This window comes from Mytilus californianus, unplaced genomic scaffold (assembly GCF_021869535.1).
Source record: "Mytilus californianus isolate M0D057914Y unplaced genomic scaffold, xbMytCali1.0.p SCAF_9, whole genome shotgun sequence".
In the NCBI taxonomy this organism is placed as follows: Eukaryota; Metazoa; Mollusca; class Bivalvia; order Mytilida; family Mytilidae; genus Mytilus; species Mytilus californianus.
The window spans coordinates 97,019,491-97,083,819 of record NW_026262745.1 but is presented as its reverse complement, the minus strand read 5'-3'; the positions used below and the strand labels follow the sequence as shown (position 1 = coordinate 97,083,819).

The 64,329-nt window shown below is 31.5% G+C and overlaps 1 protein-coding gene across 2 annotated transcripts; it reads right to left on the bottom strand.

The window, feature by feature from the left end:
• Positions 1-17,706: 17,706 nt before the first annotated feature.
• On the bottom strand, positions 17,707-56,180 carry LOC127714550 (E3 ubiquitin-protein ligase TRIM36-like). 2 transcript variants are annotated; one of them, XM_052220630.1, is made up of 8 exons: positions 55,322-56,180; positions 51,907-51,954; positions 50,405-50,452; positions 48,686-48,703; positions 34,813-34,842; positions 33,296-33,313; positions 26,257-26,283; positions 17,707-18,030 (listed from the first exon to the last, which is right to left on the bottom strand). In XM_052220630.1, exons 1-8 carry the CDS (start codon positions 56,083-56,085, stop codon positions 17,988-17,990), a joined length of 996 nt encoding a protein of 331 aa, XP_052076590.1. In that variant the 5' UTR covers positions 56,086-56,180; the 3' UTR covers positions 17,707-17,987. The 2 variants fall into 2 exon arrangements, with proteins under 2 accessions (XP_052076590.1, XP_052076591.1); XM_052220631.1 differs by lacking the exon at positions 51,907-51,954.
• Positions 56,181-64,329: the final 8,149 nt, after the last annotated feature.

Here is a 64,329-nt window from a genome sequence, read left to right as displayed (position 1 = left end):
CTGTAGCATTGACCTTTTGCTTAGTTTATTTTGTTACCTATTTTGACATAGGGCTCGGACTTCTTTTAAACAGAGTTTTAATGTTCGTATACTGTGCGTTTTTTCTTCATTGGCTAAATGTATAGGGGGAGGGTTGAGTAATATATTTATTAAAGTTATGTACACCGGTATGTAAACATTACCACGTGTATTTGTTTATAATTAAAAACGTGTTTAAAGTATATAATAGGTTAAATGTTTTTCATTGGTCGAGTTAGAACCGACCATAATATTTAAATAAGGTCTGTTCAAATATTTCAAGCTATAATTTTGGCGGTTGTGTGAATTTAAGATATTGTCATTCGAGGTTCACGTTTGGTGCAGTAAAGTTGTAAATTTGTGCTTAACCGGAGTATATCAGAGATTAGAGAAAAAATTCAATGTCTGAAGGTCTGACTGAACATTCACATATTTCAACTGGTAGTTCACAAAGTCGCAACCATATAGTAGAAGAGCGCCGTGATTTGGCCGATACTTTTGAACTTTTTAAAGTGTATTTTGACAATAAACTAATTGATCTTAAATCAGATTTGGTCCGTAAACAGGACGTTATTTCTAAGAAGTGAAAAACAGAGGTTTCGCTAGAATTTAAGCACGAGGGCAATAAATAATATACAATACAAGTTTAGAGGAACTATTACCAAGTTATTTAAGGTTTATAGCTTTGTTCCCCATTCTGAGACGAAGGTTTCATGTATCATCACATACCTGATAGACAAGTTCAAGGACAGAAACAAACTTATACGCATAGCAGATACTTCAGCCAGTGGTTTGGCTACTGTCAGAGAATACGAAGCAAATGTCATCGTGAGGCGTCGTCTAGAGCCATTCGTACGGTTGAAGATAAATTCCGTTGCTCACATCTTTACAAGACAACTTCTACACCAGCTCCTGTTAAAACTGCTCCTAATCTTTATTTTGGCAATCAGTATCAGTGTCAGAACCCGCCGCCCTTTCGAGTCGGCAGCGGGTAGCGTGAGCCATCCCATTATGACATGTGCCATGCCTGTAAACAATTTGGTCACTGGAGGAAGAACTGTCCACTTCTCAAACGCAACCAGTTCAACATCAGCAATACACCACAGAATAATTAACAACAAACAGTTAGTTTTGATAAGTATTCATATTTATTTTCTGATTTTGATAGTGATTATTGTTTAAATCACAATATTGAAATGTTGCTTAGAAAAGTAAGAAAAGTAAAATCTAACACGGGTATTTTCCCTGGTGTAAAAGGAAGGTAAGCAAAACATATTCAGTACTGGGAGCATATTGGTGCTAATTCTTTTATTTAAGACACATTAAAAAATGGATATATTATTCAATTAATTGATAGTCCTTCAAGCATGTACATGAAAAAAAACTAATCTGCTCTTCAGAATGATGAATTTGTTAGCAAAACTGTAAATAAACTTATTCCTTCAGGTTGCGTTATTGAGGTCCCATTTCAAACTTACATTGTCAATCCGCTGAGTGTATGCGACTTATTTTAGATTTTAGCACTTTGGATTTACCGGTGAAAAAAGAAAAGATCAAATTTGAAGATTGGAAAATAGCTGTGCAATACTTTCAGAAAAATGATTATCTGTATAAATTTGATTTGAAAATTGATTATTTTCATTTGGATATTTGTCCACAACAGCACACGTATCTGGGTTTTTTTCGTGTGAAGATACATTTTATCGTTTAACAGTTTGAGCATGTGGTTTTTCCACGGGTCCTTACATATTTACCAAGTGTCTCAGACTATTGGTCAAGTATTAAACGAAACAATGGTATAAACATAGTTTTATATCTAGATGATGGATTTGGTATGAATAACGACAATAATGAATGTATCAAAGATGCTGAATCCGTGTAACAATCATTTTTGAATGCGGGTTTTCGTCTTAACGAGGAAAAATCAGTTTTTACTCCAGTACAGAAGTTGGAGTGGTTTAAAATTATTTGGGATTCTTGTAATTTAATTTTATGCTTTCCTCAAAGGAGAATTGACGAATTATAACAATCTAATCATAATGTTTTCAGAGAAATTGCATATATTTCTGCCCAAAATTTAGCCCAAGTAATGGGTAGAATAACAAGTATGTCTCCTGTGATTGGAAATATAACTAGAATAATGACTAGATTTTGTTATGTGTCAATTAAATGTTGAATGTCATGCGATAGTCATTTAGTTTTAGAAAATAAAAGTTTTTTAATATCAGAATTAAAGTTCTGGCTTGATAACATTGCCAATTTTAAAACACTAAATCATGATAGCCAGTCGCATGCTATGATATATTCTGATGCTAACAGCATAGCTGCTGGAGCATGTAAAGTAGAATGGGAGAGTAAAATTTTTCACACTATGTGGAAATCCGCTGAAATGTTAGAGAGTTCAACGTTGAGGGAACTGAAGGCCATAGAATTGGCGTTGATGTCTCATCAACATGCATTTGCTTGAAATTCCTTAAAATGACTAACTGGTAATCAAAATGGTGTCCGAATTGTTCAAACAGGAAGTATGAGAACTGCAAGATTTAGCAATTTCCATGTTTTCTATTTGTTTAAAAAAAGGGAATCTCCATAAACATACAATGGATTCCGAGAGGCGAAAATTTGAAAGCTGATTATATCAGTAAAATGCATGATTATGAAGACTTGGGTGTTTCAGGAAATGTCTTTACTTTTATTAACGACCTTTGGGGTCCTTATACTGTCGATTGTTTTGCTAGTTCTCGTAACGCAAACTTCAGAGATTAGAGAAAAAATTCTGTAATGAGAATACAGAAGATTTACTCAGAATTGTTCTGGTGAAAACATTTGGATTGTACCAGCTTTTTACCTTGTGTTGAGAGCTATAAAACATGTAATTGCTTGTAAAGATAAAGGGTCTTTAATTGTACCAACTTGGATATCTGCGATCTATTGGCCATTTATTTTTGATAAAAATATGAATTACAGATATTACATATCTGATGTTATTGAATTAAAAAATACAAGCGGTATTTTTGTCAGTGGTTCTAATAGAAAATCAATTTTTGGCACTGCGCCTGTTATTGCTCCAGTATTGGCAGTAAAATTAGATGCGACAAGGATAACAAGGCGCTTGTGCACTAATGTGTTTTGTAGCCGGCAAGGTTTAAGTGACGAGACCCTAGTACACGAATTTGTATTCTAGCAGGCTATATCGTTGTTGAGAAGGCCTTAGTGAATATGTACATTGTAGAAAGCATGGTTGCATTCAACACGGCTCTAGTGTGCACATTTTTCAGATAGTTGGTATATGGATACAGAATTCAGATTTTTCGGATGAACTTTCTACATAAAAGCTAGAATACCAGAGTATTGCTTGAGCTCACGTTCTCTAAACACTCTTAAAAAGTACCAGTATGCCTTTAATACTTTCTATAAGTGGACTAAATTACATAATATGACTCCATTACCATCATCTGATTACACAGTTTCGTTATATTCGATTCACATTTCATAGAGTGCAAAATCGACTAGTAAGATAAATGAAGTAATTCTAGTATACGCCATTTGCTGCGCACACAAACTGGCTGGATGTAATAATCAATGAAACTCTAAATTAGTAACGTTTGTTAATGAAAGAGCACAGAGAAAAAATAAGGACATGTTATCATTAACAAAAGTTTCTATTACACCAGACATTTTGCAAAAAAATGTTTATATTTATGGTCAACTTGATAGTAATTTTAAAGATTTAAGAACTGTTTGTGTGTGTTCATTAAGCTATTAAGATTTTTTAAGATTTTCTGAACTAGTTAGTTTGAGAGGCATTGACTTATTCTATACACGCAAATTTATATTTGGCGAAGTGTAAAACTGATATTTAAAGAGAAGGGAGGGATGTGTTTATTTCTAGAAAAAATCTTGTAACTTGACCTGTCTCTATGTTTAAACGATATCTCAAATAAACTAGCATTACATCAAATTCTAATGAATTTATATTTAGATCTATAATTTTTTGTAAATCTGATAAAAGTTATAAACTTAGACGTACAGGTCCGTTGTCATATAAGAGAGCTCGGGAAATACTTCTTTCAAGCTTACAGAGTAAATGCTTAGATACTAAACAATTTGGACTGCATAGTCTCCGTTCAGGAGGGGCATCGACTGCTGCAGCGACTGGTGTAGAGGACAGATTGTTTAAAAAGCATGGTCAATGAAAGAGTGACATAACAACAGACGGTTATGTAAAAGAGCCTTTGAAGGATCGACTTTCTGTTACCAATAATATTGGAATTTAAGCTGAGTAATTCTTAAATTCGTCATTGTAACATCATACCAGCTAACAAATTGGAAAGAACATACGCCTTATTTTTGCCTTGATTCTTAGTATTCGTATTGTCATTTGATAAAGTCATGCTGATTTTAAGGTGCCCAGTTTGCATTGCTTTCAAGAACTTTCTATTTAAATCCGTCCTTGTGTTCTTACTACTACTGGACACTGCATGTGACAAATCCTATTGTATCAGTACCAGATCCAATCCTTTACTTGTAAATTGTTGGTAATAATAAATATATGGCTTGATAAAGGAACATCAATGGCATAATGTTTAATCAACACCATTGTCTTATATTATATATATATATAAAGTCTTTAATTCGTTCATTTTACGCAGGCTTTCAAATTGGACCTCGGTATTTCAGAAGCATGAACTATGACATGCTTTAGCTATTGGATTATCAGATCTGCTTACAAATGCTTGGTCAGGACTATTCGGTAACGTTCAATAGTGTATATTTATCTACTGGTAGTCACTTGAAAGGATGACGTATCTCATTCTGTGTTAAAAACATACGCATTTATCGATTTCTTTTGCATAATTAAGTTGTCTAAATTGTAACGATTATAACATCACGTAAATGCATAGCTACCCGTACAGATAATAAGTTGTTTAAGTATTTAATCATTCTAATTGGAAATCGTAAACATTACATGATTTCTTAGTTGTTAGTTTTGTTGGATCAATGATAACGCAAGGAAAACCACTTTAAATCTTAAACCAACATTCATACCATGAACGTTTAGTTGTATTTGATGATTGACAAAGGCACGTTATCTGTTTATACAACATATACTATTTCTTATCAATTGAACCATTTATATGGGGACATTTATAAACGAAAGGAACATGCGTTTTAATATGTGCATCTAACTTTATATAACTGTAACAAAGCCAGTGATTACCATACAAAGAGTCTATTGATATTATTTCGATAGGTCATTGATGTACTACATCAATTCAGTTGATCAGTACCAATCATATATGTGTGTGATATGGAGGTATTATAATAGCATAACTTTGTGGTGTTGCTTAGGGTATCGAAGAAGTGATTGTCGAAACATTTTTTTTGAAGGAATATATTCAAGTTTGTTTAGATTTTTTTAGTGTGGTATGTTAGTTTTTGTTTTGTATTGCCTTGTATTAAATGTTTGTTGTGTTTTTTTATTTGCTTTCTGTTTTTGTTCATTTTGTTTTGTTTTGTTTTTTATCTTTGTTTGTGTTCTCCCTTTTTTAAGCTGGAGGAGGTTAGAGGTTACTCCAATAACGGATATTTATGACAATAACAATGTTCCTTTTAGAGTTATCATATGGTACACAATGTAACTGGTTAAAGATGGCCGATTTAGTAAAAAAGTAAAATCACAAAAATACTGAACTCCGAAAAAAAATTATGCATAGTTGTTTTCTTTACTTGTGCATCTTGTTTTAAGGTTGATACTGCATAATGCAGTCTTTTTATCAGTAGTAACATAATATGATGTCATGCTGTCTCCATATGTATTGATACGATAGTATTAAAAGTCAAACATAAAGAACAGTAACAGTATTGCTGTCAAAGAAGCAGTTCTCATTTCTCTGAAAATAGGGGAATTCGAATTGGTGACTATAGTTAAATAAACTAAAATCATGTGGTCCGTATACTTATAAAGTGTATTTCATTCTATATCTAAAATAAAAAAAAAACATACCCATTTAACGATTTCGTTTTCATAGTTTTGTTGTTAATTATACAACAAGGAAAAGGAGATATTAACCTAAAATTGCATTCCTAACACAGTGTTATTATGGATTGATGGTGATATTTGATGCTACAACAGATATATTTGTTCTGTGGCATTTCATATCAATGCAACAACCATTAACAGGATATTATAACAGAAAGAAACATGCACGTAAATCAAAGTTATTTATGTTTCATATGATTGTGATAAAGCTTGTGATAGTCACAGAAAAAGTTTATGATTACTATTTTAATAAACAATAAATCAATTATATATAGTAGTACCCTTAATGCATGTACGTGATATATGCTATGACATTTGCAATACTTAATGATCTTGTTTGTTGAAACGTGTAAATGTGTTGGAATTAAATTTGTTTGTGTTTGTGTTGGTTTTTTATTTCTGTGTATTCTTTTTTGTAGCATTTCAAATCGGCATGCTTGATATTGCATTTTTTTTTGTGCATATTTATTGTATATTTTTAAAATTCTACACAGGAGTATCGTATAGCGGGTTATTTTCGCAGGTGTTTATTTTCGCTTATTTTGGCGGGTGAAAGAAAATCGCGAAAATTAATTCCGCGAAAATTAATGCATACTTTCGTTACTTTTTAAAAGCTAAATCGTCGGTCGTTAGGTCAAGAACGGTATAGGTTAGTTTTAACAACGTAAACAAAAAAGGCATTGAACATAAATGTATATTATAAAATGAGTGTATATCCTTATCAATTAGTGTCAAATAGATTATGAGATTAGGGTACTCTATCAGGTAGTTACCCTTATTAAATAGTGTCAAATTATATAAGAGTTGTAAAGCAGTCTGGATAATTTCTCAACCTAATTATTAAGTGCATCAATGTTCCAGTCAAGATAAATTAATGAGACGTCATTAAGGTAAACAAATCTTGCTTCTCAATTTTTCCATATTTTATATCCAACAATTTCAGTATCCGCCCAAATATTTAATTGGGAATTAAGAATCCACTAAAACAAAAACCGCCAAAGTTTTCGTTTACTTTGTTGCCCCTGTACCGCGAAATTTTACACCCGCGAAAATAACCCGCCATACGGTATCACAATCATGGCAATAAATTAAGAAACTTTCTTCGTGTACAGTACAAAGGATTTTTCTTCCTTGTTGATGAATAGTCCACCTAAAAACGGATCTAAAATCAACATATATATACCGCTTACATGTTAAAACCCGCCACATTTTGTATGTATATGCCTGTCCCAAGTCAGGAGCCTTTAATACAGAGGTTGTCGTTTGTTGGTGTGTTACATATTTGTTTTTCGTATATTTTTTGTACATAAATTAAGCCGTTAGTTTTCTCGTTTGAATTGTTTTACATTTGTCATTTCGGGGCCTTTTATAGATGATTATGCGTTATGGACTTTACTCATTGTTGAAGGCCGTGCAGTGACCTATAGTTGTTAATTTCTGTGTCATTTGGTTTCTTGTGGAGAGTTGTCTCATTGGCAATCATACCACATCTTCGTTTTTATATATAAACAGTGAAATACAGATATAAACTAGGGGGACATTGGCTTATGATAAATGTGCCCACCTTTTGTTTTACGTCTTATTTTCTAAAACATAAAAAAAATATGACTATTTCTTTAATACATACATATGTTTTTACCTGTTTGATTTCTGTTGTCAACCATTGAATCGTTCCTTTTCTTTTGATATGATAAGACAACTATATATATATAACACAAGCAAAGGTAAACCCAGACACCTGATTACATAGTCGTATCTAAAGTGACTTGATTATATATCTGTATCAAGTGTTTGTTTACCAACCGTTATATGAATCTTGCAATGTACCATATATTTAACCCCGCACATATATTGATATATTTATTGCATTCTCCAGATTTGATTATAATAAACGGTATATAGTATAATTTTACTTTGTCACCATTCTCCCAAAGTAAGATATTTAAATCAATCAATTTCATCCAGTGATTATGGACAACTAATATGTAACCCTATATGGGGAATGTATTAAATAAAGGAGGCAATAATGCAAAAAAAGAATATAACATGGTTGATGAATACATTAAATCTGTATCTGATATTTCTGCAGAAGTATCTAAATGATTGGCTTCAGATTGCATATTTTATATCTTGTATCAATGTTGCCTTAAAAGATTGGCACATGATCTGCTTACCTGTCCGAGGCATCTAAGATCACTGCTAGATTTGTCTTTTTTTTTTCATTGTGTGGTTTCAGTATTTAGTATTCATATAAAGTTTTGCGAACTTGTTTATATATTTCATCTCATTTTTAAAATGTGACTAGGAATGCCTTGTTAAGATGATTGTCACTGAGAAGTAAGTTCATCCTATCTGTTGAAAATCTCTGAATGTTCTTCACTAAAACTGAAGTATCACGTGTTTCTTAAGGTGCTGTTACATAATCTCAATCTGCTTAACTGAGTAGAATTTAAAGAAATGTCGTACACAAGCTGCACTTATTATAACTGACGCACAGACAATGGAGACTTTAGATAACTTGAAATGATCTGTAGCATTTGCTTTTATATTGTTACAGGCGGGCAAGTAGGGGTCGGTCGTACTTTTAATACAGTATTGATTATCGATAGTGTTCCTCTAGATAATCTTGTTTAAAGTGTAGTTGGTTGACTCCAGCATAATTATATATAAATGAATCCAGCGTAAAAGAATGACTTTTAATCTTGTCCAGTATTTATTTATCTCAATAAATAACTCATATAACAGCAATTACATAGTTAGTATACATTAGAAGAGTAAGATGATGGCCTTCCGAACCCCATATGTAACTTAATATACAGATTTGCAAGATTTTATCCTCTCAATCATACTAGTTCAATAATGAGAAAATGAAATATACTTATTTCATTAACTTACGGAATTATAGAAGGTTGTCAACATGGTGGGATATCGTATCTATACATCTTTAATATTGTTATAATTTGCCAAAAACTACTATTAGAATTTGTAAACATTGAACTGGTTTTCGCATCTTGTCTAATATGAAGACACTTCCTGTTGAAGACGTGCGTAAACGGGAATATTTTTAAAACGGTATTTGGTTCCTGGACGTCTTTGAGTAAGATTTTGGATCAATATTCCGAAAGATGTAAAACGATTAATAATAGCTTAATATAGAACTTGAAATGATATCGCATAGATTAAGGTAAAATAGCTTTATATCGAAATGCATCCTGTACCTAGATAGCTGTGTTAACTTGAAGATTTGTTTGGTTTTAACGTTCTGTTCAGTTTGACAGCCAGATACAATATGCCAGAGTGCTATAGCGACGCTGTATTTATACTTGACGGTGAAATACATGCGCGACTCACAGAACTGAAATTCTACTATAACTTTGAAATGCTATTGAAAACTCTGGCTCATGTCACGAAACGCCGTTATAAATCCATAAAACTGCAAAAGTTTGCCCTTATTTCTAAAATACAAGTGACATACTTAATATAAACCTTAAAATTCCATACTCCTAGCCTTATCACCTACGTTTCTATATGATGTCATTGAAATCAGAAAATAGTTCCTTAACGGCGCTTGACAAAAACGTAATTAACGTAATTATATCATATTATTCAGTACCCTGAACAATAAAAGGAAGGCCAGCAAGTAATTTGATTATATCTTAACATAACTTTTATGTATTATTGTAACTTTATAAAGAAGTACCGTTACCCGGAAGTGACCATTTATTGGAATGGCAACTTCTAGTTTGTAAACAAGCACTCGCCACGAAGGATATTAAAGGGAAAACTACCCCAACGATATTCAAATAATACTCAGAATGAACGAATAGGTAACAAAAACATGTTTCATAAACCCCTTACCCCCTGAAAGTGTGAATTTAATGTAGACCAGTGAAATTCGTGATCGAAGTGCCTGTTCTCTGACAGTTGAATTTTACCGATATGTCAACTTGATAATTTGATAGACGTTATGTTAAGTGTTATGATATCTGCTAAAAGTGGTACAAGTTGTGAAAATACTTAATTTGATCTCCCAAATTTGGGCTTGCCAAAGTTGTCTTAATGCATAAAAATCATCTAAGACCGTTATTTTCTAGGTTTTCAGATATTGATCCCAATAAATTTTGAAATATAAAATGTGTTGTTTCTTTATGATTATGGTTAATACCCATCTATAACAATATTATATTCTGGTATGAAAAAAAAGAACAGGATATTTAAGTTAACTCAACGGACGTTATTTTGTGCGGCCTGCAAAATATAAAAAGATTCAAAGACTTTAAACCGAGAATATATTTGTCTATGTTTCTCATTGCCTAATTATCGCTATACTTTATTTATTTGAGAAAAAGTATTTACAAATATAGAACAAAATGGTTTTTTTTTCATATTTCAAGTAAAAAGAGACGTCTTGTTAGAAGAAAGTTTATTATGAATATTCCGAAAACAATGACAGTTATACTTTTCTGTCAGTATTTGTTTGTTATACAGGTAAATCTCTTCTTGATCGCTTTACTACAATTGAATATTAATTAATAATTGTCTCCAAATGATAAAATGTCATAGAATCATTTCAAAATGTTCACGGAGAAAGAAAGAAAAAACAGCCTTAACACATTATTAAATTTTTAAGTATTTTATTTGTTTCTAACATATATTGAGTCCATAGAAAAAAATTATATTAAGACATTTCGAACTTAACATATGCATGTGAATTTATATCAGATTTTATTTGCAGTCCCGATTATTTTGCTTCAATTCAAATAAAGCTTTCGAAAAAAAGATAACAAATGCAAAGATTAGTTTTAATGATTAACTTATTTTTACTAAACTCGTGGCAAATTTTCTAGCAGACTGTTATCATATCAGAACTTTAACACTGTAATCACTTGATTTGAAATTATTTATCTTATCTTTTTTTGCAATTCGCTTATATATATATATATAATATGACACTAAATTTTATGAACAATGATAAAGTCTCTTAATTGTGTGTATGTTAAATAATGATTTAAACAGGGCATCATAAGCCTATTTGGCTGGCTGAAGTTTATTTTATGTATTTAATGTAACGAAATACTTTATAATCAGGTTGCACTATAATAAACAATTCTTCTTCTTCTTCTCCTCCTTCTATATAAACATCCGGAAGGATACCAGACTAAAAATTAAGAACATGAAAATAATGATTTGTACACAAAATGCTCATCGTTTATTCTAAATAGTTGGACGCTTTGATCACTGTTAATCAACTACGAAATAATAAAAAAAAAACCAAAAAAACCATGAAAATTATAAAATCCAGTTTGGTCATATCTTGATAGGGAATTTTAGCTTGGAGGTATACAACACTTCATTGTGTTGATTTATTCTTGTTCTCTATCTGCATTGAATTTACAGAACAAAACTCCAATGTATTTCATATCGGTGCATCAGAAAATATTAATTTATTTATACATTCGAAGATTAGAATGAACATTCAAACCTCTAGGACAGTACAACAATTATATACGAACACCAAGTTTCGAACACATTCGACAAAAAGAAAACAAACACGTGGTCCCCCAATGAATAAGACATGAGACAGGCAATACAGAGCATGCAAACGTGTATGAAAATCACCTTTTGTTTATTGACGGTAAAACAAAAATGGCATAATCTTTTATTTCACATTGTATTATTTTGAAAACGAATTTCCGAAGATTTTTCTTATTCTGTCAGTTCCAATACATATTGAAACACACGAACGGAGATGTTATATTCTCACATTCTGATATTATCCAAGGAATTCATAAACCTTTAATTTAGTCTTCTTTTTTACATACATTGTTTGTTCATCTTGTTTAGCTTGTTATTAACTTAAAACAAAATCCATTTCTTCACATTGAGTACCTTAAAATGTATTTCGTGCGATAAACATATTTCATTGAAACCTATGATCTGTCATGATTTGCTTTTTTAGATACAATACGAATGTTTGATTTAAACTGCAATGTGTGCATGTTGATAATAATAAAACTAAACAACTATTACTTGACATTACACGGCTTAACAAATATTGTATTTGTAGAAAGTGGTAGTTTGGGTAAAATACTAATTGATGTCCAATGCTTTCATATCATTATACCAATATATTTCATATTGACTAAAGTAATTTAGAGTGAGCCAGAATTGACTCAATAAAAGAGGGACGAAAGATACCAGAGGGACAGTCAAACTCATAGATCGAAAACAAACTGACAACGTCATGGCCAAAGATAAAAAGACAAATAGACAAATCATAGTACAGATGAAACAACAGAGAAAACTAAATACTAAGCAACACGAACCCAACCAAAAACTGGGGTCATCTTAGGTGCTCCGGAAGGATAAGCAGATCCTGCTCCACATATGTTATTACAAATCTGGTAAATAGTCTAATTCGGTAGATCACATTAGTGAAAAGGGAAGGGTATTGTAGTTACGACATAAGGAACATATCCGAAATCATCTGTGAAACGGTTATTCCATAACGGTCAACCAACTCGTGATGGCGTCCGTAAAATTAACAAAGGGATGATTTCAACTTCACCATTTTGAACTCTTAGTTTAATAGCTTCCTTGTGAGCAGCAATCCTCTATCAAGGAAATCATGATAGGAAATACAAGCCCGGGAATACAAATATCAATTGGAAGATATATACTCCGTATGCAGGCGCTGCTGGAATGTTGCTACATAGAAATGGAAAGTTCACAATTGGGAAGCTGAAATCATCTCTTATAAAATATACGTATAATGTACTCTATAATACAGATATACAATTCTTTTAATATAAATGTGTACTGTAAAGTTTACTGTCTTGCCATGGTTTATGTTTCTTAAGAAAATAGAAATAAATAACAACACATGAGGTCCAGTGTACTGTAAAGATTTTCATCAAGAAGACAGGACAATACGTAGAATATAGGATAGAGCAAATGGTAAAAGTAATAAAATAACCTCGTCCTTTTGAGGATAATGTTATCTTCAATTAACTTTAAATTTATGATAACTGTAAAGTTCCTGATTTTGATTTCATACTTCAATTGTACATACCTATACATATAATTTAAGCCATCTTGTGTACATTAATACTTCTGTAAATGGATCATGGATGCAACAGTTCCTATGTAAATCTACACAGCATATACGATAACATAACAGACTCAGACATGTCATAAATGTCATTGGAGTTTAAATCAAATAGAAACAACAAAACGTAACGAAAATACGATATGGCATACATTCTGACGTATTCAACGTATTTCGTCTATTTTAGGATAAAGTTCAATTTACGTTCAATTAATCAAAACTTTGACGTTCCTGAATTTTTTTCGATGAAGCGAAATTGTAATCATTTTATGACTAATTATATCTTAGGAGTCCTTCTAATTCATATTATAGTATTAGTTGTACATCCCTTATAGTACAGAGAATTAAAGACAAAATATGTACATTAAATACCTGTACCTCTAAATTGAAAATAATACTTTTCCGGCATCCGACATTTCCGACACGCTTTTATTGCTATATTTTCGTCTGAAACGTAATAACCTAAACTATGAAAGCCAGGGATGTCCTAAAACGTAGAATTATTAGACGTTTTATGATCAAACCGAACCTCCAAAAGACGTTCAATTTATCAAAGGTTCTAATCATTTTTCTGATTGTTATTCTTCAACACTTGGCTCTTGTTTGCAATTTATCTAATATTTCTCAAAATGCTAAATTGATGAAAAAGAAAAGAATGACTGCAAAAAAAAAAAGAAATAAAACAATGACCAAGTGACTTCTGCTGTCTCCAAATTTAGTTATGACCCTACTAATTGAAAACAAAAATTATTTATCAATCAAATGTTTCCCTATATAACACCTGACCAATCACACTTAACTATCTTCACGTATAAGGCACGACGGTACCCAAAATGCATCGTAGATTGAAATTATGCTTAGTTATTGTTAAAAACATATGTTAACGCTGTTGCTGTGCAAATAAATTTCTACGCACAATAACAAAAATGGTAACAGAGAAAAATGGGGACAAAAATAGTTACGAAATAAGGTTAACAGCCAACAACATATTTGAAGGTATAAGCAGTTCCCCCTCTATTGGTAGCATTTATTTTGATTTCCATTGTTAATCATCAATCTTATTTAAAGATGAACTTAAACAAATCTAGAAATTGATATTTTTTAGTCAGAAGAACATTAGGTAAGGAACAAAATAACCTAAATATATTGATAGGTTATCGGACTGCTTTTTGTGATATTTGTTTTTTTTTTTAAATGAGATGAAATCTTATATTAAAAAGAAAAAAAAGGTATTATGGGGCAAAATATTTCACACTTTATCGTAGGAAAAAACTCGGTGAGTGTGAACATTTTATCAAACTTCATAAACCTGAAATTAAGTACATCCTTAAACCTTAGTGTGTAATATCACCATGAAAGAGAACGTGAATGTTGTTTCTACAAAACAAGGTATCATCATTCATGTATGACTCAGACATTCAATAACATTCAACTATCATTTTATAAGGACCATTAACATGTTGAAGGAATGACATTAGAAATATGTTGGTTACACACTAGCAATCAGTAACCATGATAGTAAACACAAACTTCCAACATTGAATCGTCGGATCAATATATGACCCATATGCAGGCACAATTGGTTTTGGTTTTAGTTTTTAAGATCTACATACCCAGAGTACAATGAAAAAATTGAAATTAATGCAATCGATTGTCATTAGGTATGGTTCTCAATCAACTTATAATCAATGTAACTGTATCTGCCTAACATTTGAGTTCAATCAACATAGACACAACATTTTACAGTTTTCAGTAACATTACATTACGAACTAGTTGAGATTGACATTACAGGATAAGATTAGCGCCGTTTACGTTTCTCCCTGAGAAGTTTATGTGCTAAGGCTGTTAGTACACGTATGATTAAAGTAATACATGAGATATTAGAAGTATATAAATTGACCATATCTGAAAGAGTTGAAAACCATCAAAGACAAAATTATGGAGGAAAGAACGGTTATTTTGTTAGTTTCTTTAATCATTATACATGCTATAAGTTAATCATGTTAATGGATTTTGCTTAACATTCAGATGAAAAAAAAACAACTAACAACGATAATAACAATTCAATAAGTACATGTATACATAGTACCTGATTGATGTTCACATACAAATAGGAAAACAAGCTAGATAAGTATGTATCTTTACCAGATGTGCCAATAATAAAGAGATGTAATGTACAGATATTAAAGTGTTTGATTTCGGAGTCAGTTGTTTTGATTGACTTGCCGGGATGAATACCAAAACTTAAAAGACCAAAAACAGGAAGATTCTAAATGGAAAGTCCCTAAGTAAATGACAAAATCAAAAGCTCAAACACTTCAAACAAATGAATAACAACTGTCATATACCTGACTTGGTACAGGCATTTTCTTATGTAGAAAATGGTGGATTAAACCTGGTTTTATAGCTAGCTAAACCTCTTACTTGTATGACAGTCGCATAAAATTTAATTATATTGACAACGATGTGTGAACAAAACAAAGACATAATAGGTAAAAATAGGGGTACAGCAGTCAACTTTATGTTATAATCTTAATAACTATAAAACAAACACATATGCAAATAAATTATTTTTCAAATCTGAAAATTTATTTCTATTTTGAATTCATTAAAATAATATTTTATAGAACACAAGTGCATTAACAGTATACTCCAGGTACATTTGTTCTTAAAAAACAATCAATGAATAATTGGTACATAATACAAGAAATAATGATATAAATTGTTTTAAATATAGCTTTCTTAGGGTCTACTCACTAGAAAATACACTAATTATAATAAGATATAGCTCACCTCATATCACTACCTACTCAGCTCAAACTTTGTATAAAATTACTGGCATCAATTAAGCAAAGGTTATACAGTGCTGTTAATAAAATACATGTGCCGTAACTCAAGCAAGTGACAAAGTTTTAAGAACCTGTGATAAAACCAAGATACTTGTTTTCAAATTTAAATAAGAAATACTGTGAAAGATCAAAGTAGACACAAATAACTACTTAAATCATTACCTTAGAATTTAACAAATCCTTAGTTAATATCAAGGTGTATTCATGACTTTGTTGAACATAATTTCACTGAATTTAAGAAGGCACAGCATGTAAATGTAAAACAAAAGAAAAATCCTTAAATAAAATATGTGTAGATAGTGATTGATGATGTGTTGAATTAGTTTTCAACAAAAACTACATCTATTACAATTTTCAACCAATGATTCACACTTTAGTATCAGTTTATGCTTCCCTGATAACCTTAAGCTTTTACACTATTTATTCGTCTATGACTTGTTTACTTTTTCATGTCATCTTATTAGAAAAAAGTACTTAACAGCTACCATACGACTTATTGCAGGGAATACAAAGACTACAAGGTATTATGAAATTTAAATGTACTTATTCATGTTATCTTATTAGAAGAAAAAACTTTACAGCTACCATACGACTTATTGCAGGGATCAATAAGACTACAAGGTAATCTAATATTTACTTATTTGATTCTCATCGATAACAAGGTAACATAGGATATTGTAACAAACATAAATGGTCTTAGGGACGTGCTAATTCATTGGTCGCGTTCTTTTTCCGTTTGTTTTAAGAAGAAATTTACAGCTGTCAATTCTGCAATTTCACAGCTGTTTAAAGGATATTTGAACGATTCCATGCATGCATGTATCAATTGATGGAGGCGTTTGTGGTGAATGCTATTTTATACTTGGTGCTACAGATAAGCTACATGTACATCTTAGGCTATTAAGGATTTTGCAATAAAATTTATTGCGGTATAACTTTTCAATACAATGTGTTTCGTATTTTTATCCTTCATCGTGCTAATTAAAAACAGCTCTTATATATATAACATTGCACAATGACTTGCAAAATAAAAACAAAATATTATTTGTCTGTCTGTCTTGAATAAAATGTAATATTGATAATTAGTTAATGACTATTTTTCTATACCATTTACACATTTTTGTTTATTTTAACAAGAAAAATCGTCCAAATTACCGGATACATACATACTCTGAGATTAAAAAGAATCTTACCACGTGATGATTAACCTTTTCTCTAAACATTTTCAAAACACAAATTCTTCTATTTAAGTATTACTCATTTGTTAACGCATACAGTGTGTTCTTCAATTGACACGTTCACACCAAAGATATATAGTATCTACGGTTCCAAAGTCAAAAGTGCAAGTCTTGATCCAAATGTCATAAAAACAGTAAAAGGTACCAGGCTTGTAAATTTAAATACTTTTTTTATAATTCAATTTGAGAATGCGAGTGATTGTTCCTAATTGTCACTAATTGACTAACTGACAATGTAACATGATGTGATGCATAATTATTTATAAGTTTCTGTTTAGCTGGTAGATTAGGTAGATTAGGTCTTAGGAAATGGTCAAATAATAGTTTGCTTTTGTCCCTTGTGTTATGTGTGCAGTTCTTTTTCTGTGATGAGTTCTTTTGTTTCTTTTATTTTTTAGGTCAATCTTTAATCTAAACACAATCAGACAAAAAATAATACATACATATATATAAAGAATTATCAATGCATCATATTAATGAGAATATCTGAGAAAGAATAAAGTTGTGTGATATATAATATATTGTAATATGTCAGACGAAAGACTTATTCGATGAAAATTTAACTCTGAAACTACCTTTCTTTCGGTAAAGTTAATAGAAAAACGAATGTTGTTTTTTGTCTCTTAAAATTCAGACGGTTCATATGATGATCTTCATTGGTGCTTGTCTTAAAACACATTATGTATATGAATGCCATGACATCTTATAGTCCTTGAGTTGCGAGTTTGTTCTATACTTTTCCTCTAAAGTCATGCCACCATAACTGATTGTAGCTATAATAACATATGATAACACATTAAACCTTACATACAGACCACGTTAATACAATAGCTTAATATTTCTTTAATGCTTGGCTGGATTGTTCATTTGTAAAGTCCACGGTGTCGAAAAGCACAATTTGGAACGCAAATTGTTAGATAATTATATACACGTATTTAGGTTATTGTTCAAAAATTCAAACGTGATAACGTTTTTTTTAAACACAATATATTTGGTGATGTAGAGAACATGTCGTATTGCTTGATACAACATGCCCTACTAGGCCTCAAGTACATGTATCTTCCTATATTTCAACATTACTGAAACTAATTTCATACACAAGCATTTAGCTCAAAAATGATTATATTTTACATCGACTTTTGAAAACATTTTTGACTTAATGTTTGACTTTTTGAGTTAAAAAAAAAAAAAAAAAAATTCATGAAACATCTGCTTTATGAACATCATAAAAGCATTACACCATACTCTTAGGCATAAATTACTACAAACTAGTAGCAGTCTAACTTCTTCTTCTTCTTCTTTGTATTAGCTTACTATAGACATGAACACCTCATATAATATTAGAGTATAAGGGTAATTTTGAGTAGAAAATGTTTATGTTTTGTTTCAGACAACTATGTACAGCACACTATGTAGATGGATTTTAGTATATTTTTTTATGAATGTGACTTTATATACAGTTTTGGCTTTTATTTTGTTTAATATTACAAACGTATCTTATTTACATGTGTGTGTGTATTATGTGTGTCAATGACAAGAGTATTATACAAATAAAAGATGCTCATAAGGGTTTAATTTACATAAGGAGTATATGTTTTTTTTTAAAGTATGCATGTTTTAATAACTTAAAAAGCAGTTTGGGCTTACACTATATAATTTTGAATTGGTCTTGTCTTCTTAAAAGACTATTCAATGATTAGAATCTAAAATATATCTCTTTCATTACATACTGTTTAAGAATATGATTATACTCAATATGATTAAAGTTATATTAGAATTATACATCGTATATAAAGATCATTTTGGGCCATATTTTAAAATATTTGTCTTATTTTAAAATACACAGGATACCAATAATGATCTTCAAGTCAAGTTACAAATAAAAATACAAAATAATTAAAAGCAAAATAAAATGAAATAAATTGAAATAAAAAAAAAATAACATAATTTATCATCATATATAATAGAGAATATTTATGGTTTAGACTTTATCTGCTTCACTTGAACATTTGAGTTAATGAAACTCTTATTACTTATACTGCATCATAATAGTATATTGATATTGGCGTGCTTGTATACGGGTGGTTTGCAATTCGTCATAAGAATATTCTCGAAATATAAAATTCTAGGTCCACATTCCTATTCATTCTTCATTTTTTTCATGAATACGAAATATTAGCTTTTATTTCAAAACTATACACTAGTATAACTGTCACTATGTATAAATTCACTTTCACATATTATTATTGTTGTTTAATGCATCTAATAATTCTATTTTCTTGACATGAAGTTGGAATAATAGGTTTCTACCTTTTTCCTCTATCTTGGTAACGAATTCACTGCTTATGTTCAAATTCCTTTGAAAGTATTACAATCCAGTAGCAAACGGGTTATTTCCATCTTGTTACAACAGAATGTATTCCAGTTAGTTGGATCAATATTATCCATTATTTCCCTTTTCATCTCTACATAGTATTTCCCTCTTATGGTACTTAACACTGGATATGATGTAACCATTTTCTGTATGACATAATTGACATGACGGTTCTGCTATAAATTGTGTGAACTTGTGTTTGTCTGACTGTAATATATATGATCCAGTAATTTTTCTGGCTTTTACAATAGCTTTTCTTAGCTCAAGTCTTGGTTGATTTTTCAGATTCCAGACTTGTGCAGTTTGTCCAATTTCTAGGCTTTCTATGTTCATATATTTTATACTGGTTTTATTGATGGCTTTAAATTTTAATTGAGCGTTCCGAAACTGATTTACTTTTTTTTTAGTTTCTTCTTTCCAGTCATCCCTTTTTGGTATGTTTTTCTGTAGATAGTGTGTGGAAGATAGATCATATATATCGAGTATGCTCAGTATTCTGCTGAAAAAACTTTTCGTGTTGTCTTAATTAGTGGCAATTTGTCTATTCATAACGTCTTAAATTTTGCTGTTGTCACATGCTATTATAGAGTATAAAAGTGATAGTTATCTCTTATGTATTTCAGCTTCTATAGGCAAGGCTCCTGATAATAATAAGACAACAGCATTTTATGTTCTCTCTGGTAGAGACTGCAGATGTCTCAAGTTTTTCCTGTGGAATATCTCTAGTTCCTCCATATTTGATTTTATCAATGGTAAAACTTCTAGTCTATATGTTAGCCTTGGTATTACATATGCCTTATATATTTGGTATGAGATTGCAGGGATAAGTCCGTTTGTACCGTGCACACCAGAGCCCATAACTGCATACTTTGTTCTTCTAGCTGTTTGTATTCTTTCTTTTATGTTCATTCCCATCTGTTCTCTTTATTCCTAGATGCTCACTACAATCAGTTGTTTTTACTTTTTTGCCTCCATTGTCTAGTTGTAGTCTGTTTTCTGTTTTGAGCAATCGATTATTTCTGTTTTGGTAGGATGAATTTTATAATTATGCTTTGTAGCATATCTGTCTATTACATTCAACATTATTTGTAATTCATATTCGTTGTTTGAGATAAAGGCTATATTATCTGCACAAGTTGGTGCTCCTACATATGTGTCTCCCAAATGATATCCTAATGAGTTCTGCTCTAGTTCTACCAATAGATCTTGTACAAATATTTTGTATAAATGTGTCGAGAGTATCCGCCTTGTCTTACTCCTTGCTTAATTTTGAATGGTTCACTTAACCCATCCATCCATTTTACTTTGGAACTAAACCCTTTATATAGCTCTGTTAGAATTTTTAATAAATTGGATGTATATTTTGATCAAACGCCTTAAACATTAAAATGCCATGCTGAACAACATCAAATGCTGATTGTACATCAAGAACAGATATGAAAAAAAATTCAGTTGATTTTTTTATTTCATATCGGGCTTCTGATATAAGCAGACTTGACATAATTGGTGAAAGTCCTTCTGTAAATCCAAATTGAAGTTGTGTTTTTGATTTTAAATTTAAGTTTTTCCAAAAAGTCATATTCAAAAATGTTTCCAATAGTAGGTGTAACTGTTATACCCCGGTAATTACTCATAATAGTAGGATCTTTTTGGGTTTTTAATACTGGAGTAAGTAAGCCAAATCTAAATGATGTTGGGACTGTTCTTTTCAATATTATGTTGTTAAATATTGATGTTAGCACAGGAGCGACGGTTGGTTTTGAATTTTGTAAATGTTCAGCTGTTATTCCAGATTCATCTGCACTTTATTTAGTATTGAGTTTGCCAATTGTTTCCATGACTGCAGTCTCTTTAAACTGTTCTGGGTCTTTGATTTCTTTGTTTATGGCTTGTTCATATAGTTGTTGCCTGATTTTGCATAGGTTAGGATAGCTAGCATCATATATATCCTCCTTTGGCACACCTAGATCTTCATAATACGAGGCAATACGTCTTGTTTGATCTGCTGGTACAAAATTATAAGCATCATCAATTTTCAGACAATTTGTTGAGGTTTGTTGGTTGCTGCGATTCCTATTTATTATCCTATAAAAAAGTTGAGAATTGGGGTTGTCCATTATCTGTTGGTATAGATTTTGCCGACTAATAGCGTGTTCCATTCTTATTTTACTACGCAGTTTTCTTTTTCTCCAATCTTAGTGCAGTAGCCACGGGATGATATTTCTGTTTACCAACCTCTTGCCATTGCTTGTATATATTTCTGCATGATCTTAGCAGTATTTGAACCTCTCGAGATGCTTTCCATTTTCGTCCCTTCAGTTGCAGTATTTGTTTTGGAATTGTATTATTCCCTGCTCTTATGAGGCTATTTGTAATCATATCCATCTGTGTGTAAATTTTCTTCCATAATTGTTGTAGCATCCTGTTGAATGAGGTTGTTGTATTGCTTTTTGTCTATTTGATCCCATTGGAGTTTGTACTTTGCTTTTTTGTTCTTATTTACAGGTTTTTATCTTTCTGGTGTCTCAATTGTTGTTCTTACTGTCACAGAAGTATGTGCAGACTAATTGATACTTGATTTTTCGTCTATATTATATTTTAAGACACGATTATTGTCATTAACCAATACATAGTCAATCTGTGATGAAGATGACCATGCATGGTGAAAAAAGGTATGTTTTTCATCTAACTCTTGACCTGTAGATAGTCCCATTTCAGACACAAAGCTTATTCCTTGTAGCTAGTAGTGTTCCGTTCAAATCTCCACTAAGTATAAGTTTATGGGTTTCTTGATACTTTTAATAATATGTCTAGACATTCTCTATATTCAAATTGGGAGTCTGTGTTACATGTTGGCATGCATGCATATATAATACAAATATCTGGCGAAGCTGTTATCAGTATTGCAATTACTCTTTCATTGCCATCCTTTAATTTTTTAACACTATTAGTCCATGAATTTGGCCATAAAATTGAAACCCCCCCTTTTCCTTTTGGAAGTTTAAAACTATCTTTTGGATCATTTGTATCTGAACATCTCATGTGATTTTCCATTGAAGGTACCAGATTTTTTATTTCTCTAATTTGAAAGACTCATAAAAAGTGTTCCTGAAGACATACTATTGATTTTGAAAGATCTAATAAATGTAGGAATGCTATATTTGTTTTCAATCCTTCGATATTGCTTGTTACAATTTCTATTGTTGGTTTATCGACATTCTGTTTCTTGTTATTTGTGTTTGATCTTGTGGGCGATATTCTTGGGCTAGTATGCGAAAATTTTGCGACTCTGAATTGTTATTTGTTGCTACTGCTTGTTGGAATTTTTTAATGGCTATTTTCGTTTTCAGATATATAATTTTCCTGTCTACTTGACATACCCTTAAATTTTTGTATGGTTCAGACCTCCGTGTTGTTATGCCTTCTTTACTAGATGTTTCATTCCTCTGGTGTCCTTGAGAATTATCCATATATTTTTCGGCTAGTCTTTTGTCAAAGCTATTTGTTCTTTCGTTTATCTTATTATAGACATTACTTGTACTTTGATAACAGATACTGTGTTGCTCTTGGGATCTCTGTGTTTCTATATTTGTGAGATCTTGGCTAGATTGACATGCCACTGTTGGTATATTTTTAGTTAGATCATCTGTATGATTTACTTTTACATTGAGATTCTGACGATTACTATTAGGATGAAGTAGGAGCCCAGGTTTTGTTTTCTGTTGGATAGTCTGGGTATTCAAAATCTGGCTTGACATATTACGTCTTTGTAGGTTCTGTAGATATATATGATCATTATTATAAGCAAACCATGAAAACGTGTTCCTTGATGAACGTGCTGGTTTACTATTGGTGTTGAGGGAATATTAGTTCCTGGCATTTGATGTTGATTCATATATGTTGGTGTTCCATAATGTTGATTCATATAAGTTGGTGTTCCATATTGCTGATCCATATGTGTTGGTGCTCTATATGGTCAGCACATTCCTGTAGGCATGTTTGGCACTGTGGTATATAGGTTCATGTATGCTGTATGCATATTATTTTGTGTTCCATGATGCACAGTAAGTGGGTGTACTAGACCTTGTCCTGTGTAAATATATGGTAAAACAGGAGTATGTTGTTTTGCTTGTAGTGCAATTTGAGTTGTTAAAGCAGTTTGGATGCACATATTTTGCATCATCGCTCTGAGTCGATGGCCAAAACGCATGTCTCTGATGTGGTTCTGTGCCATATGATATTGTTGGTAATGGTCTCTCCCATGTGTATGTTCATTTGTCGTCTGATTTTGATTTGACGTTTCCGTTTCAGATTGAATAGCAACAATGACAGTTTTCATATGCTTATTTTCATTTTCTAGGTTAAGTATCCTAGTTTTTTGTGTCACTATTATTTTATCTTTATCAGATCTTTTTATTCCTAGATTAGATTTGCTACATTTTTTCTTATACCTGATTGTAGTATCGTTTTTCTTCCATTTTGACTACTATCATTTGATTGCCCAGTTGCTTTATCCTCCATGATTTTAATATTTGATTTTGTATGGTTGGTTTCGGTGACATCATTGATTTTTGAAGTGTTTCTTCTTCTGAAGTTTCTAATGAAGCTGATTGAATTGTATTCCAAGTGAGCACAATATTTTAGCGCGGAGACCGACACTGACCTTACACTCGTATTTGGATAACCCGCTAATAAATGGTATAGCGCGGTATATCTATCTAAACAGATTTTTTTTTTATTTATTTTTATTTTTTTTTATATATGGACATGATGGAGTGGTTATTTATATCTTTTTCTCTGGTTTCAACTTGATTTTCTGGTACCCAACAGTTTTTGATTGTTTGCATGATAAATTTCATTAACCAGGCTCTGATGTACGGTATAGATCCGAGTTGAAGTTTGCTGGTTTGTGGTTGTTCTCTTGATTACTCTTTTGGATTGCTTTGTTTACTTTTATACTTTGGCTTTCAAGTAAATGATCCTCTTCTGTTTGGTCTTTTTCTTCCAAATCTACAGTTTTTTTGTACTTGATGCTTTTTACTCCATTCAATGATCGAAAAAAAATGGAATTTCGAGGATAATACGGTTGCTGTTTGGAGAGTCTTTTCAGCTGTTTTAAAATTTCTCTATAATTATTTGTCAGGTGGTCTACTATTTCCTGCGTACTCTGATATTTAATTTTAATTAGCCTAGTACTTATGTTTAGATCAGTGAAATCACATGTAGCAATTAGAATATATAGCCACATATCTTTTTCAATAAGTTGAAGTTCTGTTTCCAGATTCTCCTCTATCCAGGACAATGCCGAATTAGCGTTCCGTCCTCCTTCACACCACCATGTGATGTCCCTGTGCTGAGAGTGATATTTTTGATTTTGTATTTTGGTAGCTATACTGTCACATAGGAGAACTGGTCTATGTTTTTGTGGCCCTTTTGGTGATTGAATTGGGCGATTTGCGCTTTTCTTTAACTTTACCAATGACATGTATGTTGTTGGATAATAAGTCTGTTGTTGTGGGGTATGTTCCCGACGATGATGTAAAGAAACAATATTTTCAAGTCACCCGATAAACAAGCACGATCCAACACTTATCACAATACAAAATAAAATGTATATAACAGGAAGGAGTCAAGATAAACGGTCCATATGAAAAAGCTTCATTTGTATTTTGGCAGACTCGGGTTTATAAATACAAGGGTTTTGTTGTAGATTTTTTTTGTCTCAATGTGTCAAGATGGCGATCACGTGGAGAAGAAAAAATATGAACAAATTTAATTTGTGTTTTTGGCAGACTCGGGTTAATTAAATACATGGGCTTTGTTTGTTTGTTTATGTTTTTTTTATTTGTCTCACTGCATCAAGATGGCGATCACGTGGTGAAAAAAATGGCGGTCATTATGAAAAAGTAAAATTTGTGTTTTTATGTAACCTCAGACTAAAAGGATCACAAGGGTTGCGTTTTTTTGTTGTGTCTATATGTATGTATATGTGTGCTGTACACGTATTATACAATGTGCATAAAAATAAATGCCAAACTAAAATAATGTAGAGAAACTCGCTGCTTAGATTTTCACGTCCATTCCTTTCAAGCCTCACTTTCACCAAAATCTAACATCGCCAGTGTTTGTACTCGATTGCACTGATTGTTTTAGCACATTCTGAAAAGGACGTTAATTAACGCGATTTACTCGATTTTAAAATTGTTTGAGATTGTATCAGCACGGTGAGGTACTATTTCATATTTTTTAGTCTGATCCAGATTAGCATCGAGTACAAGTCAGTTGTTTACTAAGGGTAAATAGAGCTAGAATTCGTTAAAATAAAAAAAAAGAAATTATAAACTTATTATGAATGGTCGAGTACAAATGGTATAATTTCAGACGTTAACTGATTGGTAGTGAAATGAATATGGAAACGTTAAACAAAAACCATTTCAGCGGCACACTACGTTATTTTCGTTTTGATATGTTTATCACAAATAAAACTACTAAAACATCTGACATGTGTGTGTTTCAATGTCCTGTTCATTATTTGTTTCTATTGGTAGGCGGATTGAAAGAACAGTTTATTTTCTTTTGTTCCGATTTTGTTTTTCGTTTTTCAGTGAAATGAGCAAATACTTACAAGCCACATTTACTGTTATTGCACGCCCTGAAAAAGATAAATAAAAATCTAAACACCCGTAAAAATGGTTATGATTAAACTATAAGAATGTTTTTCTACATTTCTTTAACGTAGAGTTGTAGATGTATATCAAAGGGCAATCCACATAATACATATAGCTAATGCGTATAGAAACAGCTTAAGGCGAAGTGTACGTAATTAACTACTCCACAGAATTTTTTTTAATTTTACATGTGGATTCTGCTTGTAAAAATACATCAGACAATAAAATAAAAAAAAGGGGTAACCGTTTTCGTTTTTCAGATACAAGCTGTTGAAATTAACAGCATGATACGCCAAAAATACAAAGGATATATAGGGAAAATCATAAAAATCGGCAGATATTTTTACTTTATCAAGATTTTCTAATTCGTTGGTCCACAGAATTTTTTTAAAAATCGATATGCGATTCAAAAATGAACGACGAACCCATTGGTGCAAAGAAAGTCCTTAGCAACCGTGCTAGTTTTCAAGCTATATCCTGTGGAAGTTTGATTTTTAGCGGAAAGAATAAAAAACATTCGGCGACGTTATTGATGTCTACTGTAACGTCATCACAATTTCTACTAGATATAACTCTATAACGCTATTATACCGTATATTGTCGAAACAAAATCGTGAGTGTGTATAAAATTGAGAATGGAAATGGGGAATATGTCAAAGAGACAACAACCCGACCGAAGAGCAGACAACAACCCGACCAAAGAGCAGACAACAGCTGAAGGCCACCAATGGGTCTTCAACGCAGTGAGAAAATCCCGCACCCGGAGGTGGTCCTCAGCTGGCCCCTAAATAAAATTGTGTACCAGTTCAGTGAAAATGGACGTCACACTAAACTTCAAAACATATAAATGAACTAAAATTAAAAAAATATACAAGACTAACAAAGGCCAGAGGCTCCTGACTTGGGACAGGCGCAAAAATGCGGCGGGGTTAAACATGTTTTGTGAGATCTCAACCCTCCCCTATACCTCTAGCCAATGTAGAATAAAGAAACACATAGCAATACGCACAGTATAACTCAGTTTAAAAGAAGCCCGAGTCCGATGTCAGAATAGGTAACAAAAGAAACTAAACAAAAAGACAATGATACATAAATTAACAAAGGACTACTAGCAGTTATTGACATGCCAGCTCCAGACCTCAATTAAACTGATTGAAAGATTATGTCTTCATCATATGAAAATCAAGTACAATCCCTCCCGTTAGGGGTTTAGTATCATACAATCATAAAATATATGAGAAGAACATAACCCATATCATGCCAACAACTGGTTTTAGAATAATAGTGTTTATTTCCGATGCAATGACCCTATGAGTGAATCAATATTAATACCAAAATATGCATTCCTTAATTACCTGACAACAGTATCGTAACTATATCCTTTCCAAATAAGTCTGTTTAAAGTTTTGGTTAGCTTTTGAGGTGAATGCCGACATTTTTGTGCTTTGTAAAGAATATTACCAAAAAATATTGGATGTGAAATACCTGAACGTATAAGATGTCTACATGTTGATTTATATTTACGAATTATTTATAACCCATTTTCCTAATTATTGCAAATGCTCAAGCGTAATCAATTGATAAGGAAATAAACTGAGTATTTTTTAAGGATAATTCTGCTGCCAAAAAAAAGCAAATTGGCAAATAAATATACTGCAAGTGAAAGAAAGTTACTGTATAGACTTTAACTCCATCTTTTCTTAATTAGACAGGGTTCCACATCTTTTTTGAAATGCTTGTATTTATAGCTGACTATGGGCTTTGATCATTGTTGAAGGCCGTACGGTGACCTATAGTTGTTAATTTCTGTGTCATTTGGACTCTTGTGGAGAGTTGTCTCATTGGCAATCATACCACATCTTCTTATTTTTATATTGTATTGTTCTAATAATTATGAATCAAATATCAAGTTTGAAATTGTCCCGGTTAACACAGCGTTGACAGAATGATTCTATACGTATTTTAATAATCGGTTATAATATTGGGATCGCGTATACACGTCTTTTTTAAAATCTTATTTCTGCATGTTTGTATTTTAAAAAAGTGTATATAATTTGCTGCATCTTTTCATCCTCACCATTTCCGGCGCTATTCCAGGTATTGCGCACAAAACCCATTTTATTTGTCAGGTTCACACACGTGCACGTGACACAACTCTGCAATTTTATTTTAAAAATTTCCTGTCTCGATCGCTTTCCCTTTTCTTTAACTACACGACAAAGCATAATATAATGTTTGCTGAAGATTTTAAGTAAAAAAGGAAATAATTTCTTGTACCATTATTTGTTGAATATCCACATGCACGACTCCCAAAAAATAAGAAAACTGCATCTGCATATTATCTTGAGAATTTTTATGGCTGTAATAAGGTCAAAAGAAGAACCCGCATATGAATTTTAGCAAAGTAAAACAGATCGGAGTTTTTGATATAACTTGTCCCTGTATATAATGCAAATGAATTGCAGTTTTGTTAATATAATATGAAAATAAGGAGATGTGGTATGATTGCAAATGAGACAACTATCTGCCACAGTTTAAGGTAGATCGGGTGTCTTTTTCTGAGCGTCCGTTCTGATCATGTTGCAAAAATACTTTTTTGTTTTAAAAATATTTTACCAAGTATCATTTAATATACAACAAAATACCTAAAACTTGAAATTTAAAGATTGAACTATCAAAAAATTAAGTGTCGTAAAGTATATTTAAAATTTTTGGGGATTTTTTCAAGAAAATAAGGCCCGTGACCCCCTATTTTTATTTGATATTTCGGAGTTATTAATGAAAAGCAATTTTCTCATCGAATTTTAGCCAATTCTATCGTTTAATGTTTCCGCAATAAGGAAAACTTAAGTTTCCCCTATATTAACAATATAAAATAACCCAAATTTCGTTAATTTCAATGTGTTATTACGAAAAAACAAGGTCCGTGATCCCCAGTTTTTATATTGAAATTTGAAATTACATTGACCCAGAAGTCTTTTACAGAAGTTTAAGAAAAATTTATCGTCCAACATTTAGACACCCCCAGCTACCTTAAATGATGTGGATGTAAGCAATTATTATAGGCAACCATACGGCCTTCAAGAATGAGAAAAATCCATATCGTATAGTCGGTAATAAAAAGCCCCGACATTGTAGACCTTATTTTCTTCACCCCCTCCCCCTTCTTCCCCTACCTTATACTACTGCTGAATGATACACAAAAGCACAACAAAAGAAAACATATTTCGCTATCCCTTCGAAATTGATATTTGATAAAGAAAAAATAACACGTTCTATTTTTATCATACATGTGTAGTTTCAGTTTCAACCATGGTTCTAAATTCAGATTTTACTTTCCCCAAAAATTGCGGACGGAATAGAGGACACCTGTTTATTTTCTGCACCTTGAAAACTGAGATTTGGATGACATATATTTTACTTATTCTGAGATAAATGTAATAGTGCTCAATTCTTAGTTTCTGAGTGTGTAATGTTTTGTGGACGGAATCTGATGGTTTTTTTTTTTGCTGTTGGCTTTTTCTTCGCCTTCGGCTTATAAATATTCATTATGTTGTACTAGTTGTCGATTACCCCTTAGTATCTTTTATACTTTTTACATAAATAATAAAATATAAAACATCATAAAATTTTCAATTGCATAAAAACGGACATGCCAACGTCTTTCTTGTTCAATACACAAATTCACATGCAATATAATTATTCGTTACCTACAATTTTACGCTACACTGTGAATTTCATTCAAAACTATGGTTTTTCAAAAAATATTGTGGGGTCAACTCTGGTTTGATTTTAATGAATTTGATACGAATAGAAGCAGAATTGTCACTGGTTTATTTGTTTATTTGGTTATAATTTTGTTGTTAATGCGTTTTTACCTACTGTTGAAAAAAACACGAGTCGTATTGTGTACCTGCTCCTGCGTGTCTAAAACAAAAAAAGTGGTAATAAAGTCAGACTACCTCACAATAGGATACTCAGATTTCTGATTGGAGTCATTCTAATTATTTCTTTGAAGTTTTGAGATAGCACATGAATACTTGTTTGGATTCATGATAGACCGCACGAAGTCATTTTTCTTTCATGTGCCTATTTTTCCTTTCTTGGAGTAGGTGAGATAACCCGCGTAACTAACGACGCACGTTTTTTATCCTAAATTCCGCTAGAGGCGTGCAATTACGTACACTTCGCCTTAAACTAAATAAATCGCTACTATTCTGATGACTATTCTCACTTATGTTATACATTATCAGTCAAAAATCAATCTTTGATAACAACAAACATTATATAATTTCCCATGTTATACGGTATCACAAAACATATAATAGAAAATGAGACACAATCATAATTTTCTAATGTGAATATTGCAACTGGCATAGCGTCTTCTTTTGTAACTTAGCAAAATTTCCATTTTTTATGACGAGCTGACAAAATCAAAAGTTAAGAATCCCACTATACACACCCCTTTTCCTTTTTGAAATTAATTTGGGTTTAGGTATTTGTGTTATTCTTTTTATGTATCCTTTACTTTACCTACAATCTGCCCATAAAAGACATGTTGCTTATAATGATAATAAATATATGTAAGTCAAAACATTTTAATGATAATATAACTAAGAAGTTAATCATATCAGTTGTTTTTGGTTTTGATAAAACATTTATAACAAATAAAAGACTCAGTGTATATAAGAAGTTAGACATCAATTTAGGATTATGTTTTATCTATCAACTATATACCAGCAGTCTTAATTTTCTAACATGTAATTATTTTTGGGGCACTTTTTCCTCTTTTGAATGTTATATAACGTGTATGGGGGATAGTTAAACACTCATAAAAAGGGAATTGAAATAAACTAAGGACTTAGGGAAATATGGAAATGTATTCTGTACTCTGAGGGGTTGTTCACTGTTTGATACATGTTATACAAGTCATGTTGATATCAGATAAAATATAAAAAAAAAACTAAGTTATAAACCACGAAACACAAGGGTGTGTAGAGTGGGATTCTTATAAAACTTATAAATCCAAAACGACGTCAAACTAAAATGTTATTAATGCTATTCATTTCCTGGTACGGGCATGCACGAACGGATAGGATAATCTCTAACCGTGTTTAGAAGCCTCTATTTAAGAAAAAACAGTCTCATTAGAGTTTTTTGTAGACGAAACACGCGTGTAACATACATAATTAGAATGTTGGTGTCATTGATTAAAAACAGGGCACACAACTTCATGGATATAAAAAAAAAAAGATGTGGTGTAATTGCCAATGAGACAACTCTTCACAAGATAATAGTTTGTTTATCAATGCATGTCAAGTTACAACACCCCATTTTTCTAACAACATAGTTATATTAGTTACTTTACTATCGGATATACATATTGTGTACATTAAACATTTTTCTAACTTTTTTGTATGACATTTGTAAATCTTGAAAATATGAGTTTACACTAAAACGCTTCCCATGATAGCTGTTTTAGGGTAATAACATGCAAATATAATGGAGTGCAATGCAAGTTTACTGGAAATATGTATGCATTGCACCTGTCCTAAGTCAGGAATCTGATTACAGTAGTTGTCGTCTGTTTGTGTAGTTCATATGTGTTTCTCGTTTCTCGTTTTTATATAGATTAGACCGTTGGTTTTTCCGTTTGAATGGTTTTACACTAGTAATTTTTGGGGCCCTTTATAGCTTGCTGTTCGGTGTGAGCCAATGCTCCGTGTTGAAGGCCGTACCTTGACCTGTAGTGGTTTACTTTTATAAATTGTAACTTGGATGGAGAGTTGTCTCATTGGCACTCATACCACATCTTCCTATATGTATATATATATACCGTTTCGATTCCTAACATCACTGAAGAGACATTAATTGTCGAAATCCGGATATGGTATACAAATTTTTGCACATCATGTTTGCGGTATACCATCTTTTCCGGAAGTTTATTGTTTTCTGTTTGGTATTAAATAGATAATAAAGATCCATTATGTTACATCTTGTGATCCGTTTATTTGGCAATTGCCAATGGCAGTCAGCAGGGTTTAAGAACATCATCCGACACACTTTTCTGGATATGATATTCATCAGGAGCGCGGAAATATATAAACTTGAAAGCAAGGGAATCATTAATATAATGAAATGTTAGGAGCTATCTTACCTAACATCCCAAAAGGGACATAACAAGCAAAAAAGTGAAATTCGTCTAAGCTTAACGTTGCCTAATAAAGTTGGAGCCTATGTCTCTTAATTTGGGAATTCATATACGGGGAATTTGAGAAAAGCGTATTATAAATCGGGACGCTTTTTAAATTTATTAAGTCTTAAATGCTTTTCTGGTTTTATCAGTGCATGCCAAAAATAGGAAACTGTATATAAATTCATATTAAAAAAAAATGATATCAAGAGAACAGTCAAAAACGTATAAACCGTAAGGCAAATGGAGATAGACAATAGTGTGACGATGGATACATTAAAAGGCTAGGATTATCATGTTGACGTCCGTGGTCATATTTCATTTGTATTTTGAGCTCGTTTTCCTGTTTATTTAAATTCATTTTTTACACACAAAAACCTACTCTTTCATATACATAAATAAAGGCAACAGTAGTATACCGCTGTTCAAAAATCATAAATCGATTAAGAGAACACAAATTCGGGTAACAAGCTAAAACCGAGGGAAACACATCAACTATTAGAGGAAAACAAATGAACATCAGGAACACTGAAGTGCAACAAAAACAAACGGCAACATACATAGAATAAAATTATAACTGGATAATTCACGTTGTACCATAAAGTATATTTTAACAAAGCTGTAGGTCTTCAGGGAACAACACATATTGAAATCACAAAACATACCATTGTCATGACCATTTGTGTAGTCCCATGGACAACACATTGATGTGAGATAGAAGTTTTATTTTACATACACATCTCCAAGAATGCATGATTGTGATATGATATGATAATGAAACGTGTTGAATATTTTTTACTTACATAGACAAACCTTGACCGCTGAAATATGAGAAAACAAAAATGTTAGCTCAGTAAACATTTTTAAACAATTTTAACTGTGACTTGTATAATTATTGACTAATAATCTTAATAACATTCTGTAAAGTCAGGAATGTCTACTCGAAATATAGAAAATAAAAATGCGAGCTTCATAATTATACTTCAGAAAATTATGCATACAAATAATGCTATCACAATTTAAAGTACAATTGCGTATTTTTGAGAATCTAAATACGCAACAATAAAAACATGGCAAATATTTCGGAATTTACAGCAGTGCAATAAACATGATAAAGTTTAAAATGAATTCAATGCTTATTTAGGTTCATGCAAATATGCAGATATGAGTGCAAAAAAAGAATATATTTGAAAAAAAAAAACAATTTGACGGTATATGTTCAATAATTATTCACATTGTTTAAATAATCTGTATAGCTACTAACAAATCATCTGTAACGTCATCAGATCAATAGCTGCTATGCGGAGAATGTTTACAGTGTGTTCCCTGATTTGTTTCCAATTTTATAAGGAAGAATACAAACATAACGTTTCATAATAAAATTAAACAATGATGTCACTTTTATAGCCGATTTAAATTGTCTGAGCTATTTGTAATCACTAATTATAGTGGGATAAGCGTTGTGGCGTGCGTAACAAACATCATGTCCTCGCCATTCGAAATTCAAAATTAACTTGAAAGCGTGAATGTTCTCTTTTGAATTTCTATAAAATAAACAAACTATCTTCTTGGGCGGAAAACGTCCAACAGTTCAAATCTGATTAAGAAAGTATAGATATGATTTTTTATCTGAAAGACATTCAACGCTTTATAGCTAAAGAGGCAATGTGTGTATTACGTATTGCATATGTATATTGTATGAATGAATCGCATTGCCACAAGACATCTATTTCAGATTTTACGATCATCCAATATTTCATTGATATTTGGCGATCTTTCCGAAAACCTTGTTGCGGTATATGGATGATAACTTGTTGAATCATGGGAGTGTAGATAAATAAACGTTTATATTTACTATGATTTGACATTCATTATTTTAAAACGAAAGAACACACTGTATTGACCATCATGATTTTGCAGATGTAGATTAGATAGTTCATGTCATCGCTATATAAATAAGACCACACGGCTCTCGTCATTAAAACAATACATTGGCTTTTTAAACAGATAATCAGAAAATATATCCATTCCTTCCTGACATTAAACTAATACATAGTCTATTTTTTATCCATCTTACTTTTTTTACATAACTGATAGTCGGGGAAACACACTTATAATTCTCTGAAGTATGTACTATTAGCTATTGGGTCAATTAAGTTTCATCGATATACGATGTTTTCTTATAATAAACTTAATTCCACATGGATTTACGTATTCTGCCAAGCATAATTTAACACTTCAACTATTTAGTTCTGTATGTTAGTAAAACCACCTTCACAATGTTTAAACAATGAAGAAGAACTATAACATTAATACATACCTATGCCTGTATCGTGTTGCAGGCTCCTCACTGCAAAATTAAATCACATTTGTTTTTCTTATTAATGTTTTTTAAGGAATCCCACATCTTTAACTATAATTGACGAGCCGGGTGTTTTTACGTTTTGTGTGTTTTATTACCGGAATAACGGTTCCGTGCAATTTTAACAGAAAAATGTCACAACAAAACGTCTGTCCATTCTAAAGACAATCCTCTTTACAAAACAATTTCAAGGAAACACACCACTAAATCAATGAGGTTATAAAGTGTGCTATGGAATGTCTACCATTTTAACTAGGGGCAACTTATTATTTTTGTTTACATATTCTGTTTTGAATGTCTTAACGTCGTTTAAATTTTGATCATGGTGTTGTCTCTTTTTCTTAGATTGCCTAGAACTTCTTTATGTCCTGACAAATGTCACAAGAAATCTTTTCATTTACAAAAAAATTTCTCGGAAATACACCGTTAAATCAATGAGGTTACAAAGTGTGTTATGTCATGTTCAAAATAACACTACCATTCAAACAAGGCAAAAATGATGATTTCTTTTTATATTCTGTTTTGAATGTCTTGTCGTGGAATTTTTTAATTTTAATTTCATTGAACACATATTTTTTACCAAAAATGTTAGTGTCTTGCTAGAATTATCTTCGTATATTAAACAAATCAATTCATGTTTTTCATATACTAAATAAACTCATCATAGATACCAGGAATACAGTTTTGTATATGCGCCAGACGCGCGTTTGGTCTACAAAAGACTCATCAGTGACGCTCGAATCAACAAAAGTTAAAAAGGCCGAATAAAGTACGAAGTTGAAGAGCATTGAGGACCTAAAATTCCTAAAAGTTTTGCCAAATACAGCTAATGTAATCTATTCCTGAGGTAGAACAGCCTTAGCATTTCAAAAATTCAAAGTTTTGTAAACAGTTAATTTATAACTATGACCATATCAATGATAACTCATGTCAGCACAGAAGTGCTGACTACTGGGCTGGTGGTACCCTCGGGGAATAAAAACTCCACCAGCAGTGGCATCGACCTTAATGTCTTCTTCTCCTCCCAAGTAAAATAAAAAGGTCTGATAACATTCCGAGAAATGTAAAAGAAATTACCTCCTGTTAAATGATAGCAGGACAATTGACATTAATATCAAGAACTCTCAAACAAATCCTTTTGAGAAAAATGGAATGTATAACAACGTATTAACTTTAGACACTACATGACCACAAGGGAACACAAAGGAATAGCCAAATTCAGCTAGGGTAAACTTTGCGATAAGACATTGTACAATATATTATATAAGATATTAACTTAAACATACTAGTTTACATAAAAAATCCAAACTTTTCTGATTGGGTTCCATAAATATATCTTCCAGAACTAGAAATCAAGGAAACAATATTCACGACTTCCTCTGCCTGATGTTTAGACGTATACCTCAAATTTGACATAAGTGGTCATCTCAGTAACATACTAGCTTACTTTGATTGCTGATTAAAATCACATCAAAATATTAATTAAAAATGAGTCCAAATGCTATTTGTCTTTTTCGTATGTTTTAAGTCTAAGATCAAGTAAACATAATAGCTTTCTTTGATTGGTGTTAACAATCACATGTAAACATTTCTAAGTTCAAACGCTTACAATTTTGTTTATGCAAAATAGTGAAATTGCTTTAAGTGACATGAATTTAATAAAATGTAAAGAATAATTTTTTATATACGCAAACTTAACTTCACACATACACATAGTTCTGTAAATTATGGCATGTATAAAAAGACCTTTCTCATAAATACAAGTTTTCCGTGTCAAACATAAGATAATCCAGACCACCTTTATATATTTGTTTTCTATTATCGTTCATTTTAATGACATATACACTAGTAGCAAGATTTCAGTCTGAAACGGTCATTTTGGTCTGATCAAGTCTGAATCGACTAAATTTACCGCTAGGGAAAAACATTAAGACTTTTTAAGACTTTCAGACGCTGTTCCGATATGTCGTGTTCAGTCCGTTCATTCATGTCAAGATTAACAAGACAGAAGGCTCTAGCTGTTAAACAAGATATGTTAAGACGGTTTTAGACGAATTCAGACCAAACATAAAAAGTAACGTTCAAAATTTTCAGATCGGGTTAAGATCCGTTTAGTGTGTCAGAATGATATTAGGAGTTACGCCCCTTCATGTGGATGATACATTTAAATTACAAAATAATTACAATATAAATGCTAGAATTAGAAACGTGTATTTTGAATAATTTAACAAAAAAACATTGGTTGACTTTTTATTTCTGTTGGTCTTTTTTAAGAGATTAGGGAATTAATATATATAAACTTTTGTTAATTTGTTTTATTGAGGAAATAAATTATTCGCCAATAACTGTTTATGATTTTATTTTTTATTTTCTGATGTTAATTTATGTATTTATCTACTTATTCTTTGAAAAGAAGTAATTGCAAATTTAAACATAACATTAGCAAAAGAGTGAAAACACCTTATAAATTTCATGCGTCTGAAGCACGTTTCTGGATTTTACTTCATCGGGAACGATCAACGGAAAATACAAATATGTTTTATGTCAGATAATTTATATCGTTAATTTCGTTATCTTTCGATACTTTCCTCTCAAACTTAATAATTACTTCGTGGCATTTAGTAATCATTCTCGGTGCGAGTTATTCTTTTATATTTGGACAACCGTCTTTTTTTGCTTTTATTTCGTAAAGTGATGCGTCTGAACACCAAGGCCGCATCAGGGAACCATGTCTCAGAGTGCACTAATATTTTGAAAACTGCACCTACACCGTGACGAGACAATGTTAAAACTATAAATAACATACCATCGGAAAGAAGAAGATGCTGATGGGGGGTTTACAGAATAGAGAATGATGGGCAATAAATATAAAGAATAGAGAACATGGATAAAAAATAAAGAATAGAGAATAATAAGGTGCTTAAATATAAAGAATTGATAATAATAGACAAAAAGTTTAAAGAATAGAGAAAAACGGCATAAAAAATTAAAGAATACAGAAATAAAGGACCCCCCTCCAGATCCTCATAGAACTTTTCGTTAAATCAATATAACCTAATTTAAGTTCAGCATCGAGTATATATCCTTGTAAATGCGTTAATCCTTTCTTTCATTTTAATAACAATCTTATTTAATATAAAATATGTATTTATTTGTTTATTTGTTTATTCAATTTGCGTCTTCTCAAGGATTTGTATAGTCACTATACAAATCCTTGGTCTTCTTCTTCCTCTAATAGTAATAAATGTATTCGTTATTTAATATTTTATGTCAATAAAGATGGAGTTCGATGGCACGTGCCAATAATCAAAAGGTAATAAAATCAATGATCCTTAAAATATTAAAAACTTGGCAATTACAATGGCTATTTCACAATTACATCATATGTACACCTGTCATGGTATCATAGCTCCGTACATGTATGTGTAGTTTAAGGTTATAACAGATTTTATAATAGCTTCTTTCTAAACAAATTACATTGTTAAAACTATACGAACATATAGCAAAACCGCAAATTTAGTGGTTAAAAAAAATATACGATAATGACAAAAAAAAATAATTAAAAACTAAAAAAAAAAAAAATTCTGTTGGAAGTTGCATATATGGATGTCTTTTGTTGTGTGTTTTTTTTTGTGGTTTGTTTGCTATATTATTGACGTAAATAAAACCGACATTTCCTTTTAATCATATATATAATTTGAGTTCTGTAAATTTCTAGACGTACGTAAGAATGAAGGACGAAATGCAGGTTTGATAAATGGTCATCAAAGAGCGACACAATTAAAAACAAGTAAAAATATAGTTATTACAGCTACAGTCATTATTTTTTCTATTAAAACATATTTGATACTTTTTGCGCCATTGTCATATATCGAAAATTCAAAAAAATCTCACATTACCATTAGCTTTCTGTGATTTCCCCGATTCACCATTATGATGTCATGCCACTTGCTATATTGATTCAGAAAACAAATTAACGAAATCTATGACCACACAATTGTAACTGTTCCTATCTTTATTAACAAAATTTATCGTAAATATTTACAACTATAAAAATGAGTAACAGTGGTGGTCTGTTCTGCCCGGAAAACTATGCGGACTAAAACTGTGTACAGTGGCGTTTCCAGTCATTTTAAATGGGGGTTCCCAACCAAGGATAAAGGGAGGGATCCAACCTTATGTCCTTATTAACAAAAGGGGGTCCAAATCCAGGACCCCCCCTCAAATCCGCCACTGTGTGTACCACCGACATTAATTTTACAAATATGCAAATCGATACTAGTTCTGTTAGGACAGTTTTCAATTTTATATAATAGAAGTAGGTGAATTATACAGCAGACATATTGGTTTTCTTGGTTTAGATAGAAAATTCTCTACCCCCGATCAAGAATCTCATTAAATTATACTGATGTGCATTCGTATTTGTCTAAAATATAATCTTTAATCTTATCAAATTTGAATCTCATGATTTTTGTAAAAAAAGCGGAATTACATTTCCAAAGTGATATTCAATCTTATTATTCAAAGACAAACTGACAACGCCACTTCAAAATAAAAAAAAAGTCAAAATGACAAACTGTACATATATCCTAACTTAGAATATACAAATAACACACTTCATGACTTCATAACCATAGAAATACAACGAAAGATCATATCATAAACAAAATTATATTGAAAGGTCAATGATGAGAAATTTTAACATTTGTAATACCTAGTACTTTATAATCTTTTTCTGAAAAGACTTCTCGTCCTGAATATGCATGAAATGTTTGCCACTGGACGTTAAGGAACCAACAATCAATCAATCTTTTGCTCTAAAAAATTAATGAAACAATATAAGCCACAATTTTATCCATCACTTGGTGTCTGTTGTCTGTTTGTACAGTAAACATACTGAATTCGTTTCGTCAAGAAATGTATTCTTTAGACGAGTTCAAGAGTGTAAATAAATTCATAGGGTATCATGTGCTAGTTGGAATTATTCATTGCAATCACATTGTGTCCTGTGACTTTTTTTCTGTGACCTCTCTGTCCGTTTAATTATTGTACACCTTCATGAGTTTTCTCCCCAATATGCCTGAGCTATTTGTCACTGCTCGATTATTCTCTATTCTTTACATCATTGCAAAGCATTCATCTCTTTTCTTCTTTTTTTTTGTTGCCTATCTTTTTTAATTCTTTATTTTTAGCCTTTTATTCTGTAAATGCCCATAATTCTCTATTCTGTAAACCCCACCCAGACCCTCATGAAGTGTCCGTAAGGGGTCTTTTTGCATAAAAAATAATCTTACCAAAAAAAATACTCGCAAGTTTGAGATGCGTCTAACTAGTTTTGAGTTAAAGAAATCATTCATTGCCATGTGATTCTATTCAAGTTGTTGCCTTTTCGATTGAATAAGAGAAATTTCTCCAAATATAATAATAATAAAAAGATAAATGAAATAAAGAAATACGTGTCATATCAGTTAAGAAATACGTTCCTACGTGAATTTAAGAAAGAAATTGTTTTGTCTTATTATTATCAATTCATTAAATTGTTTTTTCCTTTTATTTTAATTTTTATTCAATGTTACCCTCTTTGCGGAACTTTGCCTTTGTGCCAATTACATTGGCATTTACCTCTAAAATAATCTTTCATTTGCGCCACAACCCATATTTCATTTGCGCCAAAATAAAACATTTCATTTACGCCAATAATACAGGTACGGGTTATGTTCTCTCATATATTTCATGATGGTATGACACTAAACCCCCAACGGGAAGGATTGGGCTTGATATTCATATGATGAAGACATAATCTTTCAATCAGTTTAATTGAGGTCTGGAGCTGGCATGTCAGTAACTGCTAGTAGTCCTATGTTAATTTATGTATCATTGTCATTTTGTTAAGTTTCTTTTGTTACCTATTCTACCATCGGACTCAGGCTTCTTTTTCATTGAGTTTTATTGCTGTGTGTTTGTTTATTCTAAATATGCTAGAGGTATAGAGCGAGGGTTGAGATCTCACAAAACATGTTTAACCCCGCCGCATGTTTGCGCCTGTCCCAAGTCATGAGCCTATTGCTAGTACACGTTTTGTTTAGGGAACAGCTGAAGCACGCCTCCGGGTGCGGGATTTTCCCGCTGTGTTGAAGACCCATTGGTGGCCTTCGGCTGTATTCTGCTCTGTGGTCGGGTTGGTGTCTATTTGACACATTTCCCATTTCCATTCTCAATTTTGAATAGTATAAAAAGTCGTTTTATTCAAAAGAGACTTTGAATAATAACTTTAAAACACAGTTCTGTTATAATTTAACGAGTTCATAAAAACTAAAAATAAAGGACTATATACTGGAGTAAAACCAAAACTTTGTTCCGACACTAGACTTGTAGGCAACGGCTCGGATGTACTCATTTATACTGGATAACATATATGTGTGGTCATAAAAATTACAGACTAATTTCCTCTATGTAAACACAAGGAGATGTGGTATAATGATTGCTTATGAAACAACTATCCCTAAAGTTCAAATGAAGTGGACGAAAACCACCAGAGACAACCGTACGGCCTTCTAAAACCCATTCCGTTAAGTCGGCTAAAAACGGTCCCAACATGGAAAATATGAAACAATCAAACTCTAAAGAAAACTTACGGATTTTACTCAGATCCATCTTGACACCTCAAACATGCGAACACTATATAATTTTTAAACCTAACTGACTCGCAGTTTTATATTAAACAAAAATTATGAACTTTTTAAAATTAGTTATCCATGGGGAATACTTAAAAAATCATCTTATTCACGATGTAGCAATGAATATTTAAAACTTTTCCGTTATATGTTACCTGTGAAATGGCGCCAATGTAGTTTTTATTTTTTGGCGCAAATGAAAGATTGGATTTTTTTCAAGATTGGCGCAAATGCAATGCAACCTCTCTTTGGAGTCTTTCAAAAAGATAAAAATCACCTGTATTGGTATTGCTGGTGTATATATGTCACACGTTCCATCTACAATATACGGAAATGACACGGCTGGGTATTGTAAACTTACTGAAGGAGTTTAATGTCAAATTCATATCCCTGGGCGAAAACATTATTATTTACCGGTTTGTCAAAACACCGTTTGTACACTTACAAAAATGTATTGATCTTTCACGCTGTCTAGTCTGAGATTAAAAGTTTAGGCAATTTTTGTAGGTAAAGGGAGGGTGCTTACAAACCGATTCTTCAAAGTATGATTTACAATATGCTAGTATAATAATTCCAGGTGAAGGACGGGTTTTGTAGCATCTTTGCATGTAAGCATGGCATGACCGTTGTTTTACCTCGACAGTCAAGTGCTGACGGATTTCCAATTGCACTGATCTTAACGCTCATACAGTAATATTACAAGAATGGAGTATTAGGTTCCAAAGTTTGGAAATATTTTGTTGCTTCAGGACAATCATTCTGAACTCGCTTCTAGCTTTTCTATCTTTCGGTATACTGTAGTTAATCGATGTATTCCAAATCATACTCAACGTTTGGTTTTACTAGAATGAACAGACTCTCAACTAAAGATACATCAATTTTGGTTTATGTTGTATAACGTATACTAAGTTTCATTTATTTTCGTGGGAACCAATTTTCGTGGATTAAGGAAAACTTGCATGTTCGTGGATATCTAATTTCATGGTTTTTTTCTTCTTAACAATTTCAGGTAGTAAGATTTGGTGTTAAATCAAGAACAGCGAGAAAGACTATTTCGCAGACTGATGAAAGATACTCAGTCCGTTCTCACAACGACTAAGTCCTTATGCACAGATTTTGAATAAAAATAAAACAAAAACTTGCCCATTAGCCAAACCAAAGAAAGAAACCAATGAATGCACGTACTCTGCCAAGATATTAGACCTAGCAAAATAAAACAAAAAACATTTGTCAGCCTTTGTATGTTTATATTGAATAAAATATGATATTCGTTTATTTAATTGATGTTGGAAAGGAGAAAAAATTCACGTAAAAAAACAAACACTAGCTGGTAATAAAACAATATCAATTGTTATTTCTTTTACTTTAGAACTACAGAACGTGCAATAACAGAATTAATTTAGCTGACTCATTACACATTAACTGTATTAAAATACATTGAATGTGACTTTTGAGTCTTTTTCTCCATTATCGTTAAAGTCAATACAAATAAAGTATTTAATTACATAACAGAGGACAGACAGCCTTAGGTGCTGTGTGCAAATTTTTGTAGGTCACGTGGTACGATTTTAGCGTCCCTCGACAATTTTGAATCTGGAAAAGATCGATTTGTTCATGTTTTTATATCAAATATACTCTCTTGCACTCGCAGAAAATATAGAAAGTTTTGAAATAAAAAGATTAATCTATGAAAGAAGATCACTTTATATGAAATATTTTCTTTATGTTTTTTTTTTATCTTTAAAATAAATTCTATCAATAAAGAAATGCACTGTAATGGCGGGAAATTTTTTTCGATCTCTGCGAAATCGCAAGGCACAGATTTTTGTAAATTTTACAAATGTCAGCACGTGAAAATCATTCAAATTTATGTCAATCAAAGAACACTATTCGAACATTCTAAATCTTCTTAAGTCTCCAGCCGTTGCTTCGTAATAAGTCGCTAAAATATGATTTCCGGTAAATAAAATAGCCAAAATATTTGTCAATATTTGTCAAATCCGCGAGTAATTATGTTATTTTAGGCATATGAACTTTTATATATTTTAATTATTTTGAAAACAAAATGAAAATTTTGTCTTATGAATAACCATCATGAAAAAATATAGTTTTTTTCATAATTAAATCGTGCATTATTTGTGTATTGGATTGCTTAATTGCCTTCTCTCTAGTGTTATATCTGTTTTGTTTACTGACAAATGACGAAATAATGCAATATTTAAAATTTAGTATTTTACAAAACTTTGTCCCGATTAAAAACTTAAAACCGACTGAATAAATTGAGAATTCAGTGATTATCGATGTCGAAATTAGCCCTTGGTAATAAACAGTCAGTTTGGGTATACATATGTTTATTGCCAAGAAATAACTAACAAATGTGTTTATTATATATGTACAAAGTATATGTATATTGCATGATCAGCCCTTCTGTATATTACTTGTTTTTTTTAATTGATTCAACAAATTTCGCTTGTCCAGGTGTCATTAACGGTGATGTTCACACCACGAGTAGTTTGATATAAATGACACAATACCACCGCGACCGATCGATAATATAAGACAAATCTGCGTGCCGTGTGCAGAGTGTTCGTTTTCAAAATCTTCCAAAAGTTACCACTAAAATAAACAACGTAAAAAGAATATAAACATTTTTCCTGTGTGCATATACGATGACTTAAAAGAGTCCTGGGTGCACTTTGTATGTCCTGAGTGCACTCAGGAGGTCCTGGGCAGTGTATAGACGTACCCGTTGATTTGCAACTATATTGTTTCTGTTTTGGCACATACTTATACATGAACCTCATTAAATTCGATCTCAAAATAGTGACTATAAATGAATAGATATTTTAAAAAGTCTTAGGAAATTCCATTGAGCACAAAACTAATCCAAATCCGATTTCAATTATTTCGTAATTCTAAAATACGTTTTTTTTGGCAGAAGTTACAATTATTTTTTTTATCTGATATGACTTTGAAACACTGATTTAAGATTTATATTGTCCACAAAATATCATAAAATATAAGGGATACAAAAGACGCTTTTCTAATATTTTTTTTTACAAAGTTGTTAATTGTTTAATTATGTCGTAATTTGCTAGGTCAGTGGCGGATTCAGGGGCCGACATATCGTACGCTTCCTATTTGATTGGACAATATATCATTTTTAGCATTATTTATATCATCATTTTTTTTTATCCTCGCTACACGTGGCGTTATTTCCTCGTCTGTATAACACAGCTAGTGAATTAGTCTAAATGTTCATCCAATGTATAGTTATATTTCTTTTTCATCACTTTTTTATTCTTAAATATAAGCGTTGTCTATTTCTATCAGACAAGCCCACACATGGACTTTTTCATTAGTATAGAAAGTCCCTGGCCCACAATAGCAACAACAACCTTTTGATGATCAATTCATTATAAAAAAAAACTAAACTATGTGGACAGTGGGTCATCGCACACAGGTTTGTTTAACAAGACAGCTAATTGGACAAATGTGATAGATTGTCACGCCTACATTAAACTGCTGTCCAATCAAATGCCAGCAGAAACCTGTCAATTAAAAAGTTATTGCAAGCGTGGATAAGTTAGAGATTTGATTTGCATTCGATATTTGAACAAAAAGTTAGATAATCACTATTCGTTTAGCATTAAATTGCGAAGAACGTGTTCGTGTAACAACCCTCCCCCTTTTTCCGTTTTCGGCTTCTTATTTTTGCACCTTCTTTTTTAACAGAAAATTATTAAATGTGAGCGTACTGCAAGTTTCTGAATTTTACAAGCATTCTATATAGCGACTTGTGATTTCCGGGAACGTTATATTTTCAAGATTTCACTGACCTCTGAAAAAGTTAGAACATACAAGTTTCATCTACCATTTGCAGAAAAAACAATACCAAATTATATTTGTAAATTGGAAGAGATTAAGAACAGTTTTAAATCCGTACTAAAAATCGTCTGAAATATAACAAAACATATTTCTCTCTGCCTGAATGCAATCGAAAGCAAATTTTCATTTTATTCTTTATCTTTTTGCAAAATACGAAGAATTCTCCTTAAAACTGCAAAGTATTAAACAGACAGACTAACTTTAAAGGATAACATACAAGTTTGTACTACCATCCAAGGAAATAAGTGTTCCATAAAGTAACTAATCCTTAATTCACAACCGTCAAAACTCTGGACTCATTTTTGATATTTACCTGAGAGATCATAAAGGACATACATCTACCAAGAACTTAACCAAAATGGCAAAAATGAAACAATATCTTTTTATTTTTTTTTTTGGTAGACAAGTAGCAAATTGAATAAAGAAATGTTATTGAAAGAGAATTAATATATATGATAATTTTTCTAAGCGAAGTGGCAAAAAACGCATATATAGAGTTACGTAGGTGCAAAAAAAAAATATATTGATTGTCAATTTCGACTATTTAATAAAGGATAATAGGTCAAACACGACACACGATTCTTGATTTCCAATGTACATGATTTAAAACCGGATTTTTCTTCTACAGATTGCATTCTAAAGAACACATGCTTGGCCATGATCGTTGAATGTTCAGCGTACAATATTCATGATATTCAGGATGATTTCAACGAAAAGCAAAAGAAAAAGATCTATTTTTCTTAATCCGAGCATTACTTAAATTCAACATATAAAACCGTTTTGTTTTACGCAATACATATAAAATTGAGAATGATTGATGTACTTTTTATTCTCTCTAACAATTAGCATTGATAGTCCCGACAGCTTTCTCTCCATTAGTAAGGGAGGTCCTATTCTTAACAGTAAGCGGACACTGAAAAGTCACAGGACAAAAAGTCACAGGACAGAAATTCACAGGACAAAAAGTCACAAATAATTTGTTGAAAATTGTTTAAGTATGTAAGAGAAATATCTTGAAAAATTACTTTTTATTACATATATTCTTTTTACAGTTTATGAAATTGTTCATTAGCCTTGATAAATGAAGATTTAATAAATTTTAATCATGCAAATGATATAATATTTCTTAGCACCATGAAGCTGTTTAGGTACCAAGCCACTTTGATAGTTTGTTTTCTAAACAATTATTTGTTCATTTAATACATTTGTTTACAGAGTTGGTTTATATATACAATAGTTCAAGATACATACAAAATATTTTTTTTTAAAATAAGTATTTTCTTTTTCAAAGAAAATAGTCTCGGAAACTGAATTGTGACCTTTCGTTTGTGACCTTTTTTCAACAAGCACGCATTATTTATGAGTAAAGTTGGAACAAAGGTCAATTTGGCTCTGATTCACAACAATTGTTCTCTTGTTAAGATGGCCTTTTGTTTTTGTCGACACGCGCTCGCCGTATCAGGCTAAAACAAATCAATGCATATAAATTTCACCTGTGTCTTATCCTCGACTGAATATTTTTAGCAATATTAATATTGGATACAATTGTAACGTAATGAATTTGATCCTAGTCTAAGTTTAATTTTCTGTTGAATCAGTTGAACATCTAAGTGATCATCGATGTGTAATATTTGACACTGGACATTATTTTAGTTTTACACTAGTCAATACAATACAAATAATGTATTTCTATCAATCATTTACGTCAGTTGAAGACTTTTGAATGTAACAATGCTCCCGGTTAATATAAATAAAAAGATGTGGTATGTGTACCAAATAATCAACTCCCCATCCAAGTGACAAAGTATAAAACAATTATAGGTCAAAAGTACGGCCTCAACACGGAGTTTTGGCTCACACCGAACAGCAAGCTATAAAGGTCCCCAAAATGACTAGTGTAAAACAATTCAAAATGGAAAAAAAAACAAAGTCTAATCTATAAGTACGGTCATTACGCTACGTTATTTTATAGTTTTTTGGTCAATTCGGAAAAAGCAAGTAAGAGTCTCACTGTTTTTAAAATGAGAAGTAACGCTGGTGTTATAAAAACAAATCTGATACGAAACAGATATATATACCGTACACTAGATTTTATTAAACGTTTCTTAACTTATGTTGTTTGATATTTTTCTATAATATGATTTATTCTTGCATTAGTTCTTGCTAAAAAAAACTTGATGATGAAAAAACATTAAGAGAGGTATCGCAATCGGTCTTTATAGGTACCTAAAGGTAAATATAAACTGTCAACTAAATCCTTAAAATGTTCTTTATTCTTGTTGCATTTATTTTGCAAAAAAATAATGTTTTATTTGTCAATGTTATAATTTTACCCGGTAAATCCTTATATAAGATAAAACATGGAATTTTATTCATTTTACGTCCATGGATAAAACATCATAAGCGTTACATGGGTAATGATTTAGATAGTTTATGACAATCCGTTTCGGTTGACTGCTTAGATAATCCGTTTATTGAAATGTGAATAACTTTCACCAAGCAACTTTCATCTGACAAGTGTATAATATATAAAAATATAAAGCAAATTAGATAAATTAGAATATATTTTTCATGACAAATTTTATATGGATCAGAACTATTATTTTACATTAGAAACAGAAAATGTTTAAGAAAATTTCAGAACATCTTTGGGATATATTACTTATCATTTTATCTTTACGGGCGGAATGAATAAATACAGGACTGCTTTATGTCAGAAAGCACGACTGCAAAGTTTTTATGCCTAACACATTTTCCGGTTACAACAATTAATCTTTTCTTATATAACCAATTAAATGTTAAAAATTCTATCAGAAAAAAATGAATTGTACGTTTGCATACGTTATTTTATGAAAAAGATATACAGTATTACATCAAAAGACCACAAAAGAATATCCTCGAAGCTATGCCGATTTGATTCATAAAGGGGGAGTAACCCCTGATAAACACAGATAAAGTGTCGCCCGTTTTATTTAAAATATTTAAAATCTTAACACGACTGAACACGATCTTACAGCAACTAAACAGATTTTTTACCTTTGGTCTTATTTTATCTGAACGTGATCTAATCTAGTCTTATTTGAACGCTAGAAGAATCTGTCTTGTTTATCTTTACACGACTGATATGACTGAACACGATATATCGGAACAGAGTCTGAAAGTCTAAACAGGTCTTAACGTTTTTCCCTAGCGGTAAATTAAGTCGATTAAGACTTGATCAGACCACAATGACCGTTTCAGACTGAAATCTTGCTACTAGTGATACTTACATTGAAACCTGCTCATTCCTGTAACAAGAATTAAAAAAAAAATATATCAAATAACAATACAGTGCAACATATTAAAAGAGTTTATTATTTGGTTGCTAGTTCCAGACTCAAGTATTTGTTAGCAATTCATATCAGATTAAATTAAAAAAGACTACACATTTTTTTTTTTATTAAACTCCCCATGCCCAAACCAGTGGAGTGTTGCATGACAAATATGTATTCAGTTAAATAACATAAATATATTGCCACTTTCTAGATAAACTTAGTAACATGCTGAATATTTTAGAAATAAAGTCTATTAAACCTCACCGGACACGGATTACATGTTCTTTATGTCTTGATGCGTTTTAATGTTGTGCCTGTTTTGTCTACTATTACAATATAGCTCCTCAACTGTTTCGGTACTTATACATCCCTCGGATTTCAGATGTTTGGCTTTGAGCGTTCCTGATGAAGGTAAATCCAGAAAAGCGCTTCGGACGCATGAAATTATTAAACGTGTTGTTTTCAATTTTTTACATCACTGGGTCGATACCTCTGCTGGTGGACTATCAGTCCCCGAGGGTATCATCAGCTCAGTAGTCAGTACTTCGGTACTGACATGATTTATAACAAACTTTTCTAAAATTGTCCGTTTATACATTTTGAAATTCTAAAGAAACTAAGTTTTCAACTCCCTCAGGCAAAGTTGACCTTAGATGGATTTGGCTATTTTGTTTTAGGTATTTTTGTCATATAGCTCTTCAACTGTTTCGGTACTTATACATCCCTCGGATTTCAGATGTTTGGCTTTGAGCGTTCCTGATGAAGGTAAATCCAGAAAAGCGCTTCGGACGCATGAAATTATTAAACGTGTTGTTTTCAATTTTTTACATCACTGGGTCGATACCTCTCTGCTGGTGGACTATCAGTCCCCGAGGGTATCATCAGCTCAGTAGTCAGTACTTCGGTACTGACATGATTTATAACAAACTTTTCTAAAATTGTCCGTTTATAAATTTTGAAATTCTAAAGAAACTAAGTTTTCAACTCCCTCAGGCAAAGTTGACCTTAGATGGATTTGGCTATTTTGTTTTAGGTATTTTTGTCATATAGCTCTTCAACTGTTTCGGTACTTATACATCCCTCGGATTTCAGATGTTTGGCTTTGAGCATTCCTGATGAAGGTAAATCCAGAAAAGCGCTTCGGACGCATGAAATTATTAAACGTGTTGTTTTCAATTATTTTATACAAGATTTTCAATCATTTTCGGCCAATTTGAAAGTAACATCATCTAAAATATTTGAACCTAAAACTTTAAGTCACGTTAACATTAGTTATTGTTTAAATATTGCTTTCGGTAATTCGGCTAGCAGCCAATATAATTCTGTATATTAGCTTTTGAAAGAATTCTGTATGGTGTTGTTTTATTCAAGTTGAAAAAAAATGCTCAACACAACTCAAATATTCTGAACATATCTATATTGACCTCAATATTATCAATTTTGGGAAACATTTATATCTTATGTAATATAATATATCATAACAAATGATAATATCAGTAATAACAAATTCTATAGTATTCATTTCAAATTTCCTAAAATACTCGAAATGATGTCTCAATAAGTCAGACAACACACCTCAGACAATCATTCAATTCAATTCAATTCAATTCAATTTTTTTTTTTAATAAAAAACATAAAAACAACTTTGTCAAGGTGGCTATTATTTTAACTTACCCACAAGAACGACATGTGTATCTGTACCTCTTTTGATATTCTGGTGGCCTGAAATGCGATTATTCAGAGTGTAATCCATATCTTTGGATCAACATGCAAGTATTTGTATATTGCCACTAGGGAAACACGTACATGACGCATCCGTTATTTGTGAGAAAAAAAAAAACATAGAGAAAATGAACAACGAATACATTGATATAAAGTCAAGTTACAAGTACATTTTTGCTAAAAATTTAACTTTATGCTGGTGCCTTCTATAGAAAAAAAAGTAAAATCACATAAATACTGAACTCCGAGGAAATTTCAAAACGGAAAGACCCTAATCAATTGGCAAAATCAAAAGCTCAAACATATCAAACGAATGGACAACAACCGTCATATTCCTGACTTGGTACAGGCATTTTCTTAAGTAGAAAATGGTAGATTAAACCTGATTGTCGCATCAAATTCCATTATATTGACAACGATGTGTGAACAAAACAAACAGACATAATAGGTAAAACTGTCAAAAATAGGGGTGCAGCAGTCAACATTGTGTTATTATCTTAAACACCATAAAAACAAACAAATATGTAAAGAAACATTGGCACAATAACACAATGACGGAATGAATAAGTACAGAGCCACGTCATATGTATCAAAGAAACACAAAAAGACATATAGACAAAGCATATGAGCAAAAATGAAATATAACAAAACAAAACAACTATTAGAACAATAACACAATGACGGGATGTATAAGTACAGAGCCACGTCATATGTAAAAAATAAACACAAAAAGGCATAAAGACAAGGCATGTTTGAAAAAATGAAAAACAAGAATATCAAAAATTATCATACAACAATAACACAATGACCTATAATTGACTATACGGTATAGTTTTTTCTGGCCTTGTTGAAAACCTTAGTGTTGCCTATAATTGTTTTTATCCACTTCATTAGAACTTTGGCGGGAAGTTGTCTCATTGGCAAATACACCAGATCTCCTTGTTTTTATACAGCGTCATTTTTTTTTGTACAGTAATTAGTCCGTTAGTTTTCTCCTTTTTAATGTTTTACATTCGTTATTTCTGGGGCTTTTATAGCTGACTATTCGGTATGAGCTTTGTTCATTGTTGGAGACCATACGGTGACCTGTAGTTGTTGATTTCTGTGTCATTTGTTCTCTTGTGAAGAGTTGTCTCATTGGCAATCATACCACATCTTTTCTTTTTTATATCTAGAAAGTCATTGAATCTTGATGAATCGCCACGCCATCTTTTCGTTATCAGAATATTGTTTTTCGTTTCTTCACAAGCTCTGATAATGACTTTAAATGACGGAATGTTGGACTGCCAGTTCCGATCTTCTATCTAGTATGTGTGTTGTGCTTTTTGCGTTGTCATGATCTTTAATGGTCAATGGTTGTTTTTATTTCCTAATCACTTGCATTTGATCTCTATAGTTCAATTGGGTTAACGTACTTACACGAACCTTGCAAAACAATGAATAAATAGTATTACCTGGTATTTTGTTGGCGTTCAGTGTTTTCCATCAACGCTGTACTGTCCCTTTAAAAACAAAAATATAACTACCAAATAAGGTGGACTAGTGATCAATACATTTACAGCAAATAAATATTATAAATCATTGATCATGAGTTTTATAATGTACAGGAGACAAGTATAAGTTTACTTCAATACTAATGATCCGAAATTAATTATGTCATATCATACTTTGAAAGTTTATGAAAGAAGTTTAACAAGCTATACGTGTGTACCTGCCACACAAATTAAAGAATATAATTTGTCTTACTGACAGTGACATATTTAAGTTACTCATACAAATCAAAGTGAATGCAATTGAAAACAAAATGTTAATAAACTATAATATACAAAATAAAATGACACAGATTTCTTGCATTTAATTTGTCCGAGTCGCCTTTCGTACATTCAAACTCATAAATAAAAAATAAACTGACAACGCCATGTCTAAAATAGAAAAAGACAAACAGACAAACAATAGTACAAAAACAACAACATAGAAAACTTAAGACAAAGCAACATGAACCCCACCAAAAACTGGGGGTGATCGCAGGTACTCCGGAAGGGTAAGCAGATCCTGAAGAGGACATTTACAGTTGAAAAATGGAGATATTTGATAACTGAAGTATGCGAGTTCCTATGTTACCACAAAACATAACAAAAATGTTCAAGTCCATTTCGGGCAAAATTTCGTAATTAAACAACTGAAAATTAATGACAGATAGCTTATTTATCACACGTGGGGTGGTGAATGAAGCATTGGTTACACAACTGATAAATCATTCGGTGACTAGAAGTCGAACATTAACGGTTACAACCCTGTGCTAGTGACAATGATGTATTTTCAACAGTGGATACTTCTTTAGCGTGTTCTTGAAATTCATGATATACATTAAAAAAGAACCCTCAAACCCTAACATGTCGAAGACCTTGATGAGTATCAGGGACCATACAACAATAATCTTAATTTATCGATTTTCAACTTTCATTAGCGATGTTTGAACCTTGATTTCTGTAAAGTTTCGCTTTGAAAAGACCCAATATTAATTTAGAAACAATGTTCAATATACTTCCATGGAAAAGTAGATATAACGAATATAGACAGACATGTAAATAAACGACCTGATAAAATTAAACAAAAACTGACCTTATAAGAGGCCACTTCAAACCGCTCAGAGTCCAAAAAGACAAATAAGGTCGAGCACAGATTTTACTTGATAAGACTCGACATAATCTCAACAGTAATTAACTTCACTGAACTGTACTCGACTTTGGTCTCGACTGTATCTAATATGTCTGATACAGTACTTGATAATCTTGGTATAGTCTGAAATGATCTCGACCTGTCTCGACCAGTCTCGACCTGTCTCGACCAGTCTTGACTAAGTCTCGACCTGTTTTGACCAATCTTGACCTTTAAGTTTAGTTTAGACTGGTCTGAATCGTCCCATCTAACTCAATTATATATTGTTTTTACACAAATCCAGGTTATTTGATAGTTTGATTCATTGCTGTAAATTATATATTGATCTTACAGAATGTCAGGTTGTTCGGTCGTTTGGGATATTGCTGTCAAATTTAAGGATTTAATTATTAGGTAAAGAAAATTCAAAAAAAAAATCAGTTTTTTATTAACTCAGATAGATACCTTTAAATTTGACAGAAATAAATCAAATTACCAATTAACCTGGTATTTTTGAAGATTGATGTATAATTGAGATAGCTGAAGATTTTCATGAAAATACAAGTTGATTTAAATTTGTTAATGATGACTATCTGAATTTAGTCGGAACTGAAATTCAAACTGAAAGCTTTTTTTTACCTACAAATTAAATCATAGAATTTGAAAGAAATAAACCAAACTACCAAGCAACCTAGCAATGTTTAAGATTTAAGATCAATATATAATTGAGATAACTCTATAGTTTTATGAAAATCAAAGTTGATATGGAATAGATATAAACAAAAATAAAGGTGACTTTTGAATTTAGTCGGAACTGAAAATTCTAGCTTAATTGACCTATCAATTAAATCCTTAAATTTGACAGCAATACACCAAACAAACAAACAACCTGGCATTCTGTTAGATCAATGTATAATTGAGACATTTGTAAAGTTTGATGAAAATCTAAGTTGATTTGAAAAAGTTATGAATAAAATCAAAGGTGACTGTCTGAATTTAGTCCGAAATGAAAATTCTAGCTTTTTTTTACCTATTAATTAAATCCTTATATTTGACAGCAATAAATCAAACTACAAAACAACCTGGCATTTTCTAAGCTCAATGGATAATTGCAATAGCTGTAAAGTTTTATGAAAATCCAAGTTGATTGGAAAAAAATATAGATATAATTAACGGTGACTATCTGAATGTAATCAAAACTGAAAATTCTAGCCTTTTTTTACCTACTAATTAAATCTTTTAAATTGACAGCAATTAATCAAACTATTAAATAACCTGGATTTTTGTAAGAACAATATATAATTGAGTTAGATGGGACGATGCAGACCAGTCTAGACTAAATTTAAAGGTCAGGACTGGTCGAGACAGGTCGAAACAGGTCGAGACTGAGTCAAGACTAGTCGAGACAGGTCAAGACTTAATCAAGACTGGTCGAGACAGGTTGAGACTGAGTCGAGACTGGTCGAGAATTTGTCAAGACCCTTTCAGACTATACCAAGATTATCAAGTACTGAATCAGACTTATTAAGTAAAACTGAGACTAAAGTCGACTACAGTTAAGTTCGGTTAAGTACTGTCAAGATAACGTCGAGTCTTATCAAGTAAAATCTGTGCTCGAATTTACTGGTCGAGCACAAAATTTGGTCTTTTCAGACTCGGAGAAGTTTGTAGTGCTAGGTGAGACCTTGAAATTGAGGTTAAACATTATTATCTATAATTGAAGCGGGACCAGAAAAGGGCGACCTGCCAAAACAGGTTGCTGCTAAAAAGTTATAACATTAAATTAAGGCAACAGTACTTTGTTGTATCAAAATTGGTGTACGAAATTTCTGTTTTAAACAATTTCAAGCAACTTTTCCTTTCCTGGTGTCAGAAGTATTAATCATGAAAATATACCACTGGAAAATGTGCTTTGTATGATTGCCTTTGAAGATATACCTTTTTTTTAAACAGATGTTCGTTAGTGTGTTATTATATCCTTATGTTGTGTACTGGTGTTTCTCTTTTGGTTTGTTTATTTTTTTTTTCCATGGTGTTGTCGATTTATTTATTTTTAACGTTATGAGTTTGAATGACCCTCTGGTATATATTGTCTCTCTTTGTTACACACCTTTAATACATAGGAGAAACCGTACATCTAAAAGAATAGTGTTCATACCAATGCATTGTTTATCAACATAAATATCCTTTTTCTATGAATCGATAACTTACCGAAACTTCAACTCTCCGAATAGGCTGTCTATTTCTGTGTCTGAATGCTTTTTGTTTCTGTATGACACGGAAGACCTTTCGGGAACTTGTTTTAAATCTATGTTGTCCACATCAATTTTAAGGTGTTTTAGCTTTCGTAACAATAATACATCTGCTATTGTTTCCATTTCTTTGATGTTCTTTTGCCATTGTTGACAATTTTCGAACACTCCACGATAAACTTTGGTGTGTGCAGACGTTTTTTGTAATGCTTTCTGTTCCTCATCCTGCACTAGCTTAACAAAACTATCTACTTTTTGATCAATCAATTTCTTCCAATAATTTCCTTCGTCAGTAAAGTTTTTGATGACAGCTTTGACTTCCTCACGGTAAGCTTTTGTGTCTTTTTCAATTTTGCTTACGTTTTGCCTCGATGTTGTTACCTTCGATTCAATATCCTTGGCAAGTTCAGACCTAAATTTCTCAGTTGATTTAGTAAGGTCTGTCATCAAATGACGGCTGTGTTTCTCAACGGAGCAAATTCTACACACAGGAGTATCACAGTCATGACAGTAGAATAAATAAATTTCTTCGTGTTCTGTACAAAGTAGTGTTTCTTCCCTGTTGATGTTTGGTCCGCTTAAAAACGTGTGGTTTTTACTTATCTTCGTGCGTAAATGAGATAATTTACAGCTTCCGCAAAATAATTGGTCACACAGTTGACAATAATGTTCACCAGCTCCGGCAGTACATATTTCACACGTCGAGGCTGCAGCTTGGGCCATTTTTGATACTCAAAGAAAGTACAAAAGTCACCTGTGGCTAGTTAATGTATATGTCAAGCGTTGTCCAGATGAACAATCCAGTCTTTGTAGTAAAGGTTTTGTTACAACCTAAAAATGGAATTAAACGTAAAGTAAGATACACTTCGTTTATTGATTTACTTCATCATGTTGATGTAATTCAATAAGCTGACTGATTAATACATATCTTACCAGAGAAAATAAGTTTGTAAGGAAGTACGTCAATGTCTACCAAATGTTATCAGGTTAACCAATTCAATTGTTTTTTCCTGTTCTTTTTGGTCATTAATTGATTCTTACCTGTTCCTCTGTTAAGATTAAAAAGATTTATAATAAACAATTGAACGTAGACTTCCACAACTGATTATATATATCCTTACTTGTAGTGACGAGAGTAAAGAAAAGTGTCACAAGTTTACACAAGGTAACTATGTGTATTAGATACACACACTATGTTAATCTATTTATAAAACCTTTCTACTATTGATTGATGAAGAAGTCCGTGGAATTGTAGGATGTCTTTTTTGTTTTCTTTCTTGCGCAGTAAAATAATTTTGATTATAAGCTTGTTGAGATTTGATTATCAATAAAGTTACTAATATATGTGTGTGGCATATGATAAGTAATGATGTATACAAACGTAGTGTTTTCTTTTTAAACATTACTCATCTGTATAGTTGTGTTGGATAATATAAATGTTGTCATGATTAAAACAAAGAGATATTATTCACACAATATGTATTTTTGTATTTTGAGTATTGAATAAGTTAAAAGAGATAAAGGTCAATGAGACAAACAGTAAGTAACAACATGATATGTTTTAATATAAGTGCATGACACATTTGAGATCATCTATAGTAAGCCTTTTTGTTTACAAATGAGTTTTTTTCGATTCTTTTGGAGTTTATAACTATATTGGAATAATTCTATTGAGGGGTATTTGAGATTTGAATATCATTGAATTACTAGCCCTACGTATTAACTGAATAATTTGGAGACAACAGAAAAAAACAAACCTAATGCCGACGGTAGCTCTTAAAACAGCATTGTGTGACCGATGCCAAAAACACGTTACAATAAACGTTGACCTCGTTTGAAAATAGTACATGTTAAAGTCTAGAAAAATATTATCAAAATAAGAAGATGTGGTATGATTGCCAATAAGATAGTTCCAAACAAGAATTATCAAGTGTAAAAAAAAAAAAATACCGCCAGACGGAAACCGAAACTGGTTCAGAAAACCACATACATTGTGTAGTTTGCCAACATCTTCAAAGAATGGTACATTGAATAATGAGAAAATTCTGAAACGATTTCGATTTCATAGATATCAAACAAGGAAACCTATCACAAAAATTATCACAGTAATCGAATATCTAGAAGTGTGATGACGGACTTTTTTTAGTGTACTCATTTTACAAAAGCATCTAGCATTTAAATTCTAAAGATTTGGTAAATGTTCTTATTTCATGAATATTTTTTTAATCAATGCTGCTTAGTTCTGAGTTATTTGTTTTTTCATTTTTATTGTGATTTTTAATATTTTCATAGGTATTCACATAATGTTTTGCAAGTTTAGAAGTGGAACATATTCAATTTTTGATGGAACGTTTGAGTTCCAGATATTTGCTTGATGCTATTTTAAGTTTTGTCATTGTCAGTTTAACAAGATATTTGCAATCGGTGTACTTAACATCTGATTTCAGCTTAATGGATCATATCGACCCAAGTACAGAATCTGACTATCTACCAATGTTACATGACATTTGCACTGCACTGTTAATTTCAATGGGATAACAGAGCATCTTTATCATATTGATGGTCTTTAACTCAGGTAATTAATAAAAATGTTCATAGCTGTATACTTCGTTGACAAACGATTATTCGACAAAGATGTTCAAGATACAAACAAATGCTTCGAATATGTGATGCATGTATCATTATGCAAACCTTTAATACAATTCCTAAAAATAAGACCCGCTACAAAAAAGGATATTAAATGATTAACCTAAAAAAAAAAAAAAAAAAAACGCGAGAAGAATGAAAACAGAAGAAATTCTCTCGGGGTCGACAACATCTACAATAATTGTCTAAAAATATCAATTACTATATCAGAGACCATGACAATATCAAATTATACAAAAGCAAAGCATTTAAATGTTGAATTGAGTATATGCAATACACATTTGGATACCAACTTCAAGGTTTTATAATGTATCTTTTCAATTTAAATAGATTCAATCATTACGAGGCACAAGCACAGAGTGATGTAAATGGATTCATTATTTTGACAATATTTCAACCCTAATGTTTATCGTATCTCTTATTGATTATGACAAAATCGAAACATTCAGTGATATCGAAGAAGGTATTTTCATTTTTAACTTATAACGAAAACTGAAAAAAAAATATATGTTTGTCAAATGCAGAGATACAATGCTCTCAATATTTTCCTGTACTACCCGGTTTTTTCTACAAAATGTTTGGTGGGATTTGTGTTAATCAATCTTTAGTTTTCCTGAATGCCCTTAGCAACATGACAAATGCATACAGCTGCCGGGCAAAGTTCATGTAATTTTCGGAAATATTTAGAACTTATGTATACAAACCATTGTTAGGTTTTACTTCGTACATGACATGGTATCACCATCTTTGTTTATTCGCAACTATTAGGTCTTTGGTTTTTGTTTTTGCAAATTGAAAGACATTTAAAAGATCAATTCAAATCTGTTTTAGAATCGTCTAGAATTAGCTAAATCCTAATTCATGACAATAATTTAATATCCAGAACTGTGGAATAATGCTGTTTTTTTTAACAAAAAAAAAAGACATCGTAGAAGAACAAATCATGCAAACCAATTTAGTGGATTACTTTCCTGAATTTCAACGTGAGTTATCAATAAGGCAATATTAATGTATGTAGACAGTGTGTTCCCAGTGCTTGTTTCATGTTACCATTTTTATTAGCTTTAGTCTTAAGACCTTTTTTACAAAATAATTTGCAAATTAAGAAGTGTATAGTACTGTTTGAGAATGCAAATATTGTTGAAATAAGTTATAACTCATAAGTAAAATTAGAGAGGTGTGCAAAAAATCATCTAAAAATTCTTCTGCATGTAACAATCAAGCTAAAATTTTTAAAACGGATTTCCTCGAAAGATATTATCAAACATAATTCATTGTGCTCAATATTATGTAAATTATTCTAATTGTTTTTGTTTGTCTTGTTCAAGTGGTGTTGACAATCATTTTTGCTACTATTATCTTATTTTATTATCTTGATGCATTAAATTGACGTAGGCTTGTTATGTTCCATAAAATAAGTGTCATTCTGGGTTATTCCGACTGTCAGATTTCTTCACCAGATTCGCATTTTTGACAATAAATGTTTCTTCAGTGATGCTCGAGGCCCAAACATTGAAAATACAAACCGTTTAAATTGACTGCTATGGTTTTTTTTCTAATAAATATATAAATCGAAATTTTGGACAATGACATCATTAAGGTGTTTGTAACAGACGGAAACGATATGAATAGGTACAGTTATATTCGTCAACTATAAAGTCCCATTTAAAATTACGTTAAACTAGCGTAGGAACCGGTGGAGGGAGGGAAAACAAACTATAAAACGAATATAGAGGACACTTCATTCCTTCTAGACTTTCAGACTGAAGAAAATGTTTTATTAGATTAATTGATAAAATACTTTAATACCTTTAAAACGCTTAACGAGAAATGATTTCAAAAATTTTGTGTATAATGCAGGCGAACATTATTTAATGGATGATGCTGTCACCATTATACATATACTTTTATGTACAATCTGTTAGGGAAATAAGAAAAGACAACTGTTACAATTTCATAGCGGAGGAATTCTCCAGGAGGACATACTTTAATGAAGAAATATTATCATGAACAGTATACCACAGTAAAATGTTAACAAAAACATTATTCCACAGTAAAATAGTGTCATGGACAGTATTTCACAGTCACATATTGTTATGGATAGTATTCCACAATTTACTATCGTCAAGGACAGTATTCGACAGTACAATGTTGGCATGGACTGACATGGAAAGAACTTCAAAATGAATATTGTCCGATCAATTTGACAAAATTGTACAACACAGATTGCTATTTAATAATGACAAAATGTCCAGGACATATTTTACAGTTTTTCAATATAAAATATTGTCTGCAGGTAACAATTCATAGGGAATATTATTTTATGTTGCATTTGACTTTTGAACATTTCTCGAAAATGTACAACTACATTTTACTTACAGCTGTATTTTCCGAATGAACAATAAGAAGTAACAAATAATACCTTTACCTATTCCATTCCCAAATATCATCACAAGATACACGGTACTTAAATAAAAACACCAATACATAACTATACAGTTACTTTCCATGCATACATTCGTAATCATTCAAATGTTTATTTTTTGTAGGACCTAAGAAAAATTCACAAGAAGCAACCAAATTCGTTATTAAAATGTTTGTAAAATTAAATACTGACCCAGATCGGATCATCTATTCATACAGCGTTTGTTAATTGGGTAATTAGTTGTTTTGATCTAAATAAGAAACAACAATTAAATCGTCGACTTGATGTGTTCATATTTAAGGTGAAACATAGCTGATACGTTTTTTTTAAAGATGTCTTAATCAGCCATTTATACAATACCAAAAACTCAGGAGTTGGAAACAAACTGACAATGCCCTGGCAAACAAAAAACGACAAAAGACGAAAAGACAAACAACAAAACACCTCCCACAATATTCCTTTAACAGAAATTTGCATAATTGATCTTTTGTAAATTATGATATTTGATTTTCATTATTGTGTTTGTTAACATTACTAAGGACATTTAACTTTTCATTACACATTCAGAGGATGTAGGATTTGTAAACACTACATACAATATTTTACCTTTCATTACTGATCCAGAGAGTGTGAGATTTGTAGGATCGGCTATTAGATATGGTAATGCACTAACATTTAAGAAATTACAAGACATCTACTTGTTGTTGCTTTGATAATTTTTCCTTGTATTAAATTAAACTATCAACAGATTTTACTTAAACGTGATCTGAGTAGGGATACAACACCAGGACTAACTATTTATATTGGGGTAGGAGAAGTGAAAATTATACTTAATCTTAATTCATACAAGTGGGGATTTCAGGTTAAACAAACCATTTTCTTCTGAAATGCATGTACAATAACAGGAATATGGCAGTTGTTTTCACTAGTTCAAATGATCGATATCGTTTGATTTTGCCAGTTTTTATAAACTTCCTTTTTGAATTTGCTTTAGAGTTCGGTATGTTTGTAAATCATTGTTTATCTTTGTTTTACTGTAAATGTTTATTTGTATAGTTGTCTTATTCTTTAGTCCATTATGTCTTTCTTTGCCTTAAAGTTTTTAATTAAAGTGATGTATACACATTTCTGTCGGGACTAGGTTTTGAGAATTTCGTACAAAAATTATTATGCAAGGTATTTTACTGAATTTGACTAAATCTATAATGAATTACGATTATGTTTAATTGCAAAACGTTAAGGAGAAATCGATGTGAATATAAGCTATTAAGATGAATACAATGACATGGAATATATACGTCAATGACATTTACTGTATACGGCAGTGATATGTGCTGCTAATATTAATTACATGTGCTGCTTATATCAATGACATGTGCTGTATCCGTCAGTGACATGTGCTGTATACATCAGTGACATTTACTGCATACTTCAATAAACATGCGACCATTTGACACACATAGCCAGCAAACTTCTATATAATAGTTTATATCATATGTCAAACTCCTTGTCATGTCTAGCCTGAATACGATGTGAATAATTAAACAAAAAAACAGGAGGGTTCTGTTCAATGTACAAATATGAAAATAAGGAGATGAGGTATGACTGCTTGTATTGGATTAATTAAATTCTGGTATTTTTTTCACGTATATATATATATATATATATATATATATATATATAAATAGTAAGAATATTTGGTTGTGTCCGCTATAACTCTCTATATATTCAGTCTTCACCTTTTCTATATTATTTTTTGTGTACTTTTGTTTTTTTAGCCATGGCGGTGTTAGTTTACTTTCGACTTATGAGGTTGAATGTCCCGATGGTATCTTTCCCCTCTATTTTTGTTAGACATGTACATACAAACTATCAAGTGCTCATAACATGACCACCTAACTAAAATTTATATATATTTAGCTACAATTGGTCATTTTGAATTGCTTAAGAAATCTGATCAATGAAGTAGTGTCACTGTGGCTATTGGATGTTATCAAATAATAATCTCCCTTTTTATTGATTATAACAATTTGATTTATAACAGCAGACAAAACATAATAAAATATCAGCCGTTTTTTGCATGTCAAAAGTTACAAAGTCATCGGGCAGTGCAAGCAGTTCCTTCTCATCATTTGTTTCTTCATAGAAAGTTATCATTCGGTGTTATGGCTTATTATGTGATGTCACCATAAAAGGGAGGACATTCCATTACGATTAACTACCAACTTATTATGCCCATTCAAATGTTGCATGGATGTTATTAGATGTAGGTTAGTTACACACCAGTAGTTATATATCACAATAAGAAACACAAAACCTTCGACATGGTATGGTCAGAAATATAATCCGAATGAAAAATTAACAATGGACAAATTGAAATAAAATTGCTTGTATTAGTGTTAAGTTTTTCTTCATCACTTGTACGAAGCATCACTGTATATACTATATTTTTGCAAAGTTCAAAGGGATATGTTTTTCATCAACATATGCCCTAAATCTTGTATTACTCGGTATAAGTACATTTTGTATAAGTCGAAAGTAAAGTTAGAGGATAGTATAGGCATAATAAGCCCCCCTTAATGATTCTATTTGCAAAGATTCTGTTTGTTCCATGCATGTACGATTGAAAGAAAACATCGTATATGAGGTGCATACAAGTTAATAATTTTTAAAGGATCGAAAACCACCAAAGAAGATAAACATGCAGTAATTGATGCTTATTTTCCTTTTTATTTGTGATACACTAATTCACTCCGAATGATAAACAATACAAATAACGCAACGTATATAGATATATTGTACAAGTCTTTATCTTATTAATTTAATTGTAACAACAAAAGAGGTATATCGTATTTGCAGAAAACAAATCGTCATGTAGTAACTTAAGAACAATGCAAAAATATGCTATGCGTTACATACAAATCTGTTTGATATGATATATTAATTAAAAACTTTTGAAAACAAATCTTGAATGAAAGAAGCAATGTTTTGGCTTTTATGTTTGCTGCTGTTAATGATTTATGTAATTGTGTTTAGGTTGAGCAGGTTAGACAGAATACTGCATATTAATCAATTGTTGTCAAATGGATATTGTAGCAAGATATAAATCGATGCAATTTTTATAGGTAAGTACACACCAATAGACAAAAAATGCGAATAATGCAACTTGATGTCCGTTTACCACTTGTGTCCTAAATAATTCAACGAATATCTATAGAAGAGTTTAGTTTTGGATGATCCATATTCCCTGCTTTGCAACTATGAATAAACACTTGGTTTTACAAAAGTTTTCTTTGATTAAAATACTAATACTAAAACATAATTGCATACACACTATTAACCATTCATCCTAAATTCATTAACAATTCCTTGAATAATGTGTACATAATACAGGAAAAAACAATATAAATATATAACACTAGTAAAATTACTACCTACAAAAATTAACCTTTATTAAAGAAAAACCAAACAAAACAAACACGCCTCTATTCAGACTCTATTGTAGACACAAGAGAGGTGAAACTCATTTGTTTATAAGAACACGTCGTAGAGTCCAAACACGTGAAATAATTCTAAACACTGTGATAGAACGTAGACAGTTTAACAAAAACATAAGACATTTGTGGGAGATATAAGACAAGTGAAAAAACAAGAACCTGGGGAAGAACCCAGAAGAGAAGCATTATAACATACATTTATAGGAACCTGTACTAGATCGTGCATTGATTCATTTTTATCTATATCTGCATTTCAACGGTTTTTAGTTGTGTTGGAATATGTCTTAAATGCCATACATATACATACTATTCGTCTTTTTAGCTTGGTTATCGTGATCACTAAAGGTTATTTCAAAGAGAAGAACATAAGATTGAATTAAATTGCTTTATGAACGATTA

What these genes read in the sequence shown, in the direction of transcription:
- LOC127714550 (XM_052220630.1), bottom strand. Translation starts at nt 56,085, where the DNA reads ATGGCCCAAGCTGCAGCCTCGACGTGTGAAATATGTACTGCCGGAGCT. An exon ending in TTCGGAGAGTTGAAGTTTCG is followed by an intron (nt 51,955 to 55,321) that starts GTAAGTTATCGA and finishes TTGTTTTTAAAG; the next exon opens with GGACAGTACAGCGTTGATGG. An exon ending in AATAACAGTAAATGTGGCTT is followed by an intron (nt 18,031 to 26,256) that starts GTAAGTATTTGC and finishes ATGTTATTATAG; the next exon opens with CTACAATCAGTTATGGTGGC.